The sequence below is a fragment of the Diuraphis noxia genome, unplaced genomic scaffold, assembly GCF_037042655.1.
Source record: "Diuraphis noxia isolate RWA-SAM2 unplaced genomic scaffold, SU_Dnox_SAM2 contig0002, whole genome shotgun sequence".
In the NCBI taxonomy this organism is placed as follows: domain Eukaryota; kingdom Metazoa; phylum Arthropoda; class Insecta; order Hemiptera; family Aphididae; genus Diuraphis; species Diuraphis noxia.
This window is the reverse complement of record NW_028301712.1, coordinates 68,260,717-68,332,805: the sequence shown is the minus strand read 5'-3', so window position 1 is coordinate 68,332,805 and position 72,089 is coordinate 68,260,717. Positions and strand designations below refer to the sequence as shown.

General features: G+C 27.1%; 7 protein-coding genes across 14 annotated transcripts; 4 read left to right on the top strand and 3 right to left on the bottom strand.

The window, feature by feature from the left end:
* Nucleotides 1-1,453: 1,453 nt before the first annotated feature.
* Hpr1 (THO complex 1-like protein Hpr1) lies at nucleotides 1,454-7,284 on the bottom strand. Of its 2 annotated transcripts, none has more exons than XM_089220012.1 (14): nucleotides 6,957-7,284; nucleotides 6,780-6,896; nucleotides 6,637-6,716; nucleotides 6,183-6,484; nucleotides 5,014-5,109; nucleotides 4,815-4,947; nucleotides 4,393-4,498; nucleotides 4,070-4,290; nucleotides 3,868-3,997; nucleotides 3,625-3,791; nucleotides 3,403-3,552; nucleotides 2,635-2,785; nucleotides 2,068-2,310; nucleotides 1,454-1,736 (listed from the first exon to the last, which is right to left on the bottom strand). In XM_089220012.1, the coding sequence occupies exons 2-14, from the start codon at nucleotides 6,813-6,815 to the stop codon at nucleotides 1,578-1,580; spliced, it is 1,974 nt and encodes a 657-aa protein (XP_089076138.1). In that variant the 5' UTR covers nucleotides 6,816-6,896; nucleotides 6,957-7,284; the 3' UTR covers nucleotides 1,454-1,577. The 2 variants fall into 2 exon arrangements, with proteins under 2 accessions (XP_089076138.1, XP_089076139.1); XM_089220013.1 differs by having other exon boundaries at nucleotides 7,060-7,284.
* Nucleotides 7,285-7,409: 125 nt separating this feature from the next.
* Nucleotides 7,410-10,524, top strand: Papst2 (adenosine 3'-phospho 5'-phosphosulfate transporter 2). Of its 2 annotated transcripts, none has more exons than XM_089220014.1 (7): nucleotides 7,410-7,576; nucleotides 7,959-8,163; nucleotides 8,224-8,342; nucleotides 8,868-9,130; nucleotides 9,230-9,420; nucleotides 9,486-9,664; nucleotides 9,749-10,524. In XM_089220014.1, the coding sequence occupies exons 2-7, from the start codon at nucleotides 7,987-7,989 to the stop codon at nucleotides 9,897-9,899; spliced, it is 1,080 nt and encodes a 359-aa protein (XP_089076140.1). In that variant the 5' UTR covers nucleotides 7,410-7,576; nucleotides 7,959-7,986; the 3' UTR covers nucleotides 9,900-10,524. The 2 variants fall into 2 exon arrangements, with proteins under 2 accessions (XP_089076140.1, XP_089076141.1); XM_089220015.1 differs by lacking the exon at nucleotides 7,410-7,576 and adding an exon at nucleotides 7,691-7,837.
* An 11,356-nt stretch (nucleotides 10,525-21,880) lies between these two features.
* Nucleotides 21,881-33,832, top strand: LOC107166280 (alanine aminotransferase 2-like). 4 transcript variants are annotated; one of them, XM_015514874.2, is made up of 13 exons: nucleotides 21,881-22,043; nucleotides 27,300-27,462; nucleotides 27,521-27,610; nucleotides 28,268-28,376; nucleotides 29,076-29,206; nucleotides 29,511-29,624; nucleotides 30,538-30,667; nucleotides 31,113-31,192; nucleotides 31,282-31,402; nucleotides 31,475-31,596; nucleotides 31,666-31,851; nucleotides 31,913-32,061; nucleotides 32,595-33,832. In XM_015514874.2, exons 2-13 carry the CDS (start codon nucleotides 27,340-27,342, stop codon nucleotides 32,683-32,685), a joined length of 1,446 nt encoding a protein of 481 aa, XP_015370360.2. In that variant the 5' UTR covers nucleotides 21,881-22,043; nucleotides 27,300-27,339; the 3' UTR covers nucleotides 32,686-33,832. The 4 variants fall into 4 exon arrangements, with proteins under 4 accessions (XP_015370360.2, XP_015370362.2, XP_015370361.2 ...); XM_015514876.2 differs by lacking the exon at nucleotides 21,881-22,043 and adding an exon at nucleotides 26,244-26,506; XM_015514875.2 differs by lacking the exon at nucleotides 21,881-22,043 and adding an exon at nucleotides 26,525-26,799.
* Nucleotides 33,833-34,680: 848 nt separating this feature from the next.
* Nucleotides 34,681-37,714, bottom strand: Arpc1 (Actin-related protein 2/3 complex, subunit 1A). The gene is made up of 8 exons (XM_015514867.2): nucleotides 37,367-37,714; nucleotides 37,110-37,267; nucleotides 36,933-37,041; nucleotides 36,336-36,632; nucleotides 35,646-35,827; nucleotides 35,358-35,461; nucleotides 35,092-35,269; nucleotides 34,681-34,975 (listed from the first exon to the last, which is right to left on the bottom strand). Exons 1-8 carry the CDS (start codon nucleotides 37,425-37,427, stop codon nucleotides 34,940-34,942), a joined length of 1,125 nt encoding a protein of 374 aa, XP_015370353.1. The 5' UTR covers nucleotides 37,428-37,714; the 3' UTR covers nucleotides 34,681-34,939.
* Nucleotides 37,715-42,150: 4,436 nt separating this feature from the next.
* Ubc4 (ubiquitin conjugating enzyme 4) lies at nucleotides 42,151-44,802 on the top strand. Of its 2 annotated transcripts, XM_089221639.1 has the most exons (6): nucleotides 42,151-42,525; nucleotides 42,866-43,018; nucleotides 43,081-43,163; nucleotides 43,412-43,575; nucleotides 43,752-43,888; nucleotides 44,074-44,802. In XM_089221639.1, the coding sequence occupies exons 1-5, from the start codon at nucleotides 42,463-42,465 to the stop codon at nucleotides 43,886-43,888; spliced, it is 600 nt and encodes a 199-aa protein (XP_089077765.1). In that variant the 5' UTR covers nucleotides 42,151-42,462; the 3' UTR covers nucleotides 44,074-44,802. The 2 variants fall into 2 exon arrangements, with proteins under 2 accessions (XP_089077765.1, XP_015378158.1); XM_015522672.2 differs by having other exon boundaries at nucleotides 42,152-42,525; nucleotides 43,752-44,248.
* A 2,490-nt stretch (nucleotides 44,803-47,292) lies between these two features.
* Nucleotides 47,293-63,568, top strand: PAN2 (PAN2-PAN3 deadenylation complex catalytic subunit PAN2). Its single transcript, XM_089221454.1, has 17 exons — nucleotides 47,293-47,580; nucleotides 47,666-47,719; nucleotides 48,286-48,476; nucleotides 48,539-48,708; nucleotides 51,671-52,000; nucleotides 52,067-52,274; nucleotides 52,390-52,679; nucleotides 57,250-57,346; nucleotides 57,578-57,802; nucleotides 58,419-58,667; nucleotides 59,235-59,529; nucleotides 59,594-59,760; nucleotides 60,885-61,059; nucleotides 61,906-62,418; nucleotides 62,478-62,607; nucleotides 62,671-62,892; nucleotides 63,205-63,568. Exons 2-17 carry the CDS (start codon nucleotides 47,668-47,670, stop codon nucleotides 63,479-63,481), a joined length of 3,591 nt encoding a protein of 1,196 aa, XP_089077580.1. The 5' UTR covers nucleotides 47,293-47,580; nucleotides 47,666-47,667; the 3' UTR covers nucleotides 63,482-63,568.
* A 457-nt stretch (nucleotides 63,569-64,025) lies between these two features.
* Nucleotides 64,026-71,732, bottom strand: LOC107166278 (uncharacterized). 2 transcript variants are annotated; one of them, XM_015514869.2, is made up of 3 exons: nucleotides 71,538-71,720; nucleotides 65,589-66,134; nucleotides 64,026-64,632 (listed from the first exon to the last, which is right to left on the bottom strand). In XM_015514869.2, the coding sequence occupies exons 2-3, from the start codon at nucleotides 66,116-66,118 to the stop codon at nucleotides 64,509-64,511; spliced, it is 654 nt and encodes a 217-aa protein (XP_015370355.2). In that variant the 5' UTR covers nucleotides 66,119-66,134; nucleotides 71,538-71,720; the 3' UTR covers nucleotides 64,026-64,508. The 2 variants fall into 2 exon arrangements, with proteins under 2 accessions (XP_015370355.2, XP_015370356.2); XM_015514870.2 differs by having other exon boundaries at nucleotides 64,502-64,632; nucleotides 65,585-66,134; nucleotides 71,538-71,732.
* Nucleotides 71,733-72,089: the final 357 nt, after the last annotated feature.

The following is a 72,089-nucleotide window of genomic DNA, read 5'->3' as shown; positions in this document are numbered from 1 at the left end:
ATTTCCCGTTTTTCCCTTAATTTTTCTCAATTATTTAGAATAGTATTACCCCCCAAAGTACCAACTAGATTCACTTTCTGATCGAACGAGGTACTGAAGTCAAAAATCGAAGCATTTTTACTGCCCCAAAACGTGATGGCAGACACAAAAAAAAAAAAAAAACACACACATCATGGTAAAATCAATACATTCATCGCTCCGCTCAGAATCTAAAATTTGTTTATATAATTTTAGATATATAGATTCACATATTATAGTTTATTACTCAATACCATAGATAAATATATATTCATGTCTTATTTACTCGGAGGCCTGGTGCTTTTAAGGCTATAGTGACACCTGAAGGTCCTGAAGTTTTATATTTTAGGTAAGCTCCGAAATATGGTCCAAAAAACCCCCAAGTGTGTTCCACCTAATTGAGCTAGAATTTGGAAGTATTTAAGTATTATAACGAAAACGATATCAAATTCCAGAACTCGGGATTTCATTATTTAATTATAATTTTCTGTTTGCGTACCTATATGCACTATTTAATATTTTTGTACGACTGTTTTAGGATACAGTGGAAAGGGGGGTGGTCAAAAAAATAGTAACCACATCTGTTATATAAGTCTGCGCACGACTATGATGAATAGTAATATACAAATTTATAAAACAACCCATTGTTAAAAATAAAATATTGCCAAAGAAATAGTTTGTCTCTAAAGCCTTAAGCTTTTTACAATATAGTTTTTCTATATAAACTAAAATACAAGTAAAGGTTTGAAATTTATATTTTTTGAAAAGCATGTCATACCTGCATGCATTGTCTCTGCCTGAATAAAATTAATTTTCTAATTAACAAAATGTAAAAAAAAGAATTATCTAGTCTATGACATATGTTTTTTTTATTAAGCTGAGTTATGAGAATTTTAAAAATAAAAATTGTTTGTAAACTTGCGCGTATGGCTACATGGCGCCCTCCTAAATCCTAATCAAATAAGTAACTTTTTAATAACATTATACCGTAATTAAGTAATTACCATTGTTACCAAAAGTACTGTATCACAGTAATTATTGAAATGACGGTATACCTATATTTATTAGAGATTATTTTAATATGATCATAATTTCATAACATTAAAATATTATAATATTGTTGTCATCTGTAATCTAATATTTTAATAATCGGTACAAAAACAACTATTTTAATAATATAAATTCACCAAGATCCAGTATTTGCCTAGGTATATTTTTTTGGTAATTATCGAGGTACCGTATTTTCATCAATCAATGAAAATATTGTATAACTGGTAACCTCTGGTAAGTACCTTATACAGGCATCGAAATTTGAAATACCACCAGCTCTAAAATAAACCTTGGAAATTTTGATTTTGGTTCTTTCATAGTACTTCAAAACATCTTGTACAATTACACCTGCAGTAAAAATTTTGATTTGGGGCATAAAACTTAGTACTATTTTATTAATTTATTGTTGTGAAATATAGATTTAAAAATAAATACAGTCAAATTATTCTTATGAGTCTTTTAAATACAAAATTATTTTGAATGTAGTAAATATACAATAAAATTCTATATTAGGATTTAAGGATATTAGCAGCTTCAATTAATTGAATTTCTTCTAAAATATAAATAAGGTTTTCAGGCTTAGGATTTTCTGCATCTTCAACCCACACTTCTAGTAAATATGTGGCTTGATCTAAAGGTGTTGTTTTTATTGTTTTCACAAACTCAATCTAAAAAAAAATCATTATTAAGATTACACAACATAGTAGTATTAGAAATAATGTATTATTTTTAGTTTAACCAACTGTTTTATAAGAAAACAACATTTATGGCTATGAAGCACATTTAATTGCGTGTGTGTGTGTGTGTGTGTGTGTGTGTGTGTGTGTGTGTGTTGAGTTTTATATTACATTACATAGAATGATACTCAACATCTATGACACACATGCACATTAATATAAAAATAAAATAAATAAATAATAAGCTAAGCCTCAATAGTTTTGAGAAAGCATATAATACACACCCACACACATATAAAATTAAAAATGTTTTTCAAATTACCTCATCTGGTTGGTAGCCAAGTTTTTCAGCAAGGATATTCCATTTATCTCCTATCGCAGCTGCAACTTGTTCAATAATTTGTTTAGGAATCTTATTTTTATCTTCTAATTCAATATTATTTTCGTTTTCATTCTCATCTTGAATTCCTTCCGAAATATCAACTTCTTCTGATTCAATTACAGATTCTTTTTTAAATTCTTTATTATTTGGGGACACATGCTTATCTGAACCTTGGTTGATGGACTAAAAAAATATTTAAAATTATGACATCAATTATATGCTAAATGACACCAATTGCTGTAATGTGAATTGCTATTAAATGCACTAAAATTAGGTCAATGTTACAATGAAACTTTTTAGTATTTATTAACCTCTTCTATATGAATTATTTCAAAAACACATGCAATTCATACCCTGATAAAATAATTTTACAATTTTTATGTTTTTTTTAACCCTAATCTTTTAGCGATAAGGTAAGTATACTCAAATGATACTCAGTGAATGTGTTAATTATTAAAATATTAAGTATGTATTAAATAATAAATGTCACATAAGTATTATACTCACTATTTTTTCTTTGCTCATTGTTTTTTTAATCATATTTTCTAAGTATTCAGACAATTTATGTATAGGATTATTGCTTTGAGCAAAAAAATGTGGACTTTTACGAGCTAATAGTCTTAGTGCACGCCATCCAAAGTTGCCATCATTTACTTTTCTAAAACAAAAATAAATAGATTTAATATAAACTATAAATCAAATGTTAAGAGAACGGTACACCCGTATGTGTTGTTGCTGTCTTACAAGTACATAACATAGCAAATTTTGCACTCATCATATCACGTTTTAGCTCCATTAGTTTAAAATTTAGAATGAAATGACCTTTTATAAAATTTGAAGGTAACATTATTATGAAAGGCTTCTCATAGGATTTTAATTATATTTTAAGTTTAAAGCAAATTATGAGTATTTTAAAATTGTAAATTGTTTGAATATCTTAAAATACTCATAACTCGGTTTAAAATTAAAATAGAATTAAAAGCCTATGAGAAGCCTTCCACAATAATGTTACCATTAATTTTTTATAAGACGCCAACTCACTCTAAATTTTAGACTAACAGATTTAAACGTGATCTGCTGAGCGTAAATGTTGGTATATTATGTACTTGTAGGATAGAGACAACAAATACGTCATACAAGTGTAGTGTCCTCTAAAGCAAAATCAACAATTAAGAAAATGATTATTACTCAAATAGTGAAAAGTGATTAGAGCACAAGATACTAGAACAAATATAAATAGTACCATACAATATAATTAATAAATTGTTGAATTACTTATATTGATTTTCAATACACAATTCTGGATCCAATTGCTCAAATGCTTCCTGGAAAAATGAATCAAATGACGGTAAAAAATCTCGTTCTGGTCCTTTACAAGCTTCTAAATTATCTGGCTTAAAATTCCATAGCTTGGTTAATTCAGGGCTTAAAATAAAATAAAATTCAGAAACATTAAGCATCACATTGATTTGAATAAAAAATGTAATAATGACTTACTCTCCTAAAAAAACTTTGTTATTAGCAGTCATATTCTTTATAACATCCCCTAAATTTCTTCGAAGTCTTCGTTTGGGTGCGGGCATATCACTTTGATCACTAGTAGGTAGTCTTTTAGTTACTTCTGGACAACCATCATTTTTCCATTTATTCCATTGTTCTTCTCTCTAATAGAAAATATATTATGATAAATTTTTAGTTATGCAAATTAGAATACCAGATATAAGGTGGATAGCATTATACCTGTAATATATTCTTTACTACTTCAGAAAATCTGACACCATCAGGTGGTGTATTATTAATTAGTTCATAAATAGTAGCAATAGAATTTTTTATCCATTCTTGTTGTTCTGGTTTAATCTTGAAATTATCACTAAAATCAAAAGTTGTAAATTAATTAACAAATAGTTAGATTTACTTAAATTTTCATGATTTTCAAACTAACAGTTTAAATTTAACAGGAGCATCCAAATACTGGAAAAGCAATAAAAATTGTATAAGAATGTAACGCCTAAAATTTACATCACTTAATTGCAATTCCAATAATTTTTGATTTGTCAAATATTTTGGAAAGTAATGTATATTTTGTTCAGTACTTTCACTATCCATTCTGTTAACATGTTCCAACTTATGACTTTGAAAAATTGAAAATATGAAGTCTGTATGCTAAATCAAAAACATTATAATTATTTATATAGACATGGTAAATAGACTTTTGCAATAGTAATGTTAATATGTAAGTGATTAGATTATTCAAAATATACTTACAGAGATAAACAATTTCCAATGTTCTGTTTTGTAACATTGATTAGGATTCCTAAAGTAATCTTGCAATGACCAAAATTTTAAATAAAGGTTTTTATCAACATTAACTCTGTAAAAATTATTATAAGTTTAAATTATTTTACTTAACAGAATATACCTACATACTAAAACTAATCACTAAGGTTTAAGCTAATTTAAATTAAACATTTGTTAAGTTTATAAAAATATATTACTTTAATTATTTACTTCTTGAATGTAAAATTTTCTAAGAACGGCATTTAATTAACACAAAAATTATAATTATAAAATATTTTAGTATTACTATACACAATTAATGAATTTTAGTAGGCATATTTGTATTTTTCAAAAAGGTTTATCCCATTTATTATGTATAAATAAATGATATATATAGCTTAAATTCGTACTTTTCAATTACAATATCTGATTTAGCTTCATCTTCAGAAATTAAATCTGGCGTATATTCCGTTTGATCAAAATTATTTTCATTCAAATATTCAGTTACATTTTCTAAATTAAATTCACTTACAATGTTTAGACCTGAAGTAAAAAAAAAAAAATTAAATTAATAATTACAATGAGTTTAAATATCAAGAATTTATTTACCTGAACGTTCAGAAAAAGGAAAAAATTTGGCCAAAAATAATAAAATACGCCCACAAAAGACTGTATTCCGTGATCTAGATAAACGACGTAAGAGATCTAAAATAAAAAATAAAAATCATAATTTATGAAATACTTTTGCAATAGAAATATAAAACACAAAGTAAAACATTTATGCTCTATAAATTTAAAATTTAATACTGCATAATAATTAACATAATATATGGTATTATATTATTGATTAATATTCCTATTTTATGCTTTATTTAATCTTACTTAATATTTAAATGATTATTAGATACTTCATATATAGTAAATAATAATAGTTATTATACATTTAGTATTTCTTAGCATTTTGGACATTAAACAATTAAAAATTCCAATACTTGATTATTTATCTGAATTATTTGACACTATAATTTAAATGATTCAACGTTTTATCAGAGACTGATTTTATATTAAAATTATATATTCATAAATTATAAATATTGATTGATACATGTTATTTATTCCATAAAAATGATTTGTTTTCTGAATAATTTCTTAGACTTTCCTCATAATTATTAACTGTAGTTTATATTTTTTTTTTTATTTGAAAACAAATATTTTCCTTTTCACTTAAACAAAATGATCCCTTTAGCAATAATTTCCTACGAGCAATTCTGCTGAAAATAAGTTTTTTTTTTAGAAAGTACTTCAGAATTGTTCACAACAGGGGCGTAATTAAGGGGGGGATGAGGAGGATATATCCCCCCCAGAGCCTATATAATGTGTATATTTATATATTAATTTGAAGCTTATGGAATTATATGTTTTATCGTGCTGACATCACGACGAAATATATTAAATATAATTAATATCAGGAAATCTATAAATTATTATTTAATTTAAAAGTAAATTTTAATTCTAATATATTCAAAATTTACATTTTGAAGAAATTATTATAATATTGTATAGGTACTAAATTGTGTAGAATTTTAAAGCACATTTATTAATACATTTTGTGTACATATATATTAGTTTAAGAATTTTTGATGAAATAGTTTTCCCAGATATTGTACTTGAAAATCTAAGTATTTTGTGTGGAAAAAAATGTTTATCCCCCCTAAGACAAATTCCTAATTACGCCACTGGTTCACAACATATAAATAAAATTAAAAATTAAATATTACCATTGCACATTCGCAATAAATTGTTCTTGCATGCCATAAAAAATTGTGGTTCCTTAAGAACATTTACATTAGATTCTACATGATCAAATATTTTTTCACAAACATCCATAGTAGTCACATCAAACATATCTGATAATATGACTACTGGCATTATAGCAGTACACATTTCATTCCGTACAAGTTCAATTGTAAATGATGTCCACATCTTACAAACATCATATAAATTTGACGGCTTTGATAATACTATGTCTAAAACATAGCACCTTAATACTTGATCTAATATTGAACGTCTATCTGCATCACTAATCAAACAACAAAAAAAAATTGTCTTAAATATTAAAAATCATTTCAGTTACTAATTAGATTTGAAAAAAATAAATATAATATTTTTCATGAAAATATTTACAATTGACATTATTCAATTTATTCTATGTTATATTCTAAAATGAATTACCTAAGATTGAAATAATTGTTTTCATGAACAATTTTTTTAATAGAAGTAATTGTTGTAGTATTTGGTTCTATCAGAATATTCTAAAACATAAAAATACATCACTAAGTATTAATTAAATTATTTCCCAATAAAAATGTAGTTACCTTTAATTCTTCACGAAATTTACTGACAGACATCATAGTCTATTGTATGGCTTGGCCTCGGATAGTTAGGTAAAGATTGTATTACAATAAAATTGATATTGTATAATTTAAACACACCTTAAAACAAAATAATAAATTATTTGAATATTATTTGAATTTAAAAATATATGTACTTACTATCAAAATATAAAAATAGTAAAAACTATCATTAGTTATAAATACTAATATTTTACTACTAGTATTAATTATAAATGGTAGTTTATATAATCAATGGTAGTACCTATATAGTATATTGTAATTATCAAAAATACAACATTGAAATCGGAAATTCGGCTTCCGGTAAGCGATGTATTGTAAAACAAACTAAACAATATTTTACCAATTAAATATTAATTGATTGTTTATACAACGGACTTACGGACTGCAAGTCTACACTTTACAAACACAAAAAAAAAATTAAAAAATGTTTAAAACTGTCTAACTACTACAGTAGTACAGTACTACACTACTACACCGTTTTATCTACATCGTGATGTAAATTACGGTGCTTGTTGCTTACCAGTAAGTTACCACCACGATTAAATTGTGGTTACCACGAAGTAAATATGATAAGGTGATTCCAGTGGTAAAATCATAGACATATTATCCATGAGTACAAAATGTACAATTCATGTTCATCTTCATCCTACCGTCAGCTATTGGATTTTGAAATTTTGATATTTGAGTTGGCGACTGTTATCTATTTAATATTTATCCGCCTATTCGCCCAGATTTTTCCACAGACTTCTATAATAGAAGTAAGTATAGATGTCTGTGGATTTTTCACATAATACATAGAATATTGATAGTAATACAACATTTAACAATTTAACATTAACGTGACAAAATAATGTAATATAAAATATTGTATTTGGTATAATACTCAATATTTCGTCACTGCCATAAATTAATAGTTGAATACTCAAATTATATTATATATTTCTTAATTTGTTTGTTTACTTGTAAACACAAATTTCATTTACAACAATGTCTAATTAAATGAGTATTTTTTATTAGAGGTACCTTAGAGTATAATTTAAATTATTCATTAGAGTAATTGTTATTCGTTTCTATACCTAACAATTGTTAATAGTAAAAATGTAAAATATTTAAAATTATTAATGTTTTTGTCCTATCTAGGGTAAATGTGTGACATTTGTGTAATTGAATGGAAACCAAAATTTACATTAATGATTCTGGTAATACAGAATTATTACCTAATAAAGAAGAAGAATCATCAAGGAAACTTCTGTGGGTTGATATCAGTCATTTTTCTGAACTGTGGCAATTTTTAATTTGTTCATTTGTTGTGTTTATTTTTTTTATTCCGTATGGATACCTTCAGGTAAATTGTATTTTATAATTTAATTTAATTTGTCCATATATTTAAATATCAAATTTTTAGGAAGCTATATTTGCAATTAAAGGTTTTAAGCCATTTGGATGGTACTTAACATTGGTACAGTTTTTTAATTATTCAATATTTGGATTAATAGAGAGTCAATTCAATCGTAGACAACGAAGGTAATTAGATAAAAATAAATATTACTTAACCAAATTTGAAGAACTCAAATTTCTTCCTATTAATGTAAATTTAATATGTAGTGAATAATTTTTTTTAATAGAGAATGAAAAATGTTTGTAGTTTATAATCCACACCGCATTTTTTTTTTAGAAAATCAGTTTTTTCCCACTTTGATATAATAGTGATTAAATCATTATACATTGTATTTATTCAATGTCAGTCATATGATTTATTAAGATAATATTAAATAATGAAAGGTATTAACATTTAGACCCAATTAAATTATAATTAAACTTTAAAGGGTTATGAAAAATATACATTGTAATCAGTAAGCATGTATATTAGAATGACTTTAATAAACAAATATTTTTTCATTTTTGAAAACCAAAATTATCAGAAATTTAGGAATATGTTATATGTATATTCATAATTTATTATTTTTTTTATTAATAATAAAAAAACAATATTTATAATATTTGAAATCTATTAATTATTATTTTTTATTTTACGATAATTGTTTTCAGGATACCATTGGTCTTGTATCTTTTACTGGGACTGATATTATTAGGTTCAATGGGGTTTTCAAATGCCTCACTTGGTTACTTAAATTACCCAACACAAGTTATATTTAAGTGTTGCAAACTGATACCAGTTATGATTGGTGGAATATTAGTACAGCAAAAAGTATATAAAGTTATTGATATAGTAGCAGCATCATGCATGTGTGCAGGATTGATATTATTTACTTTAGCTGACAATAAAGTTTCGCCAGATTTCAATATTATAGGTGAATTGTATTCTTATTTCATACTTATATTTTATACTAGGTACCTTGTTAATATTAATTTAACAAATTATATTGTTTCATATTCTTTTCTCTTTTTAGGTATAATTTTGATAAGTTCTGCGTTATTTTGTGATGCACTTATTGGTAATTTCCAAGAAAAAATGATGAAAAAACATAATGCATCTAATGCAGAAATTGTTTTATATTCCTACTTTATTGGATTCATATATTTGTTATTTGTATTGTTAGTGAGTGGACAACTAAGAGATGGAACAGAATTTTGCATTCAGGTTGAAATATAGAAATTAATTTTAAGTTATATTCCTATATTGTTTTAAATTTTTTCTATTAGTAGAATCCAGTGAGTTATATATACATATTTTTCTTTTCACTCTCTGGATTTTTTGGAGTTCAAGCTGTACTTGCTTTGATAAGAACTTGCGGTGCTTTAGTTGCTGTAACTGTGACTACGTGTCGGAAAGCTGTAACAATAGTGATATCATTTTTATTGTTCTCAAAGCCATTTACGTTTCAGTAAGAAAATTTTATATTTATAAATATCATAAATTGAAACTATATATTAATTAATATTTTATTAATTCTATTTTTATTTTTTAGATATGTTTGGGCTGGATTACTTATTGTGTTAGGAATTTATTTAAATGTTTTAGGAAAAACAAATAATTTTGACTTCAAAATGTTTTTAATGAACTTGAATAAAATATTTGGAAATTTAAGAAAGAGAAGAAAATCACCAATGATTGTTTGATTTCTATTTTCTAAAACAATTAATTATTTAAATTGAATAGAATATAACCAAGTATTATTGTTATTCAATTTTTTATATTATATAAATTTGGTAGAATTTTAAGTATAAAAAGTCTATTTAATTGATTCATTGTCTAATTAATAAAATTGATAATAATTCAAATTTGAATATATTTATATGCCACTAATGTATAATATAAAAAATCGCTATGTATAATTTTAGAATTCATGATAAAATTAATTCTTATGATAGATGGTTAAACTGTGAAGTATTTCAGTAACCAGGCTTATTGGATTCAGGGACGGCGCAAGGGGGGGGGGCAATCGGGGCAGTACCCTCCAAAATCTGCTATGCTTTTTCTACGCTGTTGACATCACGGACGTTGGATAGGCCTGCTCAGTAACTAATGAAACGGCAACCGCACCCGCTGTCCGGCTGGTGAAAATATACATTGTAATCAGTAAGAATGTATATTAGAATGACTTTAATAAACAAATATTTTTTCATTTTTAAAAACCAAAATTATTAGAGAAATTTAGGAATATGTTATTTGTATATTCATAATATTTTTAGATCTATTAATTATTATTTTTCATTTTACAATAATTATATTGTTTTCAAGATACCTCTGGTCTTGTATCTTTTACTGGAACTGATATTATTAGGTTCAATGGGGTTTTCAAATACCTCACTTGGTTACTTAAATTACCCAACACAAGTTATATTTAAGTGTTGCAAACTGATAACAGTTATGATAACTACAAATTTAAGCTCAACAGATCATATTTAGCTCCGTTAGTTTAAAAATTAGAGTGAATCGACCTATTATCAAACTTGATGTTAAGAAAATTATCCATGTTGTTAATATGTGGATTTGTAGCAACATTATATGTATATAAAAAGCGTAAATTAAAAATGCTCATAATTTCCTTAACAACTAAGTTAACCTAACATGGTATTCGAAACTCCATATTTTCAATAGGGACTGCGGCCGCCTAGCAGCCATGCATTGGCACCTATGGTTTTTCGTATACAATTATATTTTATTATTGAATTAAAATGTAATACTATCTATTACAGTAACTAACTTGTAAACTGCTGTATAGCATAGCGACATTCACTTACCTGATGTTTTCTAGTAATATTAATAAAAAAATTGTATTCGATCAATAAACTTGAAACGCGTTCGTGCTAAAAAAATTTCCCATCCCCGGTTCTCACACAAGGAAAAGCTGTAGAAATCACTGAAACTTTGGATGAAACTAATTTTAAAGCATCTAGTGGATGGCTCAAAAAATTTCACAAACGTCACGATGTAGTGATCACGTCGCCTACAGGTATCAGTAGTCAAGGATGATGTTTGGAAGGTGACTCTTGAGTTAATTACACAACGTAGAATTCTTCTTAATTAGATTAATTGTTTATTTATTGTGGTAAAACATATATTTATTTATAACATGAAAGCTGAATGTAAGTTAAGTATTCTGAATGATTAGAATTAATTCGGTTTGACTCGAATATTTTCTAAGTTCAAAATATTGTTTATAAGAATTTTTCTAAGTCCAATGAATTAAATTAAACAACAGACTGGCGTGAAGGTGCTCTGGCTAGTCTGGTCAAGTCGCGTCTGAATACAGGCCGTTTCGGGGTCTCTTATATAGTGCTACCCTCTAACTCCCCATAGTCTACTTGCTCTTGTCGCTGCTCTCACGGATGTGGTATACTTATCTAGATTGACGGAAATGCCACTCGCCCACGTACGAGCTAAATGCGCATCCCATGCAGCCAGTGGCGGCCTGGGTTCATTTTTTTTAGTCGGTTAGAATTTAAAAAGGCCCCTGACCAATAAGATTAATAGCAAATGTGCAAATGCAAATGGCTATGGGCCTTTTTACATTTTTAAAGATACCTAATCATTTTGAAGTTCTACTACCCCCCCTCTTCCAAAAAAATGTATAATATGTAACTATTTTTGTAAGTACCTTATTTAGGTTTCAATTAACTTTACCCCTTTGGCTAATACGACTATCTAACACGATTTAAGATAATATCTACAAACTAAGTTATTTATGAACATTTAAAATAATATAATCTCAATCGGGTAATGGCTCTGGCTGTAAGGGCCCATTTAGCCAAAGGCCCAGTCGGCGATCGCCGACTCGCCGACCTGGCCAGGCCGCCACTGCATGCAGCTACAGACCTCGATAATTTATATTATTATTAACATTATTATTATGTCAAAATATACATTATAATATTACATTATAACATTGGTTCTTGGAACTTTTGTATTGATGCATAACCCCACATCCTGTGCACACCTATCAACGATCTTTTATGGTCGTCTAACCACATGAATTCGTGTTGCCCTAACGTTAATGATTTTCACGAAATGCTTTCTCTCTTATAATTATTACAAAGTTGGTCGCACCCTACCCTATCTTGGTTCGGCTGGTACCTAGTTGACCGTGAACTAGACAATGCGGGACGCTAGTCCATAGCAACAACATTGTTTATAAAGTGGAGAAAGTACTAAAGTAGTTTTGTTGACAATGATATTGTGAACGACTGAAATAGTAAATGATTCGAAATGTGTGAAGGGTTTGTTTCAAAAAAATTTTTAATTTAGATGAAACTGGCCTATTATTTTGTGCTTTACCCGATAAAACAATATATCTCAAAGGCTAGAACTGCAGTGGTGGAAAAATAAGTAAAGAATGAATTATAGTTATGTTGTGTGTTAATATGGAGGGTGATTTTGAAACACTTTTGATGATTGGAAAGGCGTTAAAACCTTAAGACCCCGGTGTTTTAAGAATATAATCATCAACGATCTTTAAATGACGTGGAAGGCTAACCTGTAAAGCTTAGATGACAAGTTTCAATAAAAGAATGGTTTTCGAATTCCAATAGAAAAATGCAAGACTGAAACCAAAAGGTTATTTAATATAAAGGTCTTTTTCTTGATAATGCGACTAGTCATCCTCATTCGAATTTACAGAATGTAAAACTCGAATTCTTTCCACCAAACGTAACTTCAACACGTAATTTCATGTGTAGATAGCGAAAATATAAAAAAACCGAATGTGAAGGTTCTTAAAGTACCTATATTTATGTGGACTACAGCGGCTATCAAAAAAATAAATAGGGAAACAGTCACTAAATGTTTTATAAAAGCTGCGTTCCCGGGGTCTGATAATATTTGTAACTTAACATAATAAGTAGAGGATCTGAATAGTGAGTTATCGCAACTACCTTCAACAATATGTCCAACAAATGCACAAGGCTATTCTTCTATAGACGAATGCTTACTAACTGAAGACTTATAATTGAACATTGAAGGAACAGTCAATGATGGCATGAGTGAAAATGAAAAACATGACGTAGAACAAAAAGAAGATAGTACAGACGGTGTAGACGAAGAAAAAATAACGCTCAAAAAAGCATTGCAGTTAGCGAATAGGCTGGAGAAATTTTGCTCATTAAGAGTGATGCAGTTTCATTGTCATTAGTTAACCAACTTCAGTCTAATTTTGAGAATATTGTAATACAAGAAAAAACAAACAAAAATTTCAGATTTTTTATGAATATGATAATGATGAGCTGACAAACCGTTGAAGAAATTGCAGAATGTTCCTCATCAAGTCACCTGCCTGAAAAATGATTATATGTACTATATTTTTATTTTATATATTGTTATTCGTTTAAAAATCGGGAACCTACTTAAACTTTAGACTTATAAAAGTACCTATTCTACATATTTAAGTATCACCAGTAATCAATAGATAATACATTTCCTTATATTAAATATATAATATATTTAAATATGTATAGATAATAAATACGAAATACCCAATGTATAACTTGCTTTTTGACCGGTCTTTGGACTAGATAATACCTATAGGAAGTAGGTATTATTGGTTAGTTATTCCTATTATTGCTTCATACAATTATAATAACATAGATAAGATTAAAAGAGAAAAGGAATACCTATATCTCAATTTAGAATTAAAATATATTAAGATAAATATTAAAATAAGGTAGGTGTATTTTACAACTTTTATTACAGTAGAATGTTGTTAAGTATTTATTTTTTAGAATTTAAAATAAAAATGGGTTGTTGCCAATTGGCCACAGTAATAATTGTGAATTTCACAATGTATTAAAATAACTTGTGGCTTATGTAACCTGCATTTACCTGCTGTCTTTTAAGTTGTAATTACAGGAAATTGATACCTGAGTTAATACTATACCTACGAGCATAATTTCACATTTTATTAATTACCTATAATGAATTAAAATTGTATATATTTTGTTAATTGTAATTCAAATAATAAAAATTATACCTATCTACCTTTTTACTATTTTGTAGACTACATTATATACTATACTATCATAATAATATGTTCTAAAACGGTTTTCTGTTGTGAAAACAATTTCATGCTTATATATTATTGGTAAATTAATTAAATAACCATGTAAAACCCACAGGCGAAATAAAAATATGAAAGTCCTACACAGGCTGTAATAATCATAATGTCTTGTTAAGTTTATAATTGGCTGTTGGTTGACATAAAATTAATTGCTGAAAATATGCCACCTACTTTAGTTAATAGTTAATATAAAATATAGACTATGACCTAAATAGGGCCTAAAAAAAGCACAGGGATTGAACCCAGAATAATATAGGTATTAGTGGTATTACTGAAAAGCTGGGCAAGTTACCTTACACTTAGATAGTTAAAGACTTAAGTTGATTTTTTTTTTATTAATTATAATACGACATTCCTAGCCTATAAGGGTATCTACATCTATGGATAAATAACATTAATTTTTTCGACTAATTTTAACATGATAATATAAGTAATTAATATTACAATAATTAAGAGCGATAATTACAGTAGTGACAACAGTTATTTAATAGCATGATCGTGCGGGCGACCGCGTTTTAGACGTCTTTGAGGTGGTGGACGTATGTGTAAATTGAAGTGTATTGAGCCAGTTGATTTTTGGAATGAAGTATGGAAATTTTCAGCAAGAGCTTTTATATGATCTTTAATTTTGATGATTCGGAGGTCTTTATGTAGATTTTCGTTGCGTATGAACCATGGTGCGTTAGTTATTATTCTTAATACTTTGTTTTGGAAAATTTGTATTTTTTTTAAGTGTGTCGCTGAGCAGTTGCCCCAGATAGGACAAGCATAGGTAATTAGCGAGCGTAATAATTGCTTGTAAATTAATATTGAGCATTTTTTTTGTTTAACTGATTTTTTGTTTAGGATATGGAATAGCATTGAGAGGCGCTGGTATGCTTGTTTGCTTGTTGTAATTTAGAAGCTATGTGAGGCCCCCAGGTTAACCTCTTGTCTAGCGTGACACCAAGGTACTTGACAGAAGACTGCCAAGGTATGGAATCGTTACCGAATCTTAGAGGTGGTAGAGTGGAATAGCAACGTAAGCTAAAAATGACTGAAAAAAAATCCACGAAAAAAAACCCAAGAAAAAAGATCCAGTGAAAAAAAAAGCCAAATTACAATAATTAAATATATATCAATTAAAATTAAAGTATTAAATTAGGTATTATTTAAAAATAGTTTACACATTATTGGTCATATTGTATACATATATATATTAATTATTAATACACAGGTTATATGTTATTATTTATGATTCATAGTAATAATTATAATTTAGATTCTAAATAGCAATGAATGTGTTTATTTTATCAAACAAAAAGTTTAAATTAAAAAAAAAGCGAGTAAGTGGGTATCACTCTGCTGTACATTGGGGGTGGACCTCTGACTAGGGTAGGTTAAATTTGAATGATAGTTATCATTGTATACGAAAAACGATTCTGAACGGAGACGGTTTAACGGTCTAGAATCTAGGATATATAATAGATTATTAAAAATTTTCAAATTTTAGATTTAAAAAGAAAATTTTTTACGAATTTCTAGCTTAAAATAATTGGCGAATTTTCGTGATTTTTACGTATGTTGTCAAAATTAAAATTTTATAGCATGTAAAAAAAAATTGTGGCTATACCATTTCTTTTATTTTTCAACTGCTATTGTAAAAATATTTTAGGAGCCTTGTATTAAATTCTCAAATCTTAGAATTAAAAAGAAAAACTTTTATGAATTTCTATCTAAGATAATTTGAACATTGCCGTAATTTTTATGTATTTAGTCAAAATTTGAACTGTAAATGCTTATAAAAAAAATTTGTGACTATATATTTATTTTATTTTTCAACTGCTATTGTAAAAGTATGTTAGGAGCCTTGTATTAAATTTTCAAGTCTTAGATTTAAAAAGAAAAACTTTTATGAGTTTCTATCTAACATAATTTGAATATTGCCGTAATTTTTACGTATTTAGTCAAAATTTGAATTTTAAATGCTTGTAAAAAAAAATCGTGCCTATGTATTTTTAATATTTTTCAACTGCTATTGTTGCAATGTGTAAGGAGCCTTGTATTTAATTTTCAAATCTTAGATCTAAAAAGAAAATTTTTTATGAATTTCTATCTAAGATAATTTGAAAATTGCCATAATTTTTACGTATTAAGTCAATATTTGAACTTCAAATGCTAATAAAAAAAAAATTGTGCCTATGTATTTTTATCATTTAATAATAACAATATATATTAATAATAATAATATTTAATAATCACTATAAGAATAGCTATGAGGAACTTTGTATTAAATTTTCAAGTATTTTGATAGGGCCAAAAAAATTTATCGACACTTCAAAAGAAAATTTTCAGAAAAATTGAAAATTTCAGTTGTATAAACATCTCAAAAAAAGTCGAAATATTTTGAAAATTAATTCATGTAAAGAAAATGCCAATCTAAATAACTTGTGAAATTTTCAATTATCTACGACTTATACTTTTTGAATAATTACAAATATTTAAAATCGTTTGAGGATAAATCGTTATCGTTACGCTTTTTCTTAAAAATTTAAAATTCAAACGCACTTAACATTTTTACTATAATGATGTTTCGAGTTTTCTCTATAGCTACTTGAATGAAAACTTATGGAAAACTTAGTGTTGTATTTTTAATCTTTAGTTATAAACAAAAAAAAGTTTATAATTTTTCAACTTCAAAATTATTTGCAAATATTTGCGTTTTCGACAGATTTCGTAAAAATTTAAACTATAAACGCTTATAAAAAAAATTGTGTTTAACGATTTTTAATTTTTTTCAGCTATAATGACAACAACTCATAAGGAACCTTGTATTAAATTTTCAAGTTTTTTTGGTTATCCAACATTTTTTTATCGGCACTTAAAAAAAAAATTGAAAATTTCAGTGGTCTATAAATAACTCAAAAAAAAGTCAAAAATTTGTGAAAATTAAACTGTATATTGATAACACTAACATAAACATTTGTTGAAAATTTCAAGTATTTACAGTGATTAGTTTTTGAATTACAACCATATAAAAAAATCGATTTGTTCGAAAACTGGTTTTGCGTAAAAATTCCTGTTTTTCTGTCATTTTTTTTTTTGTTTTTCTTGATTTTTTTGAAAACTATTGGAAAATGTTTACTTTTCACCAAGGATATTCACTTTTACATCGGAAACCACCCCCAAAGTTTGAAATTGAAACATTATTTCGACTAGTTATGCTGTACACTGACACACAAAAAAAAAAAAACACATAATTATAAAATCAATGTATTCATCACTTCGTTCAGAATCTAATATATATAAATTCATTCATTTCAAGATAGCACGTATTTCATACTGCAACATGTACATTGTACATTGTACATTTAAAAAAGAATCACCGTATACAAAGTATATACATTATATATGCTGTACCTCTATATTTTAACGTTATACCTTTATAAATAATCCACATTGTACTTAATAGTCAAAATGTTGTCTAGCACCTAATTTAATGTTTACATTGTACAATATGCCAATAACCTTAGTTGTTGCAGCTTAAATTTAAAAAAAAAAAAAAAACATTATATTTATACATATTATCTAGGGTGTAAGAAATCAATTGATTTCAAGATAATATCCACAAAATATTATATTATTTTTATTCAATGTATATTATAATATTAACAATTATATATATAAATACGGGCAATACAGTATGATTAACTGTGTTAAAAATTTTAAATTAATCAATATATAACCTGTGTATTAATAATTTTATATATATTATAATATGTATACAAATACAATATGACCAATGTTTAAACATTTTTAATAATACTTTAAATTTTATTTTTTTGTATATTTAATTATAATTATTCTGTTATATATTTGACTAATAATGTGTAAACAATTTTTAAATAATACCTAATTTAATACTTTTTATTTTAATTGTTATAACGTTATAAGTATATTTAATTATTGTAATTTGAATTTTTTTTCCGTGGTTTATTTTTCCCATGGCTTTTTTTTTCTGTGGATTTTTTTCCATGGCTTTTTTTCCTGGATTTTTTTCATGTCTTTTTTTCCATTGATTTTTTTCCCGGGCTTTTTTTCTGACTACCATTATTACAAACATACCTTTGTTTACGGTCTTAGAAGATCTTCTAAGACCGTGCTTTTGTTTATACAAAATTATCTCCTAAAGGTGATAACTGGTTAGGATAACCCACGGACTAAGATTAATTAATTAATCTTAGTCCGTGGGATAACCTAACATATGACTCCTAAAATATATGATAATATAATATAATATCCTTTATATTTATTAAAGTATACATTTTTACTATTTTACAATTTTAGATTTTAATATAAAACAAAACATAAAATGGGGGAAGAGGCGGCTGAGTGGTCTAACGCGGTGGCTGTGGCTCAGCCGGACCTGGTTCGATCCTCGAACATCGGGCGGCATTTTTCTCCGGGCAAGTCACGGTGTCCGGAGAACAAGTGCCGCCATCCGCCACTCCGGGGCATGGCAGAAACCTACGGGTGCCTCAATAGAAATTCTCCATAGAAAGTTCCATAAAAAACTACAGTACTACCCCTTTCCCAATGGCCTTAGTTGCCGCGGGATAATTAGAAAAAAAAATATAAAATGCTATTGTATAATACAATTTAATAAAATACAATTATGTTAAAATATGATGATGAAGTGGGTAAATATAAGATAAAACGCTTTTGGTAAAAATGTCAGTAAAAAAGTATTTACGTACCTATGTGTACTTATTTTTGAATGAACACTAAATAATAAAATCATTCGATGATAACTCATTATCTTACCTGGAAGTATACAAAGTAGTAACAATTTGAACTTCAGATGCTTATAAAAAATTAATATTCATTTCCGGTAAACTTTTTTTTTGTTTTAAGTAGAAAAACTCATGAGTAGTATTGTAGCAAATTTTAAAGTCTTATATATTTTTAATTAAAAAAAATGTTTTTATTTATTATTTTTTTTAATGTTTCAGCACATTAGGTGATGTTACAAATACATTTACAATTAACTAAAAAATAATTTTCGTGATTTTTCATCATAATTCTAAGTTTAAGCACTTATATAAAAATATATCGAGACTATGCATTTTTGATATGGTATACGAAAAACTTATGAGGAACCTTATTTTATTATATTTTCAAAATGTTCAACCAAGTGAAAAATAATTTAATTAAAATAAACCTAGCTTTAGTAAACACAAATTATAATGATTATTTTCTTTTTAGTTTTTTAGCTATAGTGATAAGTTAATTTCCTTTTTTTGATAACTTTTAGCTTTTTAGCTAGTTACTGCCCAACTTTGGGATTTAGATTAAAATATATATGCATTGCTCTCGTGTCTCTCTTCCTATAGCTTGTAGTTATACACATGTTGTGCATCTAGGTACCTATATAATATATACTATAATATTTCAACATAGCAATCCTCTATATACCTACACATAATTTTAACGATTACAATGATTACATAAAACAAAGCAATCATATTAAATAGTATAAATTAATAGATTTTATTTTCATAATTGAAAATTTAAATAATAATTAAATATTAATTACTAGAATAAGTTTAATACCTTACATACCAATAGTATCTACTATTATGACGTCTTTGTGCCATTAATATAATATGCGGTATACACTAATGACTAATATACCGCATATTATCTAAGAGAAAATGGACCAGTAAAATGATAAGCTGCACTTGATCTGTAGAAACCTTGGGCATGTTTACATTTACAAACTACAAAGTACGAACTATAACTTTAATTTGTATAGATGCCTCTATAGATAGATATAGGTACTTATTTGATAGTTCGCAAAATCTCTCAATAAATTCATTATTTTAGCTCGAATTTTAAATAAAGCGGTTGCTGAACATATGTATGTATCTTAAAAACTTTTTAGCCAAAATTAATGGAATAAATCACTTATTATAGCTTAATAACTCTCGTCGCTTTTATATATTGTATATATAACATGTGTGATAATTTAAAAAAATATAATATTATGAAATAAGTATATATTCTATATAGATTATAGATACTCATATACTCAATGATAATTGATAAATGTATTACGTATTCGTTATTTACATCATTTACCTATACCTACCTAAATAACAGTAAACAAACCTATAATGTACAATACTTTTTTTTAACGTGACGTAGCATATACCCATTATAACATTGTTCTAATCAAGATAATATTGAACTTAATCTTGGTCCATGGTGCATTAATGTTCCAAATATATAAATGCCTACGTGTTTATTAGAGTTAGGTCGTTTACTGTTTTGGTAGGTAAATTTAAATAACGTATACTGCAATACATGACTACATGAGTACCTAGGTATTATTATTATCATTTATCAATGAGTATTTGATTAAAATATACAGAGTGTTCCGCGAGGATTTACCCATTGCAATATCTCACGAAATACCTAATGGAGATTGGAGATATCAAAATTATGGTTTTGTAATAAGACTCACAGGGATAAGAACTACAATTATTTCATAGTTTAATTTATTTTAATGTTTTGGTAAAAAAGATAAAAAAGATATTTTTTTATTTAATTATTTCCAAAAAAAATTTACTATAGCCATTTTATAGTTTACTTTTCTGAAAATAATGACGTTTCAAAATTTTATTTTCATTAATTTCCTTATTTTTTTAATTTCGAGAAAAATTGCTAATTATTCAACGCTGGAGTGTTATCATACATGTGACCTGCTGCACCTCGTACAGCCGGCCGAACGCATTCAGTGCACGCCTAGTTTTAATCATATTTTATTTCTCCAAAACTGGAAAATATATTAAAAATCAAGAACTTAATGGAAATAAAATTTTGAAACGTCAATATTTTCAGAAAAATAAACTCTACAAAATAGTTATCTTTAATTATTTCGTAAATAATTAAATAAAAAAATATATTTTTTAAATTTTTTACCAAAACATTAAAATAAATTTAAAAATGAAATTATTGCAGTTCTTATTCCAGGGAGTCTTATTATAAAACCATAATTTTGATATCTCCATTATTTCGTGAGATATCGCATTTATACTATATATCTATAAGTACCTTACAAAAGTTATTATTACGAATATATTAAACAAATAATAAAAACTAATTATTTAATACTTTACATGTTAATAACTAATAAGTAAATACTTCACCGTTCACCAGCATAGGTAGATTGCTTATAATGTCGTAACTCGTAGTTTAATAGGTATACGATTTACGATTTTTCATTGTGCCTCTTATAAAGGTTAGGTACATGGCTTTACGTATTAAACAAATTCAGCTCAAGGGCAAAAAATAATCCCATTTATCCCCTCATACACATTTGCCTATGTATTTCACCACACCACATATATTTACCTTTTTTCTAATGACAACTACAGTGATAACAATATTATATTACTATAATACATTTCGTAAAAAGTACACAAAATAATTAATTGATGTGGTATTTTAGATTTGGCGATTTTAGTGTGTTCACTTACCGGCACTGTCACTGCGCGTGAGTGCAACACGCCAACACTAGTAATTTCGTTAATATTGGCCAAATCGAATAGTTACGAGTAGGGATTTACACGAACTAGTAACTAGTGACTATATAGTGACTGCTGCAAATACCTAGTGCGATATAATTCTTAAAAGTGTACGCCAAACAGAAGACATCATAAATCCACAAGTATAATATATATAATATGTATTAAATTATTAAAATATATACATCTTAATTTAATTAAAATAATAAATATAATAATATAGTTAGACATTTATAATAATTTTGACAAAATCCTCGATTTTAAAGTTTAAAATAATTATCAATTTCTAATAATATTGGGCTGATCAATAAGGCTCTCAGTCCTCGATTCTCAGATATTTCATGGCCAGGTTAGGTTTTATACCTACCACTAATCAACAACCAATAGTAATTTTCATCACGGTCATTGTCTGTAATGGTATTATTATTATTTTTTTTAACTTTGTTTTGATTTAACTCTTAATCAGACCTACTGAGCTAGCTATTTAAATCGCAGAATATAAGCTAATTATAATTTTATTAAGAATTAATGTATACCTCCCTATGATTTTTTTGTCTATTCGTAAAAGTTAGTTAATATATGACAATATATCATGATATCAAATTAAATAGTTTTTCTGAGGTTATTCGATCGATTAATAGTTATTTTTTTCAGAAGTATTTTGGTTGTAAACCGTGTTGTAAATAATCAACTATATTATTTTAACAATGTAAGCATAACAATTAATTAGAAGTTGAAAACAATAAATGGGGCGCAATAATGGTTTTACTAATCAATAAATCATAAAATCTATTAAATATTGTGTAGTATAATATAAGAAAGCTAATTTTGAATTACTTATTATTATAACAATTAATTATCATCCATAAACAACTTATATTATATAATATATAACATTAATAATTGAATCTTTTTAGCATTTAATTAAAAACAGGCATATATATCTATATAGGTACATACTAATTGTATTAATGTAAATCGTTCAATAAACAGTTATTAGTTACCTATATAGGTAGGTATATATTTTTATGGGTGAGTGAGGATCGTGATGGCGTGAATGTCTGACGGCTGACATTGACGATTGTCGATATTTGATTAGACTATACTATATATAATATAGAGCATAGGCTATATATTATACGTAGTATAACTACTATATACGCGTATAAAAAATATAGGTTATTACCATAGTACCATCACTATAATTTTAATATATCTTATATCTATACTACATATACCTAGGTACTTAATATACAATATTAATAATTAATGTATTAATTATTAGGTAGGCACCATCATAATTCCGTTTTAGTTCCACGATTTTGTGATTGGATGAGGTGCATTGAAAATAATTTCAAAAAATACCGCAGAATAGTTGTTCAATTGGGACCCGAAGGTAGTTGTGGAGTCATTGCTATACCATTGCGCTCAATGCTTGATCGTAATTTAGATATACCTGTGCATAAATATTATTATGGTATAGTTTTTACATTTACGTGACAAGATATAATATGTAATAATTAATAAACGTAAACTTTAAACTTTTTACTATAAAGCGGGGGTCTCCAAATGTTTTTATGGTGGACAAATCTTTGATACACTTCACCAAACATTTTTGGATAGGGATAGGGAGAAAATTAAATAAAAGATTTATAAGAATTAGTTTTAGTAATTTTTATATTAGACATATTTAAAAAAAAAACTATATCATCTTGGTGGACACTGAACCGGTTCGAAAAGCTGGGAATGCCAAAACAGGCACACAAGATAAGTTAAACACAAAAAATAATATAGGACATTTATAACCTTAAAATGTGTATCTGTATGAACCATAGATAATATATATTATCTATGGTATGAACCTTATTAAATTTAAAAATAAAAACCTAACCTAACCTAACGAATAAACAACGCTAATATTAGACAAAGGTGCATTGTAAACTTTCGTTGATATAAGAGTTAATTTACAGTTATAACAAATCAATATTATACACTCATTAAATAATATATAGGTTGAAATAATAAAAATGTTTATTTACGTAACTACAATAAAATTATATTACACTTAATTTATTTTTAAAATAAATTATAAATAAATTTATTTATTTTTAAAATAAATTTATTTATTTTTAAAATAAATTATAAATAAATTTATTTATTTTTAAAATAAATTATAAATGAAAAAATAAAACAACTAATATACACAGGGCGATGCATGCATTCGTAAGCATGCTCATCACCCATACTTTCCATTATTATAGGAATATCGTCTGACAAACTATTCTTTTTTCAAATTATTATCAAATACCAGCCTTTTTAGTTTTTACTGTAAAGGTTAACAAAAGCTGATGACTTTTATGAAAATATTGATATACCTAAATCAAAATTATTGAATGATTAGTTTCTGATTTATTAAAATGTATGTTCTTAATATATATCTAATCGATGGTGTACCAAGTGGCTAGGGGGTCTCAGCCCCCCCTCTATTGACTGTTTGGTCGTGTTATAGTATGAATATGATTTTTAATCAAATTTCATAGAAATATACAGTGGCGAGGCGAGCTAACACAAGGAGCAAAGATTTTAGTCTAGTTACCCACCCACCCAATATTTTATCAAACACACAAAAAATCAGATTATCTTGTTGCTTATTTATATTATAGTAGGACGTAGGAACATCATTACTTCTAGTATATGCGTATATGATCAATTGTAATACCCACCCGCCTAAAATTTGGAGGAGCAGCCGCTCCTCTAGACCCCCTTCACCACGCCACTGGAAATATACATATTAACAACACTTAAATTACTGATCATTTATTTATTAAAACTCATGATTAGGAACAACGTGACTCGCACAACAGGCAACGTACGGCTGTTGAGACTAGACTAAACTTAATAATAAGAATCATAATAACATCAATTACATAATCACCTAATCACATAATCAGTTCCCCTTTCTTATCAACTAATACTAATATAATATAATATAGGACATTTATCAATGTTAACATACATGATTATATTATAATAAATTACACATTTACATATAGCTAAATATCAACTAAATTGTCTACCAAGTATCCTTACCATTCATATTTAATATAATAAAATTGTATAATATGCATATTATATACAGGTACCCACCATTGGCATCATCTATTAATTAAATGAAACCGATGTACAATAATAATGTATTATTAAATTTACCAATATTTAGATAATACAATTAAATATTAATAGGTATACCACTAGTTTAGGACGTGGGTTATTAATACCAAATATATAGTAAAACCTCGATAGGTAACTCAAATCGGTCGGGGGCAACAAAAAAAAATCAAAATCAAAAAAATTCGTTAAATCGAGTTATAGAAAAATGTATATAGAATAAATTTAAACATAGGAGCTCAGGATATTCCTTAGAATTGTCGAAAATTCGGCTTATTGATGTTCGAGTTATCGAAGCTCATATTATATACTATTATAGGTGTCTAGGTATATTAACAAGGTAATACAACTTATAATTATTTATTGCGCTGTTATACTAAGTACCTACCAATTATGTAAATAAGCAGTTCATAATTTAATTAATAAGTAACAATGAGTTATAATAATACACATTGTTATATTGTTATTATATACATCGATTAAACAAAATATTATAAATATAATGTCTTAATTAAATAGGTACTAGGGTATATAAGCCATGTATTATTTATTGATTATTTCACAGACTTTTCAAAGTTTGTAATTAGGTATTAATAATAATAATTATAGTTTATTATTCAGAAGAATGTATAACAATAACGGGATGGAATGAAAAACATGAATGTTTAATTTATTATGTCATATGTGTGGGCGTCGGTCAAGTACAAAGCTTCAATTGAGCGGTGGCCACCAAACAGATGAAACAACCCTTTATAAATATTATACACTTTGTTGCAGACTACACCACGATTTTATAAAATACCTATATTGACTGTATTATTATTTATTTGATTTTTAATCGTTTTGATAGACTCGCCACCAATGACCAATATAATATTGTTATTACTCTATTAGGTATTTAGGTACTATAATTATTAATTACTATTAACTCGTGTTCGGGTGTACCATATTAATTGTTAGTCATTAGTCATTACCTACTGCACGTATAATTGTTGCGATTTACAATGTAATCGAATGACGCGGCCATCCGGGCCAACTCGGAAGGCTAAAACTATGTTTATAGAAAAAAAAACTGAATCTACAACGCAAAGAGATGTGTCGTTCGGGGGAGTCGTATGTATTTCTGCACTTATCTGCGCGACTTTAATACACAACTGTGCGCAATATCTTAGTATGACATAATATATAGGTCAACGGGCATAAAATATATGGAACGACATGCGAGTCTTTAATGATTTCTCCGACAACCGCGCAATCCCCACTGCCACACATAGTGTATAATATGGTTCCTGACAAATTAAAATATCACAAAAATCTCAATTGACTAGAACGATATATATCTTATCAGACAGTCACTCCTCAGTCAATTGGTCAAGACGTCAAGTGTCAATTGTGTCATAACGATCAAAAATCTCTCGAAAAAAGTGCACGCCCCGTAGTGAGTGTTCGGTCGTGTTTGTTTTTAACTATTATTTAGCAGTATTTTAACAGATAGGTACCGTACTTTAGTGCCACCGTTTAGGCTATACTGGTTTTCGGTAAACTAATGTTTCTTTAAGTTCTAATGAATAGTAACAATAATAATCACAATATTTAAATTTAAAAAGTGAAAGTAACGCGGACGTCTTATCATCTATATACGTTTATGAATTAAGCTGGTTATAAATTAAAAAACTAATACCTACCATTATAATATACCTAATATTGTATCGTATCATTATCATATTATAGGTAAGAAAACAAATAAATAATATCTATAGTTTTTATTTCTCGTTTAAACATAATAATATAATATATTGACATATTTACGGAAAGTTTATGAGCCAATTATAACACAGCGATACTATTGTATTAAGGTCGATCAAAGTTGTACTTTTGTTGTGCTGAGTCCAATTTCTTTTCGATAACACTTGGCCGTTGGTCAATAGATTACGTCCGAACTGTATAATTGTTTTTATCTTAATACAAAATGAGTACCCAATTCTTCTAATCAGTATTTTGCCTTTACTTTACGTTAAATGTTTTGATATTTCATTACATGCACAACGTTAAAAAACAGTGTCGGTGTCGGTATTGTTTTACTAGATTATTTGAAAACTAACTGTGCTCGTATTTTTAAATACAATTTTAAATATGTCACTACAAAGACTAAATAAATTTGTCAGATGTCCGGCAAACTACAATTTATGCCGTTATGTTAAGTCACAATTAGAATTTTCCCCATTTTTGAGGTTGTCTGTGAGATCAAAGAACTTTTCCACCAGCCAAAATATGTCGTCGAATCAGAAAGTATTAAATATTGACAACATGAACCCTAACGTAAGAATAATGGAATATGCTGTTCGGGGACCATTATTGATAAGAGCTACAGAAATTGAAAACGAATTAAAAAAGGTTTGTATATTTTTAATTTTAAATATCTTTTTCGTATTCTTAATATATTAAATTTTAGGGTGTTGAAAAACCTTTTAAAGAAGTGCTTAAAGCGAATATTGGTGATTGCCATGCAATGGGACAAAAGCCAATTACATTCATACGTCAGGTACAGTTATATTCATTCCTTATTCAATGGCAGATTTAACAGTAGTGTGTAGCATATACCAACTGGACTCCTTATTCAGGTTTTGAAGAGAATATAATTAAGTAAGCTAGTGATCCATTTTGCACTTCAAAATAAAATTAACACAAATACTTGTATGATTTATGAGATATTTAACTCTTAATTCCACAAGTGTTACTTCTCCTTGGTAATTTATATAATTTATGTAGGATTATTATGTAAATAGGTAAATATTGTTTGAATATTTAAACTGAGTAAAATCAAGTAATATTTAGAAAATCAAATTCTTCAAATGTATACATTTTAATTTATTATACAAAAGATATTTCTTATTATTCTCCTGCATAGTATGTATTACTATTGATTTTTAATATTTTATTTTTCATTGGAAATTAAATAACTGTCCCAAGTAAATTTGAACCAATTTAAATCTTCATAAATTACAAGTACCATTTTAAAAGTCTTGAAAAATATCTTTAAATAATAAATAAAGATACATTGGAAATCATCAAATATATCCTTATTATTTAAATATCCCTTACACTATGTAGTTCTTATAATCTCTCGCACAAAAATCAAATACTATATTGAACAACTATATATATATTTAATATTCATACATTGTGTAATTTTGTTAAGGTTTTAGCTTCGGTATCTCAACCAGATCTATTGGATGATGATCGATTTCCTGAGGATGTTAAAGAACGTGCAAGAACTATATTAGATGGATGCCGTGGTGGAAGTGTTGGTAATTTAATTCAGAATATTTGAATAATAATTGTTATACTTAGAAATAAACACTATAATTTGTATTATCATCATATTTTATAAATTATTAATAACAACGTTTATTATCTGAGTACCCAAATTATCATATGATTTTATTAAACACATTCTATTATAACCATGTCTTAATGTACTGAGGTTGTACTTCAATTTTTATTTGTACTAATTAAATTATTATATAAGTCCTTGATCTGTCATATTGAATTAGTACACCATCTTAGATTATTTTATATTATTACTATTGAGTAATAAAACATTTATTCATAACATTGTTATAAATTGCTATACAAAGACATTGTACAGCTATAATACTCTATAATTCCAAGGTTATATAACAGTAATTGAACGCTATTATTTTTATTTTTTTTTTTATTGAAGATTTAAAAAAAGTTAAATTCATATTTTCAGTTTAATATTCTGAAAAGAAATTATGTATGAATATTGAATTAATAGATTCTTAAATACATTATATATTGAGAATGCTTTAAAAAATGTAAATTTTTTGTTTAAGTTGTTAGAGATCATTAATATGTTAAAATATATACCTACTTTTAAATTAGAGTGGATTTTTTTGTTAATTTGATTATATGCTATCAAAAAGCTATTTATATTTTTATAATAATCTAATTTATACTTAATTATTATGTTGTTTTTGGTATAGGGTCTTATACTGATTCTCCAGGAATAGAAATAATAAGGAAACATGTTGCTCAATATATTGAACGTAGAGATGGTATTCCCTGTGATTATTTAAATGTCCTCTTGTGTGCTGGTGCATCTGATGGAATAAAAGTTTGTTTTTACATTTAAATATTTAGCATGTATACAAAGTTTATCTAAAATGGCAATTTGGTTCATATTAGTTTAAATATTAAATTAAATTATAATTTTGATTAATATTTATTTATTTCATAAAATTATACATATACATTTATATTTAAAACATAAAATAATTAATTTTTCTATCTTTCTACTGTAATAAATTATTTGATGTTGTTCTTATATTTATTTGAGTACATTATTAGTGATGAATATAACATACATGCAATACTTAGTAAAAAATTATAAATTATAAATAAATCATTGACTGTTTTAGGCTATTCTACGATTATTGGTTGCTGATGTTGATGGAAAAAAACCAGGTGTTTTAATTCCTATTCCACAATACCCATTATATTCTGCTACATTAGCAGAGTTCAATGTAAAACAGGTAAATGATAACTTAATTATTATGATATTTACTTTAAGGTGTCTTCAACAGTCAATATTTAATTTAATAAAGGTAAAATAGTCAGTAGCTATAAATTGTTAACATTTAATTATTGTAACTTTCATAATATATAAAATATAAACAGCTGGAAATAGGTGAACTGTATATCAGTGCTACAGTAATATTTTTCATAATTTTTATGCACATAATTTTACAAGAACAAATTTGAAATAAAATATTAAAAATAAAATATACGAGTTGATCAATAGAAACTTTAAATTTTAAGTGTAGCTCACCATTTTAAAAATTCCAAGGATCTTTGATTTACTGGCTACAAAGTTGTATTTCATAATACACATTATAATTTATTACATTATATAACTAGCACCAATATTTTATTTCTTAATTAATAGTATTCATAACGATACTATTCTTAATTAAATAACAGTATAATATTCTTAAAATGACATCTTTTAGCTTTAGTGGATTAACATTCAATATCATAATGTTTATTGGTGTAAATATCTATTGTTATCCCTGTGAACGAACAAAAATCTTAATTGTTAGTTTATGTGCATGTTTTAACTAAGATTATTTTCATTTGAACATGAACTGAACTGCTTAAATAAAATAATGTTGAATAAATATTTAAAAAATTCATTTCTAATTAATTTTTAATAATTTTTGTTACTTAAAAATTCATATCTTTTACTCTTATATTCAAAGAAAGTATTGTAAATTATTACATATAATCAGTATATGATTTATCTTATATTATGCTTGTTAGTATTATAAATTATAATTTATTAAAATCAATGTAGTTAAGTATTAAGTAATTAGTAAACTTATACTTAAATACTTTATACTTTTTAATCATAATCATAATCAAGTTTATTTGGGTTGTTTTTATTAGGTTGGATACTTTTTAGATGAAAATAAAAATTGGGGTTTGGATGTGAATGAATTAGAAAGATCAATAACTGAAGCACGCAAACATTGTAACCCTAGAGCTATTGTGGTTATTAATCCCGGCAATCCAACTGGTATGTTATTACTCATTACTTATTATTTAATAATTATTTTCAGTTGTGGTATTAAACTTCAAGCTTATTTTTAATAAATGATGATATTTAATTTCAAATAATTTTGCAAATCAATCAGGTGGGTACCTTTATGTTAAATTACCATCATCAATTTTAAACCCATTTGATGGCACAACTGTAGTTTAGAGAGTTTTTGTCTCTTAGAATATTTAGATAGATAATAGCACTTATGGGAAATGTGGAATGTTACTGATCAAAAGTGATACTGCACTAAAATTTGTACATAGTGTCGTGGAGTGTGATCAAGTTAACAAAATAACTTTTATATGTTTTACTTATTATAAATCCAATTTTATATTGTCATCGTCTAAATTGTGTAGTTTTATTTTATACTTAAAAATATTGTAATTGTCTATTTTATAGTTGGCATATTTAAATTGTTTAGGCCAAGTATTAACCAAAGAAAATGTGGTGGATGTTATTAAATTTGCATATAAAGAAAAATTGTTCTTACTTGCTGATGAGGTAATATTTATATTTCTGTGTATAAAATATGTTCATTTTTTTACTACTGTTATTTCTATTTTATTTACAAATTTATTATTAATACCTAGGTATATCAAGACAATGTATACGCTGAAGGCAGTAAATTTTATTCATTCAAAAAAGTATTAACAGAATTAGGATCTCCTTACAGTGAAATGGAATTGGCATCATTTATGTCTTGTTCTAAAGGTAATTGAATACTACACTAATGAAAACTTATATAGCAATATTATTTAAAAACTAACATATTGTGTGTGTTAGGATATATGGGAGAATGTGGTTTAAGAGGTGGTTACACAGAAGTGATTAATTTGGATCCGGAAGTTAAAGCAATGTTACTCAAATCTGTATCAGCTATGTTATGCCCCACAGTTCTTGGCCAAGTATAGATAAGATTTTTAAAATTTGTTTATAGTAACTATTATTTATTTTGTTTTTTTTTGTTCAAATAGACTGTGATGGACTGTGTTGTAAATCCTCCACGTCCAGGTGAACCATCATATGAGAGTTTTCAAGAAGAAAAAAATGGTATACTTAAATCGTTGGCAGAAAGAGCCAAATTGGTAGCCGATACATTTAACAGTATACCTGGGATGTCTTGCAATCCAGTGCAAGGTGCTATGTATGCTTTTCCACAAGTATGTTAACTTAATTTTTTAATACTTACTTAATAAGCATAAATATTATTTCCATTTATAGATAAAGTTACCTGAAAAAGCAATTAAAGAAGCAAAAAATCAAGGAATTGAACCTAATGCATTCTATGCATTTCAACTTTTGGAAAATACTGGTATTTGTATTGTACCTGGATCTGGGTTTGGTCAAGTTGAAGGGACTTATCATTTTAGGTATATATAAAAATTATATATTATAAAAGATCTCAGTTAAAATGTGATGTGTTAAAAGCCTATACAGGGTATAACAGTAAAATATTGTATGTAACAAAAGTTATTGCATTAGTCAGTGTTTCTGTTAAATCCTGTATATCATTTAAAAATTAAATACAACATAAAAAATAGTTAGGCATTTTATTTCGACAAACAAGTATTAATTGAAAATAAATCCAATATTGTTTATAAATTAATTTAATATATTTTTATGAGCTTAAATAATATTACTGTCTGTTCATTAGTTTTCTAAATATAAAACAAGAAATTTGTCCTCAAAAAAATGTTTGATTGATTGACGATACCTTTTTATTACAAAGAAAAAACTATTCAATGGAACATGGATAAAGCTTAGAAAAACAGCTATCACTACTTAAAACTTTGTTTAAATACATATTTTAACAATAATGATTAGTTTAAGATTTTTAAAATCCAATTTAAATTTCCTAGCATCCCTTAAACATAATATATTAATTTTGAAATTTTATTTTCAGAACTACAATCCTTCCTCAACCAGATAAATTGAAATCTATGTTGGACAATTTCAAAGATTTTCATTTAAAATTTTTAGAACAATGGAAATAATATTTGAAAAAAGAGAATGGCAATTAATATATTATTGAAGTAGAGATAAAATACCAATTGCATATAAATTTTACTATTGATACAACATTTAGCTGGTCTACCTAAAATTGATGTTAAATTTACAGTATTTTCACAATTTAGCTTAATTTTTTTAGCCAGAGATCATTATATATTGCACTCATTAGGTATATAATACTGTTTCATTTACCAGATAGAATCGTTCCTACATATCTTAAACAAAACTATTACTTAACTAAACTAAACTATATAAACTTTATAAACTATTCATTTATTTTGTTGCCATTAATGTTAAAGAAATGGATATTGTATTTTAAATTTTAAATTTTTTATGTTTATCCTAACATAATTACCATTAATCAAGACTGTTCAAGATTAAATAACGTTCCCGATTCTTTAAATATTTATTTTTATTTTTAAAAATCACTACTAACTTATTATTTTGATGTGAAAAGTTTTACCCTAGTACTTATTTATGTTTTTATATAAGATTTAATTTTACATAAAACTAATAACAACATACCTAACAACCTTCAAAAGCTATTATTTAGTCATACTAGTCTAAATTTGAATAAAATTATATCTGTTTATAATTCACTATTCAAAACTTGATAAATTAATATTAGTTTATATAAATCTTATCTGATTTTGTCAGAAATTGTAATGAATGTAATAAATTAAATCAATTTTCCTCGTTAAAAAATATCATACCAAAATTTTTTTATTAAATCCATCCTTGCGTTACTTAATTATTTTTTTCTTAATTTGTACAATTTTTATTTTTAAATCTGAGTTATTTCCAAAACAATTGTACTAATTGTAATCAAATAAAACATTTTAATGCATGTAATATATTCTTTAATTATAATTGATTAATTATTATTATTGTATTTAATTATATATATTAATATTATATAATTTCATTCATAAACAAATTAGATGTTTTATATTCAATTGAATTTGGTTAAACGTTTTAAATTTAGTATAGCAATTTAAACTATCAGTATAAATATTTATATAAGATATTATATTGTTCTATAATTACTACCATTGAGTTGATTATGTCTTCTATCTAAACTCAATGCTACTATTTATTTATGTTTAAATAAAGTTGTTGATGTAAAACTAATATTTTACTAGTGCTCTTTTATTTTCATTTATGCTATGGTTAGAGTTGGGCAAATTTTTAATTAAATAAATATTAATTCGAATTATTTTCAAGCCGGTGAATCAAATAAAAACTAATTGAATACAATTTTTTTCTTTTTAATTATTTAAATCTGTAAATAATATATTTGAACAATACCCTACTCTTACCATTATATAAATCACTCTGTATTTATAAACACTATATATTTTACAAAATAATGCTTGTAACATTAGTCAGTTTACTGCATAGGCAACTAGGGGGATATTTGATCACATATTTGGGTAACAGAGATCCTAAAATTTTAGCCTACAGGCCTCTCCTCGAGGGCTTACATTTTAATTATTGTTAATACATAAAATCCATATTGAAGTTTCCTTGATTCACGGAGGAAATGTATTAGATCAGTCTTTCATTAGCAAATAGTCCCAATATTTAATATTGTTGTGTTTTATAAGATATGTGTACACTGTACAAACATTTTGAAAATTTACAACTGCTATTGCTAAGATTTTATAACTATACAAATTAATTACCTTTTAACTACTCATAATTATTTAGTATGTAATAGTTTTATGGTTTATAATTTAAAACTAAACAATATTTTAATCTTTTACAGAAATAATTAGTATACCAATATCATTGGCTTATATATGTTGAGTTATCCGTTTTTAACTCCTAGTAGTACCTACAACAATTTGACAAACATAATAAAATATCTTGTTGAAAATATTCATATAACTCATTTGACATGAAATATAAAATTTTTAATTTGATGAATTTTCAATATTTAAAAACACCAGTAGGACAGACAAATAAAATAAGCGCAATAAATTCTTTTGTTATGTTTATTTCATTTGTTCTTATTTATATTAGCCACATATAAATAAACATACATAGACAAAATAAATTAAATAAATATTTTGAAAAATATTGATGAGTTACTAAATATTTATCAAAATATTTTTAATAATAAAATTATAATAAATAATGTAAAAAAGTATAATTTAATAAAATAACAATTAGTAACAGTATAAGTAATTATTGATATCAAATATAATTATGTACATAACTGTAGATCCATTGCAGTTAGATTTTTAGACCTTGAAGTAATTTATCTAAACTCTAAAATAAAAAAAATAAACACTAGTCATTATATTCAAATTTATAGCAATAATATATAAATAGTAGTACAAATAATATTGTTTATATTTCTTTGACAAAAACAATGTGTTACTTACATTGAGTTCCCATAATATTATTTTTCCATCTAATCCACTACTAGTGAATTTCAAAACGGTATTGTTTGACTCAGTATGAACACGCAAACATGTTAATGTATTTTGATGTTTAGTATCAAGCTCATAGTCACTATTGATTCGTGCTTGTCTATCTAAGCTTTGAAATTTTTTCATTGCACTAAAAAACATATTTAATGAATTATAACACAAAATAATATATATTATAAATTTAATACATATTCTTTAGATTTCTGTTTTATAATTACCTTAGACCAGCAGCTTCTTTTTTCTGAGAACTGTCAATCTTAGAAACAAATTGCACTTTGTTATTGGAGTCAATGCAGTACAACATAGGACAACATCCATGGCCCTATTTACAAAAAAAGTATTTATTTTACATACTATAGGTTTTAAGTTATAGGCATAAGAATCTAACATCCATAATTTAGAACACTGATAATAATGACCTGCATTGAATAGATTTGATTATTACCACCTTAAGTTTTTAATTTTATATAAAAGTCTATTTGAATTTAAAATAGTTTTGAACTCACTGCAGCAACTAATGCACGATCAGAAACCCAAATACAGCTTATGAAAGGTAACTCATTTGTTTTTAATTTATTTACAACAATGCTTCCTTTAGATACATCAGCAACAGTAATAGATGAATCATGAGCAACCCAACATAATCGGTTACCAGTTTTATTAAATGCTAATCCATGAATCCATCCACCTAAAGATATAATCAATTCAGTAAAAATAAAAATAATATTAATTAGTAGATTATGTTTATATTTCTCCACACCATTTTGTATGTATAAAATATACCTATAGCTTGTTAGAAATAATATTAAGTACATAGGTTTACAGCAATATTTAGTACTATGATAATTTTTCAATACAACTATGTTATATAAACTACCAGTGGCGTGCAGATCCCTTTTTCCACGTGGGGCAATGCTAATTTTTTTACACCCACCGCCCACCTAAAACTAAAAGTTACAAATAATATATGTTTTATTAAGGGCCTCTATACAGTAATATGAAAACACAATATTTATCAAATAAAAAAAAATTTAAAAATCCCACACCCACCCCGCTTTCAAGTGAGGCCTAGGCCCCATTTGTGTCTTATCTGCACGCCACTGTAGACTACATTAAAATATCTTAACAATTAAGTAATATTATTAATAAATATATTTGTAAAACAAATTACATTTGAATAAAATATATAAATTTACCTCCTCTAGAAGAATTTGTAAATTCAGCAACTAAATTTGGCACAGAAGTATCATCAGTGTCCCATTCGGTTTTTATTTTTTGACACTGGTCAACTTCTTTCATATGTACATTAAACAGTCTTACTCGAAAATCGGCAGTACCAGTAGCTAATACCATGTTGTTTGGATGCCAATCTAATGCAGTTACTGTAGATCGGATTGGTTTTTTTATATGTTTTGACACCCACCAATCGTTTTCTACTTCAAAATAGCACACAGATATCAATTGAGCTCCTGAACCAACTGCAAATTTTTTCTCTAGAAATAATTTAAAAATCATGGGTTAATTAATATTAACAATAAATAAGAATAATGAGTATTTATAATACTGGTAGCAAAGTAGAAAAGCATAAGTTTTACATTTTTGTGTTTGATTATTTTATAACAATTTTCTCATAAGTTACATTAAACTAAGATAAATATTTAAAAACCCGCTGTTGAAAAATTTAAGTACTTTATTGTAAGTAACAAATTTGGATAAGAATTAAGATTAAATAATAAATATACTATTGAATGTCGATAAACCACATACAATTTTAATATGAATTACAAAATTACCATTGGGTGACCATTTAACACACGTTGCAGCTCTACTAATTCTTAATAATACAAGAGTTGGTTTCCACTTTCCTTTGTCATCAATTGTCCATACATATGCATTACGGTCCTATTAAGTGATAAAAGTAATATAATTGTAAATAACTAAAGTATAGATGCATTTAATAGAAAACTTACAGCTGAGCAAGTTACAATTCGATTAGTGTTAGGTGCCCAATCAATTCCAGTTACTAGAAGTCCATGTTGATCTAGATTGTCCAACAATGTCCAGTCACTCAAATTTGGTTCATATTTGTATATTTGTACTTCATTACTATTTGGAATTACTGCTATCTCTGTATTGTATTATTCAATCAAAGAATTAATAAGATTTTTAGATATTATACCTGACTTGATACTTGATACTAAAATTTGGATGATTAAATGAAACTTACGAGTTCTATTTGCATTCCATGAATGTGCAGTAACTGGATTGTCTCCTAAGTTGTATTCCATTATACAAAATTGAATAAATTAAAACTAAAGGTTTAGATTTTGATTAAAAAATTGTTTAAAAAAATATTAGATGGCAACTCGGATATGATACTAAAATACTAAATAGTAAATACGATGACGGTTCTTATCCGACTTAGCAACTTCCAAGTCGCAAACTTCTAACTTCAACCGAGTACCCAGCCACCTAGGGTCTAAGTAAGTAAATATTGCAGAATACGACGTGAATGATGAGAAATTTAGAAACTGAATCCCAAACTTCCAAAAAGGGCTGGCGGGTGGCGGCTCATAAGTCATAGACAGCTCAGCAGTGTAGCACTCCGTAATAAGTGATAAACAGTATGACACTATGTGCAATATTAATTGTACAATAATATTCAGTTATTCGGACAAATTTACTATTTGGGGTTTGCTGCTTTGAGTCTTGAGATTATTTCAGAAAATTTATAGACGAATTTTAAGACGAAGATGAACCATGAACTACACAAACTAATCATTTATTATTCAAATGTTTGCATAGTATATAATATTTTCGAAGGAAAATAAAGCCCCTTATCCTCCTTCCGGTTGGTAGTTATTCCCAATTCCACAATTATTAAGAGAATATTCTTCCTAACCTATTTGCTATTGCCCGTGTGTTATATACTTTGTCAAGGAATTTTCAATGGAGAAATGTGAAAAGTAATAAACTAATAATACATTTAAATGAATTGTGGTGGTATGGTGGTTATACCAACGACACTTATAACTTTATAAGGGTATTAAGGAACAATGGTGGGAGTGATATGACCAATAACCATTCCCCTTGACAAATGACAAGCCCACGGACTTTATTTTTAGTTCATAATATCTTGCTATAAAAAAAATAGTTGGTAGGTTCTTAGTTGTTTTATTGTTTAGTAACTATGACACTATGTGACACCATATAAGGGGTAGTATAGAGTGGTACTTTTATTATATTGACGTCTTATTATCCTGACATAAAATTTACAAACGCCAATGACTTACAATGTTATGACAATGGCATATACACATACGTATTAATATATTATAATTATCAAAATAGTTATTGCCTCTGCATTAGTTATTTAAAAACATTTGAAATTTTTTTCTTTTTTATGTTTTCTAAGTTGAAACTTTTTTCAAATTTTGTAAATATTTTTCATTTAGAAATTCATAAAAGTATAAGTTGTTCAGCTCACCTAACTAGGATTAGAAATGTTAATATAATAGATTCCCCACAAATTTGAAATTGTTGTACCTTATAAAAAAATTTCCGGAAAGTTACTCTATTTTTAGGTATGGGATATTCATTTTTCTATTTCTATTATTTTTCTATTTTTAAATTGAATTATTTATGCAAGTATTGCTAGGATGAGAAAATGTCCCGCTTAGAATAGTTTTTCATGTGTAATTGTTGACTATCACTATTGAATTCAAATATAAGTAGGTATATAACATATCCATTACAACAACATGTTTCAATACTTGACAACTTACAATGTTGTATAGCAAAGCGGTGCCCACTTCAACATATTTTTATATTTGTTTTTCTCAATGTTTTTAAAAACTTCTTGGAATTTGCAATTTTGACATTTTGAAGGTAGTTCACTAACTTGTAACTAGATTTATTTTTCTATCAAAAAAGTTGCTAAAATAGAAAATTGGAGCATTTTTAATGCCCCGAAATGTAGACATTTCAAGGAGGCTTTACCCTCCTCCCTAACTACGGCACTACAGTAAATAATATTGCAAGTCACAATCACAAAAATAAGTGACAGCAATAAAATGACGATCTATTATAAACTACAATTCCATTTTTTAAGTTAATTTATATTTTATTGTTAACCCTGCATGGGATGAAATATGTCCAACAATTTAATTCTTTAATTTAATAACCAGTGCCTTCTCCTGCCATACTGTACAGTTCACTAGGTATCCTATTATAGATCGCCCACTCACTTGGCAATCACATATTACATAAGTAGTAAATTTTGGTATCTTCTGAAACCTCATCCCCTGAGCCACTGGTCCATAGTTCTTGAGTCCTAACCTGAGCCCTCAAAGCAGTCAAAGCCTCAACCTGTCGCCCAACTCGGCATGTGTCATGTACTCACTACTCATGTGTGGCACTGTGGCGTACTGGCGTAGTGGCGTGTGTGTGTGCGACACATTTTTAGTATTTACCCCTTTCCTCATCCACAAACAAAACCAGCTGACTCGTCACGTGATGAACACTTATATTTACCCCGCCCGCCACCGCCACCAACTTCTCATGAGTTATGATTCATAACGTAACACATATTTTTCGCGCCTGCGCATGGGAAAACGAATACGAATTACGAATGCGACTATTGCGACTGTGACAACTTACTTTACTTATTTACACTCATATCATTAACGTTATCAACATACTTTATCAACGACCAACGTATGGGAAATTGGGAACAACAACCGTCAAATTATCATGTACAACCACTTATCATGTTTTTATATTATTGTACCACGAATACCATGGCACTATGCTACTATGCAGTTTACAATTAAATGATATTGTGCATTTGTGTGGTTCTTTTATATTATTGAATATTGGAATGTTAGACCATGTTAGCACGTAGCCACGTAGGTGCCAGGAGGTGATATCATAATTAAAAAAAATTGATATTTACTATAATTTTTAATAACCGTATATTGTAAGTATAACTTACTTATCTAATTATATAGTATTTTGTTACTGACATAACATCACGAAAATAAGACATACCTATTATATAGGCCGGATTTATAAAATAACTCGCACACGCGGGATGTTGTTAATATATCCTTACCATATTTTACTTCAGATAGAATGTTGACCTAGGGTTGCCTTACGTCCCGGAAAACCGGGACTGTCACCGGTTTTCGACTTTGTGTCCCGGTGTCCCGAAAAATGTTTTCGGGACGCCTATATGTCCCGGTTTTAGGAAAAAATGTTTAGTGTTTAATTTTGACAATTTTTTTTCGTATAGTAATTGAAATCGAGAGTCAAAATGTTATTGTTAGAGACAACAAATAATTGATAAATCCATAAGCTAAATATAAAATAATATCGGGAATATTCAAGGACAACAAACGAGTCGTGTGCACTGTGCAGTTTACGTTTTATTTTAATATTCGATCGATCATCAGACATCAATACGTCCATATCCATACGGGTGATACAGAGGCAGACTAATGACTTTTATATCAGTAGAATATACTACATAGGTCGTTTTTATTATTTTATTTGTTATTATGGCACCAAAAAGAAAATGTTATTTTTGTGACGAATTTAATATTGTTAAATATTATTAAACAATAAATTTTAAAAAAAAAGTTTACATTGTTAATTTGTTACAGTAAAGTGTATAAGTTATAACACTATAACCTATTGTGTCATTTTTTTAATACATACCCAATGGCTTATATAATTTAATGATATTTATTTCTAAATGTATTTACTATTTTTTTTGTCTGTCCCGGTTTTGTTTGATGAAATTATGGCAACCCTGTGTTGACCCATTGTTTACGAATATTTGGATTTTTTAGTAAATTAAATAATGGATTTTTCATTATGTGAAAAACTATTTATTACATAACACCTCACCATAATTGTTTGTATTTTAAGATAAACATAGATTAAAATTAAAATTATAGTAAATATTCAGCAAAAAGCCAAGAACCTATCTTAAAAACGTTAAACATCAAGTCATCAAAAATCTAACAGACTATATCAGACAATTGTTATGAAAATAGTTATAATATGATAGGACGTTAGTCGTAAGGTATAAATGTATGCAATATGCATAATGAGTAATGACGTATAGCAAAAATACCTAATGTTTAATATTATATTTCATGAAGCATAAAAAAGATGGGAAATTAAGCTCCTTAATTAGCATAGTGATTTATTAATTTCTTGTTTCGGATAACGCTAGTGTTAACAAGAACTCGAAGCTACCGTACCCCGCACATTGTATGCTTTAAGGAGGATTTACCTCTCACACCCTCATAGTTCCTACGGGATCGTTCGCAGACTTGCAGTCCAGATTCCTGAACCCTGAACGGCCTGAAGCCCTGATCGCCTGAACAGTAAATAATATCTTGCCATCTTGTTCCGCGCTTGAAACCGTCGATGTCGAACACCACTACACCAGTATTTTAAAGTACGCCAGTGACACCAACGTGAAGAAATTGCGTAAACAATTTACAGTGATGCCTCTACGTGTCCACTCGCTTGCTGCGCCAGGGCAAAATAACGAAAATATCCCTCGACTTGCAAGTTGCAGCAGCAAGCTATGCAGCACGCCAACACCACCTTAAATTGTTCACAATGTAACCAAAAGTATACCAAATGTTAATCACACTGCCCTGAGAAAATCTGTCCTGAAAAGACGTATGGTCATAGAACAATAATATGGTATGGTTCTTGCCAATATTAATCCCGAAAAATTGTATACCAAATTGATATATTAATTTAAAGGATATTTCTCACGACTCATCATTCATTCATCAAAGTTATTTTTTGATAAATTCTGTGTTGAATAGTACGTGTCCCCGTAATTATTGTCTTGATTTTTACGCGGGCTCGCACCAGCCCGCACTGGGACGATTATCAGTGAACTGTACCAGTGCAACCTTGGTGCAATAGTGCGGACGTGCGGTATACACTATTAGTCCGTGATTATAACCATAGATATTAAAGAATATCAATGATTATAACCATAATATTTTTTCTATTTCTACAGAAGAGTCCGAACACTACGAACCGAACTTTTTCAATCTATAGTATTCTAGTCCAATGTTACTTGTTAGTTGTTAGTAACACATAATACATGGCAACTTATAAACATAAATTTATCACAAAACCTTTAGTCTAATATAGAATTCTTTTGTCTGTAAAACAAACATAATTTAGATTATCGTGACTCCGTAACAATAATTGTGTCGTTGTAATATTTTAGGTTTATCCGTGCTAACATTTTTATTAATCTTTAAATTTCAAAATAATAAAAATATAATGAATAACATTGCAACGCAGAGAATTAAAAGGGAATTTAAAGAAGTTATTAAGAGTGAAGAGGTATCAAATTGGTTTACCGTTATTTTTGACTAAAGTATTTAATTAATTTATTCAAACACTGTTTTATTATTTTGGGAAACAGGTATATTTAAATTTAACATTATAATTCGATTTGTATGTATAAAAATGTTGAGAAATAATTATTTCATAACAATCCACTTATTTCAAATTATAAAGAACTTTATTAATCATCATCAATATATTTAATTAATGTTTTGTTTATCAAACTTATTATTTAATTTCTCCATGATTTCATTTTTAAACTTTTTTTATAATTTATTTGTCTAATTTAATAATTCTTATTAATTAATATTAATAGTTGTATACTATGTGTATTTAGCTAGCTAAATGTTCAATCAAAGTGGACTTAGTTGGTGATAGCTATACTGAATTAAAAGGTGAAATTGCTGGCCCACCTGATACACCATATGAAGGAGGTACATTTTTTTTGGAAATTAAAGTGCCAGAGACATATCCTTTTAATCCACCTAAAGTAAGTAGATCATTGAATTTATTCATTATTTTAAAATTGTTTATATTTAAAAAAATGTATAGGTTCGATTCATGACTAAAATATGGCATCCAAATATTTCTTCCGTTACTGGAGCTATCTGTTTAGACATTTTAAAAGATCAATGGTATGTGTTAAATTGTTTGAACATACTTAAGTAATTAAATGTGTATATACTAACTATAAATATAAAAATGTAAAACAATAAATGGCTACCAATTTGGCCATTCAGCTGGAATGAGGTTTACCTATATTTACAATTTTTTATTTATTAGTAAGTTTTTCTCAGTATTTTTTCATTTGTATCATATACTAATAATGCTTGCTGTAAATAATTTACTTCAATAAGTTGTTAATCTCAGTGAATTTGAATAGGGCTGCAGCTATGACTTTACGCACAGTACTGTTGTCTCTACAAGCACTTATGGCCGCTGCTGAACCAGACGACCCACAAGATGCGGTTGTTGCCAAACAATATAAAGAGTATCCAGAAATATTTGCTAAAACTGCTAGCCACTGGACTAATGTTTATGCAGGAGGTAAAATATGCAGTTTAAGTATTAAATTTGTTAGGAATACTGGTGTCTGGTTTAGATAAAAAAATATAAATCCTATAAAATTATATTTAATTTAAAGTAAAGAATATATGGTATCTATTATGTATTTTTGTTTGTTTTAAATTCTTGTATTATATTAGTTGCAATTTATATTTTAGGTCCAAATAAAAATATAGATTTTGACACAAAAATTCAACGTCTCATAGATATGGGAATAGAACGTGATCAGGCACGTGGAGCATTATCTACTTACAATTGGGATTTGGAGCGAGCTACAGAACAACTGTTTAGTTAGGTTGGACTAATTGTTTTGGGTTATGATTAAAACTATAAATTTATCATTAAATCAATGTGAAAAACCTGAACATTATAATGTTTTTTTCTAAACACTGTTATTTAAAATTTTGTTTTACATAATTCTGATTGCAAAGTTAAATTATTACTATATTTTTCAATTAATTATTTTTATTTATTTTTTAGGTAAGATATTTTCTTCTCAGTCCATTGTTTCACTTTTATTGTATAATTTGTATGTTTATATATTCTATATGATATATTATGTATAGGCATTATCAAGTAATAGGAATAACTAAATTTTTTAAGTCATAAATAATACTAAAAATAAATATCATTAATTATTACTGATCTTTTAAAATGTATGTTTGATATAATTTCTCACATATTCTATTAAATTTAAAATAACTGATTTTGAGCTTCATTGATATATTTTCATTTTGAAAATGTAAAAAAGTTAAGTGTAAAGTGTACAAACAAATTATGATAAAATAGAATTTTTGTTTCATTTAGAAAATTAACCTTAGCTTTAATAATTAATAGGTGTCAGTAATTGTGCAAAAATAGCACTCAATTGAGAAACAATCCTAGCTGATCATCCACTATCACGTGCATTAATGTGTATAGAATGTTTTTAAAATGCCAAGTGTCGACAATGATGTGATTAAAATTATTTACACTCTTAGGTCGTAACTTAAATTGCAGGATTAAAATAAATAATAACCCTAACTCATAAGTATAGGATTCCCTCTCTGTTTTTAGACTATTTTCTTTTGTGTACATTTACCTAATGATAAATTGTTAAAATTAAAAGGTGTTATAAATTGTAAGTAAAGCCTAAAAAGTAAGTGTGATAGCATAATTTGTTTATTTAATATTAAATGAAAAAAATAAACAAACTTGTTAACTAAAAAAGCAGTAAGTATATTTTTTATACTTTTACCTCGAGCACGACAATGAATGTATTGATTTTAGAATGAATAATGATATTTGTTGGGATATTTTAAGTAAACTCCTTGTTGTTTTCAAAAACTTAGGGTGAAACAAAAAAATTAAGGAAAACGTGAATTTTCACTTGAAACAGTTGAAACCAGCTTAAATAATTTTGTTTATTTAGCTGTTACTGAAGAACAAATAATCATATATATCTTTAAATTTTCTAAAAATGTCCATGACATTTTCAAAAACCTAAGAAATATTCAAATATTTCAACTCTTTTTGAGCTACTTATTCGTATGAGAAATCATAGATTCTATAAATTTATTTAAATAATAATAGCAAATATAATTAGTGATTTTGGTCGACAGATCTCTGTTTTTGTTCTGAATTGTTTTTCGTATATAATGATTTATTGATGAAATCAAATTAAGCATATTATTCATTACAGCAACCCATTCATAATCTACTTTGAATTATTTTGTAGAGTGTAGTACACACTTATTCGCTTTTTAGATTCTTCTTAGCAAAGCGATAAAATTATTGGTTTTACAATGATGGATTTTTTTTTTTATTCTTGGTTTTTCGATTTTCATATTCATTTATCTCTTTAACAAAAAAAAAATCAACTGTTATACATTCTGGTAAGAAAGCAAATCAATTACTTTACCCAGTACTCTCTAAGTGGACGTGCCCAGTGACGGTTCTACGCGTTACCACAGATTATATGAAAATCTCAAAATACTCATAATTCGTGTTAAAATTAAAATATAAAAAATAGCTTATGGGAAGCCCTAGATAATGATGTTACCATTAATTTGTATAAGAGGTCAATTAACTCTAAATTTTTAACTTACGAAAAACGGAGCTAAACGAGATCTGCTGAACGTAAAGTTTGCTATGTTACTCACTTGTAAACACAACAGGTGATAACACATGCGGGCATACGGCGGGTCTAGCGTCAAATTAATTTTTTTAAATATTATATTATACATATATATTGAATATTTACTCAGTTTCTCATGGAGAGATTTTCTTATTTTGTAGTAATTCAAAGACGAATAACCAATAATACCTAAAATGTCTATCGTATTTTGTTTTTATCATTTTTTATGATTGATGAAAATTTCCAAAATATTTTATTCTGTTTATGAACTTTTTTTTTCTATATGATAAATGTCAATAAAATGTTATTCGTTTTATTAAAAACTTTAAAAATTTAAAGCACAGCTTCTGATATATTTTTACCATAGTGGTTGAAAAAAAATTAAAAATACATATGATCGATTTTTTTTCATAAGTACCCATTTAAAGTTCAAATGTTAAAATAAATGTATCAAATTGAAAGTTTTAAAATAATTTTTCAGTTAAAAATTTATAAAATGTTTAATTTTTATACCTAAGGATTGAAAATTTAAAAAAAAGTTATACGTAAGTAGTTCATATTGTATACCAAAATCCAAAAAAATATATAATCACAGTTTTTTTAAAAGTTATTTTAAGTTCAAATTTGTCCAAGATTGTATATTATCAACTAATAATAACGATTTTAGTTGTATATTGGTGTGATAACATTTTTGAAAACATTTTTCGTGGTCTCGTGGCCTGTGCCCTGTGGGTAATAGTAATAGAAACTTTTTAATTATTTTATCATAATTTATACTATACAAATATGAAAATATGTAAATAATATTAATTAAACATATCGGATACCGTCTTAATAATAGGTAATACAAATTTAATAAAAAATATCGCAGACTGTAAAACTGGCTCCGCTTAGAATCGTTGTTAGTATACAATGATATTTTATCATTGAATTCAAATTCAACACTATCCATTACAGTGACCCACTTATTGTAACGTACCTACTGTACAGCAAGAGGGTCACCCACTAACCCGTTTTTGGTTTAATATTCTACAAGTGAAGACTATTCACCGGTTCATGCACGTTCAATATTTTATATTGACAATATTGTTGACCGCGTATTATTTTTTTATAGTTAAATTGAAGGTAGGTACCTATTTCATTATTTCAATAACATTGAAAATATCAAAACCATTTTAATTTTAATTTTTGACGGGTTTTTATTGATATCAATAATATTGATCGTGTGACAAGTGTCTGATAAAGAACATTTGAAATTTTTTTTACTGATGAGTACCACGCGCATTTATTTATTAATAACATTAGAAATTTTTGTCTTTTAGTCATGCCTCCTTGGTACCTTGGGCCATCAAATTTTCTAAGGGGACAATTACCATTCACCAATACAAAAAAGAACCACTGAGGCAGAGCCATCTAGTGTTTTTTTTTTAAATTTTGATTTTGATTGTAAACAAAGTGCTATTATAAATTATGTGATAACGTAAATTCCGACTCTGGATTTACGCCATTTACGGTTCAAATAATTGGGTATATAGTATATTATACTATATTATAGTATATAGTATTTTATAAAGCATTTGATTGTGACTATTTACCTATTATAATTTATAGTTTATCGGAATTATAATTCATTTCAATATTTAATATGGCCTAATAGCTTTTTCTTTAAATGTTATTCAATAAATGTTAATTAATATGCTTTTATCCTAAACTATATAGATTATAATTGTTTAAAATGTAGTTCTTGTTAGAAAGTTATTCACTACTTACTTTTTTCAAGTAAGAATAATAATGATTATATTTGTGAGTAGTCATTGGTTATTTAAATACAAGGATTTTAATTTCATAAATACTTAATAAGCATTACAAAAGTAAGTAAATTGTATTTTTTGGATATTAATTCATATCACTGATCAATTTTGATTAAGTTTATATTTAAATATTCTTTAAAAATAGCGATGGAGTTTACACGATCAATTATAAGTCCATATGAATCTTCGGACATGATAAGTAAGTGAATCATATTTTAATACCATAATATTAACCATTTATCATAGATTATTGTTTTCATTTATTTACCACTTGTTATTTTAGAGTACCTTCATACTTTTTGTAACTTTTTATGTTGTCTAGTTTTTGTACTTAAAAATAAGGATGAGAAGGTGGGAAATATTTATTTACAGTCTTATTATAACATACCAATAATGTAATTGCTTATAACTTATAGGTATTAATTAATAAAATTATAATGGGTATTTTTACAAATTTATTTTATAGGTATGAAAAATTAATACATACACAAATAATGATTTCAAAAAATAGTATTACTTGATTAATGGTTAGTTTATAAGTGTTTCTTTCTTGATTAATTGACCATGGAGTGCAGTGATAACCACCCTTTCCCCAAAATTCAGGCCTAAATACGCTATTGATGGAGTGCTTACTATAAAAATGTCCCCATCACATAGTCTGTGTTCAAACAATACACTATATTTAACTATATATTCCCAAAAATAATCTATAGAAAATTATAGAGAGTATAAGACATTAAAAATTTATAATTTTTTCATATTTAGTGTACGGTAATTATGTCGAAGAAGAATATCCAGAAGTAATTGATACTAGCCTGTATTCAGGCCAACTAGATGGACTAAGGTCTGAATATGAAGAAACTCAAACAATACTGACGGATAATTGCAGTCAATATGGAATTACTGCTACATGTTTTGATACATATGAAAATTTACTTTGGATTGGAAATCAGCTGGTAAGTGAATACCTTAATTTACCCAAAAATATTCTAATTTAAAAAAAATTTGTATTGTACAGGGTTATGTTACTTCATATTATAGTGCAGATATGCAAAAATATACAATGTTCAGAGTTCATTCAGACGAAGAGGTTCGTTCACTATTGACCACTGATTCTACTTTGTTAGTTCTTACGCCTACTATACTGCGATGTCAGATGCGCAGGGGCTTACCAATTTTTACTCACAGGTAATGAAATGGCTATGGACTAAGGTTTATTTTATAAGACACCTAATAATGTAAAATAAATAAATGTAACTAATAACTTTATTGAAGGTTAATTTGAAAGTAATTCATATTATATTATAGTAGAAACTCATTAATCCGAACTTATTGGCTACTAATTTGTCTGAACTAAAGAAATGATGGATCATACAAAACAGCCTTTGAACTGACTAAATGAGCCAATGTTTTGTATTTAAATTCCCTATTCAATAAAGAAAAAATGTTTATCGTAGTATTAAGAAATATAAAAGTTATTTGGTATACAATATCATAGAACTCATTATTATAAACTACATAATACAAAATAACTATAGGTTTTTTTTTCTGGAACACTAATAATATGTATTATCAAGTTTCTGTTTAATTGAAGTCCAGATTAATAAGGTTCTAGTGTAATTATATAATTACTAATAAAGTAAGACAATATTTACTTTTGGCTGTGAAATTATAATATTATGTTGTTTTACCTGTTTACAAAATGCATTATTAAAATATTAAAACCACTTGTAAAAATATGTAGATTTATGTAGGTAGATCCAGAGTTTTATATTTGAATGTGCCTGGATCTTTTTTATATTACAGAGGGAATGAGGGTATAAACAAATCTGAAATCACATCAAATTAAATAATGAAAAAATAAATGAAATACAAATTACCAAAACCAAAAGTATTATTATTATTATTTTTTATTGTTATCAGCGCGATGCTGATTTCCAAGAAAAGGCAATATTTTTTCGCTAAAAATAGTTACCACCGCTATTAGACGGATCGTGACGTTTTCATATTGACGACAATAACATTGAATAATATAATTTAACAATAGCAATAAACAAATACGTGTAGAACTGTATACAGTGTAGTGATTTAAATTATAAATATACAGGCTTCATAAATAATGTAAAATAACAATATTATTGATAAAAAAATACTTGTAATTATTACTTTTATTAAATATTTCATTATTTCAGATTGATTCTTAACACTCAGTTTTACTTACAAAAAACTAAAATTAAGTTAATGTGTATATATTATATTATTAATTATTATTATTTAATTTTAGATTCTGAACGAAGTGATGAATGTATTGATTTTACAATGATGTGTGTGTGTTTTTTTTTTGTGTCTGTGTACAGCATAACTAGTTGAAATAATGCTTCGATTTCAAACTTTAGGGGTGGTTTCCGATGTAAAATTGAAGATCCTTGGTGCATTATACAGGTCAAAAGTAAACATTTTCCAACAGTTTTCAAAAAAATCGAGAAAAACAAAAAAAAATGATAGAAAAACGGGAATTTTTTCGCAAAAGCAGTTTTCGACCAAATCGATTTTTTTATATGGTTGTAATTAAAAAACTAATCACTGTATATACTAGAAATTTTCACCAAATGTTTATGTTAGTGTTATCTATATACAGTTTAATTTTCAAACATTTTTGACTTTTTTTGAGTTATTAATAGACCACTGACAATTTTTTGAGAATTTTTTTTTGAAGTGGCGGTAAAAAAATGTTGGACGACCAAAAAAACTTGAAAATTTAATACACGGTTCCTTATGAGTTGTTCTTATTGTAGCTAAAAAAGATTAAAAATCGTAAGTTACAATTTTTTTTAATAAGCGTTTACAGTTCAAAATTTTACGAAATCTGTCGAAAACGCGAAAATTTGCAAGTAATTTTGAAGTTGAAAAATCATAAAATTTTTTGCGTTTATAACTAAGGATTAAAAATACAACACTAAGTTTTCCATAAGTAAAAATTACGGCAATTTTCAAATTATCTTAGATCGAAATTCATAAAAGTTTTTCTTTTGAATTCTAAGATTTGAGAATTTAATACAAGGCTCATAATATGTTTTTACAATAGCAGTTGAAAAATAAAATAAATGTATAGCCACAATTTTTTTTTTACATGTATTCAAATTTTAATTTTGACAACATACGTAAAAATCACGAAAATTCGTAAATTATTATAAGCTAGAAATTCATAAAAAATTTTCTTTTTAAATCTAAGATTTGAAAATTTAATACAAGATTCCTTACAAATTTGTCAATCTTTATCACAAAAAATATGTCCACCGGAAATTCAAATTAAATTTTTATTAGCATTTGAAATTCAAATATTGACAAAAATTCGTCAAAACCATGAATATTTGCAAATTATTTTGAAGTTGAAAAATCATAAACTTTTTTGTGTTTATAACTAAGGATTAAAAATACAACATTAAGTTTTCCATAAGTTTTGCTTCAAATAGCTTATAGAGAAAATTTGAAGCGTCATTATAGGAAAAATTTTTTGAGCGTTTGAGTTTTAAATTTTTATGAAATCGCGTAATGATAACGATTTATCCTCAAACCAGGTATTCGTATATCTATGATAATATAAGGTATTATGAATTATGATAACTAGACTAATTGATTAACCATGCCTTATGCAAAATGCGTCTTAATTGAAAAATAAAATATTTGTTTCAAAATAGAATATATGACAATATTTAAATATAATATATCCTAGACTGACAAATCATCTCCGTTCAGAATCGTTTTTCGTATACAATGATACCTATCATTGCATTCAAATTTAATCCCATCCATTACATGCAGTAACCTACTGTACAGCAGAGTGACATCCACGACTTACCCGCTTTTTTCTCTTTATATTAGGGAGTGCCTTGGCACACCCGGCACACCTGTAGATCCACCTATGTGTTTACACCATGACTACTATGTACTTTAAAATAAGACTCTAATAACAATATATTTTTTTATTTTTTAAAAATGATTTTCCTCTTTTTAGATATTTTAAAATGAATACACAATTTTACAATTATTGTTTGTTTTTTATTTTTAATACAATGTCTAATTTATGAAAGTTTAACTTTAAGTAAATATAAATCTACCTATTTATTTATGTAAAATTTTATAATTTCAGTTCAGAATATTTAAACGAAATGCAATGTATAATTCAGTTAGGACGTTCTCAAGACACTATACTAATGGGTGGTCATCAAGAAAAGCTAATTGAGTTTAACCTAAATTTGTGTAAAGAAACAAACATAATAAATGCTGGAGAAAATGGATGTGCTATATTAAGGCAGAATGCTAATAGAACTGTATGTTGTGGAGATCCTACTGGAGTAATAAAGCTTCGAGATCCAAGAAATATTTCAAAAATTATTTACACTGTAGAGGCGCATTCAGGCAGTTTATCTGATTTTGATGTTCATGATAATTTGTTAGTTAGCTGTGGATTTAACAACACGTAAGAGTAAAAAAAATGTTACTTTTTAATTTTGACAATTATTACTAATTTTATTTATGATATTAGACATGGATCCATGGAGCTAGATCAATTTTTAGCTGTACACGATTTAAGAATGATGAGATCTGTTTCTTCTATTCCTATGATTATTGAACCATTTTTATTAAGATTCATGACTTCATACTCATCACGCATTGCAGTTGTATCAACAATAGGACAATGCCAACTTGTTGATACAGTTGCTTTGACGGAACAAAATATGAATCTTTATCAGGTACTATTTTTATATTAATATTACTTTATATTTTGTTTGTCAAAATAATATTCTTATGTTTCAATTAGAATACTGTTTTTATAGTAAATATTAATAATATTTGATTTCAAATTAGATGAGAGGTGCTGAAGAAGGAGCAATGGCCCTTTCTATGGATGTATCTCCTTCAAGTCAAGCAATTATAATAGGAGATAATGTGAGTACATTACATTTATTAACCACAGCATCCACTCAGTTTAATACTTTGGCAAGAGAAACAATATTTGCCCAATCAATGGAACCACCTTCTTGTGGTCCTATCAGTATCACAGATGAGTTAGCTGATTATTCTAATATTCCATTACCTCATTGTGATGGACCTTTAGCATCAGAGTTACCCGATATATTTCTCACTACAATTTACAGGTACATTTTTAAATTACTATCTAATTAAAAGTATATCCATGATAACAAATATGATTAATATAATAATTGATAAAATTATATGATACCAAATAATATTATACATGATTAAAGAAAAAAAAATAAGAGAACAAATTTTAGAATTAATGGAATAATACTACTGAACACCAGAATAAAAATAGTATCATTAATATTATTCTAAAAAGATAACAAATATATTTTGCTGTTAATAGTAGATAATTACTGAAATAGATTCAAGAAAAATAATATCATTACAGGAAGGATTTACACATGATATTTATTTATTTGTTTATTTATTTATATTGAATACGGGGTGAGCCCAATTACATTAATTTTGCTGACAATAATTCACAAGAAAAAATTTCACATATTTTCGAATGAAATACAGTAAGTAGACTAAATACTAAAGAATTGTGGGTCCTCATTGGGCAGTTTTATCATACGAACAATAGGGCGATTAGTTAAATAATTACAGCGGCTAAAAGGAATATGAAATGAGAAAGAGGATCTGGAACAATATGCAGGAACTCTGAAATTAACTTTGGATATGAGGACAGGGGCATCAACTTAACCATTAATAAGTTTAGAAAGGGGCGTAAGGTTGCCCTATTTTCTCCTATCACATAGGGTAAACAAACGTAGACGCTACAATACTGGTTCATAATCATGAGGTGCGTACTCAATACCTAAAGCAAAAGCGGCAAATTTAAAAAATGTACTATGAACTCTTTCAAGTTGATAACTAGGTACCATCAATGATGCATGGTTCCCAGATAATTATACCATACTCCAACTCAGATCGAATGAAAGAGCAGTACAAGGTTCTCAGAGAACTAGACAATCTAAACTCACCAGAAATTCTTTTAACAAATCCGAGAAATTTCAGCGCCTTGCATGTAACTTTCTCAATATGAGTCTGAAAATTAAGAAACCGATCAAAAGAAATACCAAAGTCTATAATACAATCGCCAGAATGCGTAAGAGCAATATCGTTGATAGAGTACTTAAACAAGATCAGCTCATTGGAACGAGTGAAGGTCATGGTATGATATTTAGGGATACTAAGCTCCAAACCAAGTCCTTGGGCCCATCGAGCGATTGCATTTAGATCAAATTGCAACTGCTTACAATCATCAGTGATGGAAATACGGAGTAAAAGCTTAATATCATCGGGAAAGATAAGGAGCTCACTGTGTTTAATCACATCTTTGATACTATTAATAAAAAGAGCAAAATGAACAGGTGAGAGATGCCCTCCTTGAGGAACACCGGAGTGACATTGATTGAACTGGAAAAAAAACGTTAATCTTGACTAGCTGTTTCCTCTCAGATAAATAGGAACGGAACCATGACATTAAAGGTTCACCAAACCCGAGATGTGACAAAACACTAAGCAGAGTATGATGATTAACGTGGTCAAAGGCCTTGGCGATGTTCAAATAAATGGAATCGACCTGTAATTGTTTGTTAAGAGCCTCAAGGACATACTCAGTAAAAATTAAATTGCAGGTTGTAACTGACCGCCCTGGACGAAAACCGTGTTGCTCATCGATAATGATACAATTGACAGGCCTTTGAATGGACTTCAAAACTAAAGACTCAAGTAGTTTGACAAGATGATTAATAATACTAATAGGTATGTAATTAATGACATCACTTTCGTCATCTTTCTTAAAAATCGGAGTAACTGTACTAATCTTCCAAATATCTGGGAAGTCACCTTCACATAAAGATGAATATATAATGAAATAGGCACTTTTAACTAATACGAAATTTCATTAAATATCAAAGCTGGGGTGGTACCTAAATTTTACAAACCTAATACGTAACCCGTATTGGCACATTATGATCATAATATTGAATATTCCGATTAAACTCGTTGTAGACTCATCATCGAATTCACTAGGCGCAGTTCTTTCCCATGTGTACCTAGATTGTACAGAAAAACCTATTGCATAAGCATCAAGAGTTCTATCCGAGTCAGAATATATATTTCCACAAATTGAAAAAGAAGCTTTGACAATTATTTACGCCATTTACGGTGTTACGAAATATTATGACTATATGGTAGGCATTTTCTATTAGAAACCGACCATAAACCGTTAATATATATTTTCGTTGATAAGAAAGGTATCCCAATTTACGCGGCTAATATGTTACAACGATGCAAGGTTTATAGATTGAAGATTCTATAAACCTTGACAACGATGGGCCTATGTTTTATCATCATTTCATTTCGACATAAAATATGTATGTAAAATCCAAAGATAAAACAGCCGATTTTTTACCACGAATAGGTTCAAAATTAAAAATTGAAAATCATAATGAAGAATGTATTAGTCTTTATTTTATTCACGAACGTCGAACAATCACCTTTCACATTAGACTGGTCTGAAATAAAAATAGAAACAAGTAGAGACACAATTCTCGCCAAAGTATTAAATGCAATCAAAACAGGAAAATGGAATAGTGATTTTTCTAACAATTTAGAACTTGATTCATATAATTTACGAAGACTCAAATTGCAGTGGAACAGGGATGCCTATTATTGGGTTACCGTATTTCGAAATAATATACTAAAGAAACTTCATGCATGTCATATGGGTTCTTCCAGCATGAAAAATTTAGCAAGATCATACTTTTGGTGGCCAGGAATGGACAAAGAAATCGAAAATATCGCGCAAAGTTGCGATAATTGTATTAATGTCAGGCAAAACCCAAACCCATCAAAATCTGTGACATCGCCTTGGAAATGGCCAGAAAAATCGTGGAATAGAGTGCATTGTGATTTTCTTGGACCATTTCAAAATAAATATTTTTTTTGTCATTGTTGACGCAATCTCAAAATGGTTAGAAGTATTTCAAGTAAATTCTATGACTGCAGAAATTGTAATTGTTATTCAAAAATTTCCAGAAACGATAGCACGATTTGGAATTCCAAAAACAATTACATCAGATGGTGAAAAATGTTTCACAGATTTTGAATTTCAAGTAAATTACAAATATCTAGGCATAAGGCATACGAGTATTATGACAGGCGCTCCATTTCACCCAGAATCAAACGGCTGTGCGGAATCAGCTGTCAAAACGATAAAAAATGCTCGTTTGCACAATCCCAATTAAATAAATTTCTTTTGATGTATCGTAAAACACCTCATTCAACAAAACGAGTAACGCCAGCTAAGCTAATGTTAGGTCGATCAACACGTTTACAATTTGATGCCGAATACAAGTGAAGTGGTTATTGAACCACAAATATCACAAATAAACAATGGTGGTAATAGGATAGTATCATTTAATACAGGCGATAATATTTTAGCTAGAGATTATAGGAATAATAACAATAAATGGCAAAAGGGTAAAATTATCATTCCCATTAATTGCAATACACACGATGTAGAGCTCGATGACGGAACTATTTGGAAGAGACACAATGATCAATTACTCATTGATAAATCGCTGACACCAGCGAATAATTCAATTTCACTTAACCCGCTAGACAAACAAATGAAAATACTGAAAATATCGAAACAATAGGTGCACAGCAAAATCCCGATCCTACAATAATAAATAAAACACCCAGACACATTAGATCTAGAAAATCACCTCAGCGATATTCTCCAAGTGCTTATAATTAATATAATTAAAATTACTAAGACACATAGCGATTAAGTAATACACAAAATACTATTTTTTTTTTTTTTTTTTAACGAAAGAGATGTTGCATATTCAGCATTTATATTATATGATATTACACGTATAATGTCTATACTAACAATAATCATAAGTATCATATTACGATCGGTGGGGATTGTCCATCGGTTATTAGCCAGTAGAACTATAAATTATAATGTACGTCATTACGATTTATACTGTTAACAATAAATGTCTATATAATATGTTTAATATGTTATTATATATATTAATAATGCGTAACAGTTAATATGATACAGACGTGTAGTTTCAATACTATTAAACATGTCAAGATTATGACTTATGAACAAATTATCATCATCCTTTATGATTAACATAATAGACGAAGATAGCGGGATACATAATCGTTAATACAGAATCTCATAAGATAACCATACAAACTGAAATATAAAAAATGCAAAGGACACATTTTGCTTACCTATGTACCTAGATGACATAATCAAAATTGGAAAATTACAGTATACAATCCAAGAAGCTATGACATCTTTCAAATAAAATACATTGGCGTAACGCGTAAATGTCAACAGTAAAAAAAATCAAATATTTGATAGAAAAGCAATTAAAAGATGATCAGGCCATAGGCGTAAATTTGGCTTGCTAGAAGGGGGGGCTAACGCTAAAATTTTAATTTATATAGCTATATATTACCTTAGCTCTGATAAATATACCACTAGTTTTTTATATAATTATTATATAAGTTAAATTAAACTAACCGATTGTTAAATATTTTTATGAAACTATGGTTCTAAATTATTCTTATAAATTGCATAATTTACAAGTTAATACATATTTAGTTTTTATTCATAAATAGTGAAAACATTAATGTTGTTGCTTATAGGAAAACACCACCAATAGATATGAATATATTATCTACAATGAAAATGAAAGGAACTGTTGGTTATGCTCCAAACCCAAATAATCGCAAACGAAATCAAGTAATTAGTCATGTTACATATAATTCTGTTATTATTGTGGATTAAAATTGTATTAATATTAATGTTGATATACAATGGTATACAGTATATACACATAAGTAATAAAATATATAATGAGATATTTTAGTTTAGTTAAAATTAACTGAGTTCAACCAACCATTTTTGCATCTTAAATTTACTATACATTTTACCATTTTGTTTGAAAAATGTTTGTTTCTTATTCAATTTTAGGTTGCATATTTCAACACTATATCTGAGTCACAAAATAATGTTAATCATACCCGATCAAATGATGAAGAATGTGAATCCCCAACATTTGTAGCAATACCTCGAAGATATAGAAAAATTGATTTGAAATTTAAAAGTGAAGATTTTGATCATGAACAATATAATAAAACTGGATTCAGTGGTTTAGAATCCAATGTTCCCAACTCATACTGCAATCCAATGCTTCAAGTAATTTAATATTTATTATTTAAATATTTAAAAGCATAGTATTATCTTCTTTGGACATTTTAGATATAGACACCATTATACACATATCAAACCTCAATGTCAGAGACTCGTCATTTATACATGGTATGTCACAAAGTTCTAACATAATATTATAACATATTATGCACCATTTGGAAATATGGGCCATATGTCAGAACTGCGTGATTCACCCTATGTATGTGCTTTAAATTATTAGAATATGACTTCATTCATAGTTTATGATATAAGATGTTTACACTATTCCTTTTTTTTTTATTATACTGATATTACTCTATCATATAATAAAATAAAAATAATGAATATTACTACCCAAATTTTTGGTAAGATCTAAATAAGACCATGAATCCAAACTTATTTTCAAAACTGAAATTTCATAATTTGATCGATCAGTTGAATTAAAAATAGGTCTTTTAACACGAGAAATAATGGGTTTTTAATACTTTAAAATATTATTTAAAAAGACCTACTAACAATTGAAAATATCCTACTGTTTGGTTGAATTTGACTGAATACCAAAAAATTTAACTTCTTTTACAGCTGTATAAGATAAATATAATATAGTATTTATTTTTTTAAGGTTTTATATTTTTTGGAACCACTGCGGAAAATTTTAATGTCACATATATGTCAAGAAGAATTTTGTTTAAGTTGTGAATTATCATTTTTATTTTATATGATGAATAAATCTAAAGGGGTACCATGTCATTCCGGGAATTTTTTAAGAGCCCTTCGTAATGCTCATGATGCTACAGCTCTAGGACTCATATTGCCTGAACATAACAATGCCGAAATGAAAAATAAAATCAATATCAGTATTTTAATTCAAGTAAGTTTAACTAAATTATAAAGTTTTTTTTTTTTATTTAAAAAAAAAGGAAGTTTCAACATCTAAGGTTATTCAATTTGTGAAATTTAAAATGTTAATTTATGTAAGGAAATTAAAAATTTTTTTGGTGTTATCTTCATGGAGTGCTTCTTCTAAGTTGTTGAATATTAATTAAATATATTAATTAGGTAATATTTATACTATAAATTATAATAAGATTTTTTATGATTATTTTTGTTAAATTATTTGGAAACTGATAATTGTATATTTTAAATCAATTTAAATGCGTGTTTATGTTATTCAAATTATAATTATAAATATAATTATAATTCTTAATAATAAATAAAGTTTTTTTTTTAAATTTATATTAAAAATAAATAAGATTGACTGATATATTTTCAAGTGAGATATTTAAATTAACGTTTATTGGAAGTATATGTTTTTAACAAGGATTTTAAATTAAATTAAAATAGGCACTATTAAAATTAAATTAATTGCTAAAACTACTTATTTTGAAAATAACTCCGATTAAAATAATGTTATTTTAATATTTTTACTTTTTACTAGAACTGGAATCGGTTTATTTTGCATCAAATTCATTTGGAGCTTTTGAGATCAAAAAAGAGTTTAACTGATGAACAAGAGAAATGTATTTTCAAAGATACAGATTTTCCAAGTATTGGAGATCAAAAAGTTCGAAAAAAAATTAAAAATAAAGAAGAAGATGATAATGAAACTGAAATAACTAGATTATTTGGTTGTAAACAACTTCATATTAATAAATGTTTAAAATGTAATCACGAGTTCAGTAAGCAATCTAATTTAATGGTCTGCAATTTGGTTTATCCAGAATCTAGTGATGGTATAATTTTTAAACAAGTTTAAAAAATCTGGTTTTTTAAAATATTTGTTTATTTGTATTGTAGAAAAATCTAAATCATTTTGTGATTTACTTCAACAAAGCATTTGTCCAAAACAAACTACTACAACTTGGTGTGAACGTTGTGAGAGTTTCCAGCAGACATTACAAAATAGAACATTAAAATCATTACCTGCTATATTAACTGTGAATTGTGCTATTGAAAGTAAACAAGTGAGTTTTTAATTAGCTTTTTTATAAGTTATAATGAATAAATCACGGGTTCTCAACTTGGTGAGGAGGGAGGCGTGACAAAATTTCAAGGGGGGAGGGGGTTTGAAAATGTTGAAAAAAAAATACGAAAAATGAAAATGTTGACGTTTGCAGACATCAATCTAATAGTAGTGAGGGGAGAGAGGCGTGAACTCATAAAATAGTTTGAAAGGGGTGTAGACCTCAAAAGGTTGAGAACCCATGTAATAAATAATGACAACATTTTTATTATTTGATATTTCTTAAGTGTAATTTGACTTTAAAGTGGTACAAAAATTTAAAAGCTAATCTGACAAGGGTACCTAATTAATCTGATTTTATTTTATTATTTATTTATGGATATGATGTCTTAACTTAAGTTAATTTATTTATTTACTAGCTCAAGACAACGCCTTAAGCAGCTTTATATCTTTGAAATGTTAGCTCCCCGAGTAACACTCACTGGCAGTCGCATACACACTAGCAACCGCTAAGGAAGGGCTGCCAGACCGTGGGAGTGCATCTAAGGGCGTAGTTGTTGTTCAATTAACTTTAAAATTTTTTGTGAAATAAATGACGGGGGCCGGAGGAGAGACAATGTGAGCAACAGTTTTTTCTCCGGCTCTCGGTTAAACTGGGGAAAAAAAAGTTTATTTATTTACTAACCTTTACTAATTTATCTTAATCAACATTATTACAAAAAAAATATATATATATAATAATTTATAATATTAAATAACAGGTGGGTTTATATTAAAGTACATAAAAAAAAAAAAAAAAAAATCATAATAATAATGATAATTAGGTAACAATTTGTTGAAGATTGGAATAAAATCAGAATGTTTGTGTGAAAATTGGTATATTTTACAGTCTTGATTTGATCATTGAGAGGGAGACTTGGCTGAAAATTTGTACTATTCTTTAATAATAAAAACATCTGGTCATGTTAAACATATCATAGAATTTATACTTCAAAAATACTTAATATTTTCCTTATTGAAGTTGTGTTAAGTAAATATTTAATACTAAATTTACAAATACATTTTTGATAAACATTCTAAAAATGTATATTTTAACTTTTAAACATTATAATGTTTTTTTTATAGAATAAGGATTTTTGGCAACAACAAATGGACATTTTAATAAAACAGGCTGTCTCAAAATCTGGTGATCAAAAGACAGCACCAAGTACACCAACATCATTCAATAAACCTTGTCGATATGGTAGCAATTGTACCAGACATAGTTGTCGATTTATGCATCCTGGACAAGTACCTGCAGGTACTATCAATTAATATGTTATAGTGTTATATTTAATTTTATAAATTAATCAATATGTATTTTTTAATTATTTTACTTAAAATATTTACAATATTATAAGTAGCATGATGAATGAGACTATTTATTAAAAGCACTTAAGAATTGATTTATAAAATTAATATACACAACAATGATTATTTAATGATAATAACTCATTTATTTTTTATTCACTTGAGTTTTAATTTAATATATATCTATTTTTTAAATAATTTTATTTATAATTTAGTGAGAAGGGTGATAAGTGGATTTATGAGAGACTTAAGGTAATTTGTAAAAATGATGCTGAATTGAAATATTTTTGGGGTGTCATTGGATTAGTTGTATGTTGATATGTAAATTGATTTGTTCAGTTTGAGTAATTTGAGAATATGAGATTTTTGTAGTGAGTGTTGTAATACATTTTAAGGTGACCATAACTTTATAATTTTTTTCTAAAGTCAATTCCAGATCGCAGAATACATTTTTCAGAAACCACTGTTTAGGACAATATTCCTGATATTTGATTATATTATTGCTTATAAAGGGATATCAGAAACCTGGAATCAACAAAAGAAACAAGTAGATAAACAAACAAAAAATTAGATGAAACGAGTTTTTGTTTTTGTTTTAGAGTCGGTTTAAAATTGAATTGGGAATTAAGGCATCATTGTAGCTTTTTTTTCCCATGTAGAAGAAATTGGTTTTTCCGAAGTTGAATATTTTTAATACTAGAAATCCTTTTTAGTTATAATATGTGGATTTTTAAGTGGAGGATGTATTTTATATATATTTTTTTTTAATCAACATAAAAATTATTTATTGCTTTAGTTCCAGAAACAAATAATTCCATGAGCTTGTCTCAGTTATATTACACACACTCATGGCTACCATTGAGTATCAAGGCTGAACTTGAACCTGATGGAGAATTAAAACTATTTAAATATGATGACGAAGAAGAAGATTGTAAATCTTCCAATATATATGATTTGCACGCTGTTGTATGTTATATACATGAAGATCGTAAAAATCTTGTATCTATAGTGAACGTGAGCAAAGCTTATCATGAACATATATCAGCTAGTAACCCATCATCTCAATGGTACATATTCAATGATATAAGTGTGTCCCCAGTCATAGGACAAGAAGCCGTTTGGTTTAGTTTGGATTGGAAAATTCCTTGTATTTTATATTGGGTGTCAAGAAATAATGAAGTCAATATTGATATTGGAAGTGATGCTAGTGACCCGGTTATTACAGCTAAAGTGTTCACTGAAAGTGTTTATTTGAATTCTTCATCAAATAGTAATGATGTTATTTTAGATGAAGAAATTCCTAAATCAGGTACATTTATAAGAAATATAAATAAATAAAAAAAAAATATTTAACAAATCATTTTTTAGGTGAACTGGTAGCTATTGACGCTGAATTTGTTACTCTTAATCAAGAAGAATCTGAAATAAGAAGTGATGGTCGATTGGCCACAATTAAACCTGTACAAATGGCTGTGGCAAGAATATCATGTATTCGAGGGTAAATAACTTTAATTCTCAATTTTAAAATGATATTTTATTTTCAACACTTGAATGTTAACAGTGAAGGTCCAAATGAAGGCAAACCTTTTATAGATGATTATATTTCAACTCAAGAGCAAGTTGTTGATTACCTTACAAAATTTTCCGGTATCAATCCTGGTGATTTAGACATTAGCAGAAGTTCTAAAAATCTTACCACTCTCAAGTCCACGTATATGAAATTGCGGTATTTGGTTGACAATGGAATTAAGTTTATTGGCCATGGTCTATACAATGATTTTAGGTTAGAAACTTTTTTTTATGCTAAATGTTTTATCAAAGATGATTAAAGACTAACATTTAAATCTGACTATCTAATACTTATTTTCCTTGTATTAATATATTCAAATAACTTTTCATTAAGTACAGTCTACAATGTCTACATATTATTGATTTTAAGAGAGATATTATGAAAAGTCACATTTTAAAATTGAATTTATAAAATTGTTTTTTTGTAAAAGTACATTATTTGAAAATCATTCTTTAACTGTCATTATTAATTTTATGTTTTTACTACATACATCTTGTGTAATTATGTATATATTAATATTTGTAGAATGATCAACTTGATGGTACCACCTGAACAAGTAATCGATACTGTAGCCTTATTCCGACTTCCACATCAACGGAATGTATCGCTGCGTTTTTTAGCCTGGCACTTTTTAGGGAATAAAATTCAATCTCTTACTCATGACTCTGTTGAAGATGCTCGGGCTGCATTACAATTATATCAATGTTACAAAACACTTGAAAAAGATGGAACGTTGCAAGCAAGACTAGAAGAGCTTTACAAATGTGGAAAAAAGATGCTCTGGGTTGTGCCTGGTGAATAGAACAAATGTGTGATACTTAAATAATATATTTTCTAATTAAATAATTTTTATAAAAATAAATATATATATATATACATTTAGTATACACATGAGCATTTAAGTTTTTTATAGATATTAGATCATTTATAATTTATAAATAAGACGGGAATATTATATTATTGGATTGGAAATTGATAGTCTTTAGATCTTATGCTTTAATAAATATTGATTGATTTTTAATTCCAAAAATATTAAGTGAATAATTGGATCAATCTGTCAAAGCCTTAAAGGCTAACAATTTTTTGCAATAGATCTCATTCAATGGGCTAAGTAATAAATAATATAAGTAGTATATTATACATTTTTTCACTCTTTGAAATAATTTTAAATATAAAATCATAAATCAAAATCCATAATGATTATTAGTGTATTTAATTATTTATAACATTAGCAATTTGTATTTTATTCTGTGTTGGCTCAAAATACTTATATAAAACCGCAAACTTATTAATTTGGTTGAAACAAATAGGTGCCCATGTCACATGAAAAAACTATTAACATCATATTTAATAATTAAGCATATATTTATTTATATTTTTAGAATATATTGTAATTTAATATACACAAAATGAGAAATACAGTACTACAGTAGACTTATTTGTTATTATGATCATTCAAATTGTTTATAAATTAAAACACAATTAATATGTATATATATATATGCACATACCATAACAAGCAATAATATCTAAAATGTAATATTTAATAATTTTTAATATTTGAAATAATATTTTCATTCATGCAAATAGACAAATTAATAAATTTAAAACAATGGGAGACAGGTTGTTAACAATCAATCAGAAAATAAAACTCAAATTTATACTGATAATATCATGTTAAACTAAGTAAAATTATTTTTAAATATAATTGTAGTTATCTATTCATAAAATCATTAATAACATTTTCATTATTAATTACTATAATTATTAAATCCAAAACAATTATTTTATAATATATTAACTAAACATATAAACAATAATATTTTTTTTCACTGCAAATTTTGCTTAACAAGTTGATCTCCTTTGATGAAACACATTTTGTTTGGATTTTTAGGACAGTAACGCCTAGTGTGTGCGTTCTCTCCAGTTGCATAACAAAACGGGCATTGATACCTTTAAACGAATAAAATAACATAAATGACAAATTAAATTTTAAATCAAATATCTATTTTTTAATATTGAAAATGTTAATTTTCTTATAGATCAATTGTAAGGCTTTATATATTAAATTGGAGGCAAAGAATACCCTCTCTTAGTAAATTTGTGAAATGAGATCAAAAGGCACCTCACTCAGTGTGACAATAAGTTTTGAGCTTCTTGGAGGATTTAGGAGGAAATTGACTCCTTCCATTTTTTAATGCAATATTTGTTTTCACTCAGACCCAAGCTAACAGATCAAATGCTTTCACCTAAAATCGTTTTGAGTAATCTTAGAGTAAAATTACCTATTACAAAAATTAAAGTTAATATTTTTGGGGGTATGACATATTGGTCCTGTTATTATGAATATTTTACTTTGTATTCGACGTTCAAAAAAATATAAACATTTATGAATTTAAATTATGTTTAAATTTTGTTGAAACAATATTTAGAAAAAATCAAAAAACATACTCCCAAAAATATTATTTCTTATCGTTTGGTAATGGATAATTTTACTCTAAGTTACCTAAAAAATGAAAAAGAAATGATTCAGTGCAGTGCGTTTTGTTCATGTTGCACGTGAGCGAGAGTCCAAAGAGAAAAATCAACAGGCGACAGTGTACTGACGTCCTCCACAAAGACGTGTTGATCTTTGTTATATTATCATGGGTAATACTTGTTACATTTCAGCTTACAAAATAAAATTCTATTCAAGTCTGAGGACTGTTTTATAATGTTCGCATTATTTGAGGGGTGAAAGTGTTTCACCGCCGACTCATTCCCACCACTAAAATAACAGGCGTATGTTTGCAGCGCCTAAATAATAATTCGTTACCTACTGAATTGTCGTTGTCTGTACCCTGTCCTACACACGGGCAAAGATTAAACAATTGGTTTGGTACACAGAATTACGTCGTCACCGTACCTACCGTTGCAGTATCGGGCATCTGACTCGGCCCACAGGGTCCTTGAGGAAGTGCGACTTGTAGAACTCGGCCGTCTCGCCGTTGCTCTTGCAGAACGCGCACTCGCGCAGACATCCCATCTCGGACTTGGGCTTGGGCGGCCTGGACGAAACCGGAGGCTGACGCAAGTGATGGAAGCCACCGTTGTTGTTGTTGTTGTTTTCCTGTTGCATGCGGTTCATGCGCAACAGGAACTCGGCCAGTGTGTAGTAGTTGGGCGAGACGGGCGGAGAGGTGCAGCCACCGAACGACGGGAGCGCGGACGCTGCCGGACCGGCGTCCTGGCCGTGATACGCCGACGGACCGTACGGCGGACTCGTCGGGGCCCCGTAATTTCGCAGATAGTGCAGCGCCGACTCAACGCTGGCCGTGTGCTGGCAGACACCCGTCGCATTCCCATCGTCCGTGGCCGTGGTCAAGCACAGAGCGCATCGGTTCTGGTACTGTGGCGCCTGGGTCTGGCTGCCGAACGCGAATCTGCTACGGTCGCTCATTGTGTAATGATATCGTCTGCACACACACACACACACATGCACACGTTTTATTTCAAAATTAACGCAATAGTTTTATATTATTATATTATTATGTTTTTTATAATTATTCGGGCACTAGAAAAATATGAAAACACGCGGGATTAAAAAAAAATATCGACTGATTAAAATAATTAATTTCATTATAATTTCCTAGTACACAACGAGCAAAAGACCTAGTCGTTGATTTTTTGCAATCTTAATTACTGGTACTAAAATACTTTAAGAAAGTGTATGCTTAATATGATAAAAAGGACGGCACGCGGGCGCATTTGTTTTCTCCGTCTTTCAAAAGTATAACAATTCAAATTTTACGTTCGCAATTATATATTTCATTCTGTATTTTCTAAAATTAGACTGAATTTACATTTCATAAAATTTAAAGGCATGAATAATATTTAGGACTTCCCGGAGAATTTTTTGAGAGGTAAATTCAGTCTAATTTTAGAAATTTAGAGAGGTAAATGTTTAATTGTGAACATAAAATTTGACGTCTTGCGTGTGTAAGACGGAGAAAACAAAGCCCGAGCGGCATCCTCTTGAGACTGATTAATTGAAAAGAATCTTATGCAGTTATGCTCAACCTTCAAAGTATGCAAAATTGAATTTCATGTATTCACTAGGTACTTAAACTTTAAAGGCACTTATAACTAAAAAGAAATTAATAATGAATAATTTAAAGATTAAATAGGTTAAATTGGAATTAATCATACACGTCATCATTTCCATCAAAATTAAAAAATAAAGTTAAACAATTTAGTCAATATTTGGTTTGTATAATTAAATTATACACATAGGATGAATGATGATTCCAATACCAGGCTACGATTCTATTCCATTTCTCTTTTATACATACATTTATTAAAATTTGGATTTTTTGAGTTTCAAGTACCAAGGTAACCTACTTAAACACCACAATTTGAATTATTTTATTTGTTAAGCCACCACTTTATTTTTAGTGATACAACTAACAAAATTTGCTTTTTCAAACGAGAATCACACTTTTTTAAATTTGAACATTGATATATTTAAATAAAAAATATAAAGAATTTAGGTACTAAAATGTATATAAATTACCTTTCAAAATGGTTTTATCAAAATATAAAATACATTATAATATGTTATTGATTAATAACTACCTATGAGCTATGATGTTTATTGTACTTGAATATTTTTTACGAATTTTAATGTGCTGATAATTTAATACTAAATTAATTTTTTTTTAATTTAATTAATTATCCGTTTCGACGTACAATATATTATGTATATCAATATCATATATTTAATATTATGTTTAATATTCTATGATCGAGTTTCGTGTTCAGTAGAAAAATGATAAAGTCAACTCATAATATTATGTATATTAAATTATTAATACATTAATCCATATTATATTCACATTATCAGTAAGATTAAAGAAACTTTTAATTGCAATTATATTTTAAACATTATAAATAAATAATACAATATATCACACTATAGCAGAAATTATTAATTACTGATCTTATGTACCTAACCACATAGGTATACAAAAATGTTTTTTTTATTAAATATTTAAAAGATTTAAATGTCTTCAATTTAAATACGATTAATAAACGAGTGAAAAAGCAAATGTACTAGGTATCGTTCATATTTTTATAATCAATACTATAATAAAGTATATTTTTTTATTTTTTTTTTTTAGTGGCGATTTATATAGCCAGGTGGCAGTTGCCAAGTTATTCGGACACTATAAACTATAATATAGTCATTACGTCGTCGCATTTATAAAACTATTAAAAGAAAACAAGTAGATTTGTTAAAAATTGGTGTAAGACGTTATGAAATTACAAGTTGAAACTAATGTCAAAAAGTATCTAAAAATATAATTGAAAGGCACATTTTTTTGCAATGGGAACCCACGAGTCTAAAATGTGTGATGATAAACTGTTAAAATGACAAATACATGATTTATCGCATTACCTTTTGTAATCACTAATCACTGATATGGTACCTAAGTGCTTAATCAGTTTAACACTAGATTAGATTATTAAATGATTAACTATTATAACCAATGTCAAAAGTAAATTTATTTATTTTAACATTAATTATACTTGGATTTCCCCAAATGTAGCCAATGTAGGTAATATATATTAAATACTTATAACATTCAAATAATAATTTGATAATTTTTTGTAAGTTTTCGTTTTATATAAAACAAGTGGAAATAATTTAATAATTTGTATGGATGGAAACTTTGAAAACTATTTAGTCAAACTACTACTAATATTATTTACTATAATAGACAGCAGATATGCTTAATTGATAATTAATATACGTCATGAGGGCTTTAACAGACAGTTATAGATAGAAATAATTACATGTATTGATTTTTAGATATAAATTGTGTTCACAAAACATACTTATAGTTAGGTATATTATAATTTATTAGTCTTAAATGAAATCATATAATATTATTATGTACCTAGTTATCTAATTAAGTAAATAATATTACCCATGTTTATTTCTTATTGACTATGTTATAATATTATTTTGGTAGGTAATACTATAATATATTAATAAGTAATAAAATATTTTTTCAGTAGGTAGTTTATACCTAAATCTACATTTTAAAATACAGATTTATTTTTATTAAAATTCATCTTCAATATAAAATGTGTATCTACTGTATACTAAAAATTATTTTTTACATTTTCTGAAAGACATACCTTTAATAATTTTATAATATTCTTATTATTAATACTAAAATATTCAAATATCGAAACATAACGTAAAATGTACTTGTCATGGTAAAAAATCGTAATTTTAAGAGCATGTCAGAATAATATTAGTTTTTACTCTGTGACCCACGCGCAACATAGATTAAATGCTTTCATCTAAAATCATATTTTACATTTTTTGAGTAATCTTAGAATTAAATCAGCTATGATTTAATTTCAGAGTATGACATATCGTTTTATATTTATGTTTGACTTTGTATTTAGATATTCAAAACAATAAAATAAAACTATAAAACTGTAAGTCTAAATGCCTTAATTTTTTTGAGACAAATCGACATAAAATACCCTAGAAATTTATTCTATGTAAATGCTTTTTATCTATGTTGTGCGTGGGCCAAAGAGAGAAAACAAACAGTGCGCTGACATTTTCTTAATTAAATTTAGTATTAATATTTTGAAAAAAACGACGGGTGATTGGTTTAACATTAGATAATGTGTACATTTTTCTTAGGTATGGAAAACACTTTTTGGAGCATTTAATATTTTAGTTAATTGCATTGCATGGGGCTTCAATCCTGCCTACGTAACCAATGACGTACCTATTTAGGATTTTGTCAAGGGGAATATAGGTACATTAGCAAACATTTAATTTCCCTAAGGGAAGGGGATAGTTTACTTACCATCGGCATCACATTATTATAAATAGATAAAAAATAAGAGGCCAAAATGGGATCTATCCCCCATGGCCCATACTGTCCCCGCAATTATTGTGTTTGTATCACTAAATAAAATGTAGGTTTAACAAATAAAATGAATCAAAAAGTGGTTTTTAAATAGGTTACCTATAGGTACCTACTTGAAACTCAAAAAATCCAAATTTACGTAACGTAACGTATGCCTATTTATCTGTTATATCGATTATTGATTGGAAAATGAAATTTCGATACTTCGAGTGATAATTAATTATTTTGGATCTAAAAAATGAATTCTAAAGATTCGAGAACAGGTATTATTTTAAAAATGCTTAACCCCTATTATATAATTTTATTTATTTATTAATAATAATAATAATTTTAATCTTTTTGATAGGTGGGATATTTTATAAACATTTATCAGGTAAAGGTAGTTCGTATTAATTATTTAAATATTTCATAACAATTTGATTACTTTGAAGATGATGTCCATTATCGTTTTAAAACTCGTACCCTCGATAGTAGATGTTACGTAATTGGTATCAGGTTAAATTTAAATGTACAAATTGTTCAATATTATATTATTTCATTATAAATTAATAGATTTATAATTAATTGAAATTCAGTACTTACAATCTATAATATAATATAATATATATATATTATATATTATAATCTATAATTATAATCTTTTAATCTACATAATATTATACAAAATATAATATGAGTATGTGAATTAAATAATGTTAATTAGTTTTAAGCAAATCAAAACATAATATTAATAAGTAATAACAACAAAAATCTTACAAAAATTAAATCATAATATTTTGAACACAAATACATTTAAGTTACGTTACAGTCATTACACCTATAGTATCATTATTATGTGTTGTCTTCATCTTACAAACTTATATATTTTTAATTTAAGGATGATTTGATTTGTTACAAAATTTAAAGGTAAGAATATCATTTAGGACATCTCGTAACAGTGGTAACCTTTTATTAATATTTAAATCATAAAATACGTTTTTTAACGGTATTATAGTAAGATGTTTTACATAGTTACAACTTGCATTAAAATTAAAATAGCAACAAAAACCAAGCGAGATGTATAATAGGACAAGGATAACATTTTTAATTCGTTAATTTCGTTAATATCGCTGATATTAAAATATGATATTGATTATATTGAAACAAACAACATAAAGTGGGATACGTCTACAAGTAAATTTGTTGTTCGTTTATGTAAGACTAAGACAATACATACGACAATAAGGGCCCCCTTTTTTGAAACATCCACTTCAATTTAAATTTTAAATTCAAAACATCTTCATTTTGTTATAATGGTAATATAGGTAACATATTAATATTGTAAAATAATATAATGTTACTTAATATACATTTGTTGAAAAAAAAATAGTGTTAATCAAACTATATTTTATTATTACAGTTAACACTATTTTTCAAAAAATTAAGCCAAAGTTTTGAAAATTCGAATAATTATCTAATTAGACCTTATTGAACCAATTCATAATTAAAGCCATTTATTAAATAGTGTATACAAAATTATTATATAATATAATATATTATACACAAAAGAAGTGTTTTTTTTTTTTTTTATAGAAAATAGGTTTTTTAAATATTATGTCATATTTGAATTTGATTGTTAAAAAGACTGAATGTATGCTTTTATTAAAATTACGAACTTAAAAAAAATCAAGAACAAAAATACACAATTAATATTAAATTATAACAGCTAAAAACAACCAACTACCTTGAAATTGTTTATCAATACTGTGTTGAAAATAACAACCATAATATTAATTGATTATCAAATATCAATATTTACATAACAATTAGTAAATGGGTAATTCTAATTTTCACATGAATTGAGTCGGTTAATTATGTTTTGACAGGATTTCGAAAAACCCGCGTACCCGTCTAAATATTATTATAATTATCATGGCTTACCTGTTTTTCGGAGAAAATTACGATTTTCGTGTATTAAAAAATATAATACCTATATACTATAACGTACGAATAATTTATACTTATATAAAATTGTATATATAATAGTTAACAACGCAATACTACTGTCTGAAGGAAATAATTGTTGAACGGTGGCTATTTTTGTAGTGAATGAAAACTTTTCGATCAGTGTTCAATCAAGACTTGGTCTGCACGTACCCTCTCTACCACAGGTGGTTACAGATAAGCAAAGATCTCCGGCATAATAACTAATAATGATATCTTTAATGTGTCTACGTAACTACGTTTAATCTTTATTAACAATCGTATCATTACGGTTTTACGATTCACGTCGAGTATCGAAAAGTTGAATAATTGTAATGTGTTCCTTACATGGTCGTTATTAATCTGAATTATATTATGATATATAGATTACATTATATTTATAACTTTAAAATAAAATACGTTTTATTAGGAGTTCCCGGCGTAATACTTACGCGTACATAATACTTATCATGTATTCATGTGTCATCGTTGTGAATCCATAATGTATTG

Excerpts from the sequence above, each read along its gene's own strand:
- Hpr1 (XM_089220012.1), bottom strand. The coding sequence starts at position 6,815 with ATGATGTCTGTCAGTAAATTTCGTGAAGAATTAAAG. Across the intron at positions 6,485-6,636 it reads AACAATTATTTCAATCTTAG|TGATGCAGATAGACGTTCAA; the intron begins GTAATTCATTTT and ends TTGTTTGATTAG. Across the intron at positions 4,499-4,814 it reads TCAGATATTGTAATTGAAAA|AGTTAATGTTGATAAAAACC; the intron begins GTACGAATTTAA and ends TAATTTTTACAG.
- Papst2 (XM_089220014.1), top strand. The coding sequence starts at position 7,987 with ATGGAAACCAAAATTTACATTAATGATTCTGGTAATACAGAATTATTA. Across the intron at positions 8,164-8,223 it reads TTCCGTATGGATACCTTCAG|GAAGCTATATTTGCAATTAA; the intron begins GTAAATTGTATT and ends TCAAATTTTTAG. Across the intron at positions 9,131-9,229 it reads GCCAGATTTCAATATTATAG|GTATAATTTTGATAAGTTCT; the intron begins GTGAATTGTATT and ends TTCTCTTTTTAG.
- LOC107166280 (XM_015514873.2), top strand. The coding sequence starts at position 27,202 with ATGTCACTACAAAGACTAAATAAATTTGTCAGATGTCCGGCAAACTAC. Across the intron at positions 31,597-31,665 it reads GCCCCACAGTTCTTGGCCAA|ACTGTGATGGACTGTGTTGT; the intron begins GTATAGATAAGA and ends TTGTTCAAATAG. Across the intron at positions 32,062-32,594 it reads GAAGGGACTTATCATTTTAG|AACTACAATCCTTCCTCAAC; the intron begins GTATATATAAAA and ends TTTTATTTTCAG.
- Arpc1 (XM_015514867.2), bottom strand. The coding sequence starts at position 37,427 with ATGGAATACAACTTAGGAGACAATCCAGTTACTGCACATTCATGGAAT. Across the intron at positions 36,633-36,932 it reads TGTTAAATGGTCACCCAATG|AGAAAAAATTTGCAGTTGGT; the intron begins GTAATTTTGTAA and ends AATTATTTCTAG. Across the intron at positions 34,976-35,091 it reads TAATATTATGGGAACTCAAT|AGTTTAGATAAATTACTTCA; the intron begins GTAAGTAACACA and ends TTTTTATTTTAG.
- Ubc4 (XM_089221639.1), top strand. The coding sequence starts at position 42,463 with ATGAATAACATTGCAACGCAGAGAATTAAAAGGGAATTTAAAGAAGTT. Across the intron at positions 42,526-42,865 it reads AAGTTATTAAGAGTGAAGAG|CTAGCTAAATGTTCAATCAA; the intron begins GTATCAAATTGG and ends ATGTGTATTTAG. Across the intron at positions 43,576-43,751 it reads GACTAATGTTTATGCAGGAG|GTCCAAATAAAAATATAGAT; the intron begins GTAAAATATGCA and ends TTTATATTTTAG.
- PAN2 (XM_089221454.1), top strand. The coding sequence starts at position 47,668 with ATGGAGTTTACACGATCAATTATAAGTCCATATGAATCTTCGGACATG. Across the intron at positions 58,668-59,234 it reads ATATCAGTATTTTAATTCAA|AACTGGAATCGGTTTATTTT; the intron begins GTAAGTTTAACT and ends ACTTTTTACTAG. Across the intron at positions 61,060-61,905 it reads TCCTGGACAAGTACCTGCAG|TTCCAGAAACAAATAATTCC; the intron begins GTACTATCAATT and ends TTATTGCTTTAG.
- LOC107166278 (XM_015514869.2), bottom strand. The coding sequence starts at position 66,118 with ATGAGCGACCGTAGCAGATTCGCGTTCGGCAGCCAGACCCAGGCGCCA. Across the intron at positions 64,633-65,588 it reads AGATGCCCGATACTGCAACG|GTATCAATGCCCGTTTTGTT; the intron begins GTAGGTACGGTG and ends ATTCGTTTAAAG.